This window comes from Anabas testudineus, chromosome 23 (genome assembly GCF_900324465.2).
Source record: "Anabas testudineus chromosome 23, fAnaTes1.2, whole genome shotgun sequence".
Taxonomy (NCBI): Eukaryota; Metazoa; Chordata; class Actinopteri; order Anabantiformes; family Anabantidae; genus Anabas; species Anabas testudineus.
In genome coordinates, this window is record NC_046631.1 from 13,806,554 (window position 1) to 13,873,481 (window position 66,928).

Here is a 66,928-nt window from a genome sequence, read left to right on the forward strand (position 1 = left end):
TTTCTGTGTTAGTTATTGTGATTAGTGAGAATCTAGTTTTCCTTTTGCAGAGTTCCTTAGTTGTTTTCCTCCTTTTGAGGTTTTTGTTCCTTTTGTTTCACATCACGTCTGCTCTGTATTCCTTGTTACGTATTTTGTTAATAAGTCTTGTTGGGACATCTCACTCTGTTGTCTTTCTGCTACTGGGTCCGTTCGTAACACCTGCTGTTTATATGTGGACAGAATTGTTGTTGTTGTTGTTTTTTAGTCTCATTATTGTCTGATGGTTTTGTCTGGACCTGTTTTTATTGTGTTACCACATCATTTACTCCAGTTTGTTTCCTTTTCACTAAGCCTGAGATGATGTTGTCATGTTGGTTCGTGGTTTTTAACCATGCAGCAAACCTTCAGTTTCATCAGTCCACCAAACATCATCACAGTACAAAGTTCACTTTGGTTCGAGCTAAGAGTTCACTTGAGGTTATTGCTGCCAAAGTTGGTTCAACCAGCTAATTGAGAGCAGATCACAGCTCATCATCATAGTTCACTTACTTTTTCTCGCCACTGCAAGATTCTTGATGAGCAACGTGCGGTGCAGCTGCTGTGTTTCCTGTAAGAGTGAAGTGAAAGCTCCTTTTCCGACACCTGGGTCTTTTCTGTCTCCTCTGTATTTATTGATAATCCTCGGCCCCTGCAGGCGTTCTCCTGTAGGACAGATTTCCTGTCCTTCTACAAGGTCGTCTCCGTACGTACCGTCCCCTGCAGTGAACTGAAGTGATGCAGATCGCTGCAGAGGTGGCACCGACTCATTCAGTTTTATTAATGATGGATCAGATGGGACTCAGAGGGCATCGTCCTGATTTTAGGTCATTTATTGTTGTGGTGTTTTTGGAACTCAGGAGTTTTCACCAGAACAGGATCTTCAGGGGAGTTTTCTCACCTTCAGTTAAAAACAACCCACCGTCGTTTTACTGCTTAACTGGAAAGTTGTGTGAGGAGAAGAAACGTCGGTCCTGTTCCCGTCTGATGCTCCAGCTGAAAAAATGTCTCGTGGATTTTTCTTTTTCTGTTCTGATCCACTCTGAACGGTGAGTGTGTGATTACTGAAGCTTCACAGTGGAAATGAGGAGTTTTTCTGTGTTGAGTTCTTTTTTCCTTTCTGCCGACAGAACCAGCTGGTTTCATGTTGTTTTATGTTTTTAATGAAAAATAAGTAAAACAATAAAACATGAGTATTTGTAACTTGATCCTAAACATGCACAGAAGCGACTCTCGTCAGTGTTTAAATCTCGACCTGCAGCAGCTGTTTCAGGATCTGTGCTGCTCCTAAAGTCCAGTCGACCTCTTCAGACTCACTTTAACTTGAATTGAATTCAGCAGCTTATTGAAGGAGTCGTACTGAGGAAATTTTAAATTAAATTCATAAATGAGGGTGGGATGATGCAGATTCAGTTCTTTTATTCTCTTTAAATTAAGATCACGTGTTCGTGCAGCTGAAGATACCTTGACAGGTACACAGACCTGTGCACGTGTCAATCATCACTCCATCAAATGACAGGATCCTTCTTTATTCTTCTGAAACATTAAACCCACTTTTCTCCATTAACGACAACACGCAGCTGGATTTCTGGGTTTTAACAGACTCTTCAGCAGAATCTTTCCGACCTCCTCCGTCTGAAAAACACACATCTAATTCTCCTTTAAGTGTATTTATACACGTGAACGTGTGTGTCAGTGTGTGTTTGATGGTATTTCTGCTTGTTGCATCATCTCTCCACCGCAGGAAGGTCTGATGGACACTTTGAATCCATGAAAGGACCCATCTGTCTGCATACAGTGGGTACGTCTGTCTTTCATGGCTGGATTTGACGGTTCTGGGCTCTTACATCCTGGCAACACATACCTGCAGATTTTCTTGTCCCTCAGTGTCGTCTGTCAGGTGTAGAAGTTGTTTGTGACATCGAACTTCGTCCTCTACATGAAGGAGCCGTGCTGCTGCATGAGGCCACGGATTCCGTCACAGCAATAAAAGATGTTTGTCCTCCTGTTTCAGGACAGATTTGAAGCCGCGTGAAGTCGTTTTAACAGCGTGAAACGTCCCTGTGAGCGTGAGGTTCCTGTAGGATTCCTGTTTCTCAGTCACAGAGACGTTCAATCAGCACGAGAAGAAATACGACACGTGAGGAATCAGCCCCTCAACGAGCTGAGAGCTGCTTTCAGGAAACGTGGAGGGAAACTTTCCCTCTGTACATTTTAAGTATGGCTGCGTGTTGTTTTTCTGACTCCTCGTACAGTCTGATCTTCAGGATTTCATTTTCTGTTCCCGCCTCGTTGCAGGTTTTGTGTTGTTTTCCATCGCTCGCTGTTATTTTTGTGCTTCTTGTTGTGGTTTTGTCTGAAGTAAACAATCACAGTAAATGTGTTTCCCCTTCACATCAGCGGAGCTGCTGCAGATCAGCAGGAAGTCGCCGTATCGACGCTTCCAATCCCTTGATTTCCAGTGTTTTCATCTCTCTCGTCTACATTACATCTGATTACAGCATGTGTTCGAGTGCAACAAGAGCACTTCATCATCGCGTCTCCGCAGCAGTAAAACTCTTTTCATTACAGGTGTGTTGCTGATAGATTGCTCTTTAGTGCCGGGATCTGTTTCTCCCAACTTTAAAGTTTCTTCTCAGTGTGTCGGGAAGTTTTTTCTTCAGACACAAACACGTATTTATTAACGCACAACATCACGACGACACAAAAATAAAACACCAAATGTCGTGTGAATGTCACAGTCATTCATCCAGTGTTGCTAAAGTTATTCTGGTCGTCCTCCACCACCGTCTTTAAGGTGCCCTTGTGCTTCAGCACAGCGTTCGCTGGGTGGTAGAACCGTGATGATACATCACAGCATCTGGGAGTTTGAAGCAATTTCCTCCATTGATTGTTGGAAACATTAAGAATCGATAGCTGCAGAGTAGCTCACAGTTTATGAAATGCAGTGTTGTTTTTGATTAGAAAAACATTTTTAACCAGTGATGTGATCGATAGTCGCTGCAAAACCAGAGCAAATAATTCTTCAATCACTGTCTCCACAATCCTGAGAACTCATCACAAACAATGAGCAGAGACCGAAGTAATGCAGCGTTCTACATGTGTCCATCGACCGACTACATCCCTGCTGCAGCAGGAAGACAGATACACAGCAAGAGGATAAAGAGGATGAAGGTTGGTGAAAAATAATGAATTCTACAGATACAGAGGAAAAAACGGAGTCACAAAGTCACTGACTCTGATTCTTGTTTGGACGCGAAGGAAACGTTTTGGTTTTAGAATGTGTGTGTGTGTGTGTGCAGGTAACTCTCATATGTACAGTATATGTGTGTTTACTGTATGAGTGTTAATAGCTGGTTGAATCGTGAATATTACACATTCATTTGGTTTTTGCTCTGATGTGGTGGCAGCTTTTAGCACCGTCTGCTTCTGGGGATTCTGAAGGAGAAAATCCCTCCACGTTAAAAGAGCCCTCTGAGGGCGGTGTGCTGTGGTTCATTTCTCTCTGGTCACACTGACCCACTCCTTCCTCACACCTTTAGTCAGTCACAACATTTTAAGATTATTAGAAATGATTCAATCACCCAAATGAATGCAGTTACCGTCGGCTCTTTAATGTCGTCAGCCAAGCTTTTATTTGTGAGGGACTATTGTTAGACACTTTCTTTTTCATGGTAAAATCCTTCCAGCAGTTCATCGGGGCAGAATTCTTTCCCGTCCCCAGAGGCCTTCATTGTAAAACATCTGCAGGAAGTGTTGACTGAAGCCTGATAGAGTGAATCGCTTCTTATTTATTTTCCTCGTTGTTGTATTTAGAACATTTGAGACTTCGCCATGTTGTCACAGAGCATATGCGCATATTTATGTGCACTGAGCTGCATTTGCATCTAAATTTGGCTCTACTACTTTTAACCACATGACGACACTCCTGCTGTTCGTCTGTAATCACAACACTCACAAACGTCTTGACGGCTGCAGTTTGCACTCACACTCGCAGCTTCTTCATAAACTGAAACAATATTAGAAATGCAATGAGTTCATTAGAAGTGAGAGGTGTGAGTGAGATTCACCTGCACCGACACTCCAACATACAGAGTGGAAACATGTTGGAGCGCCGTCACAGGAAGAAGCAGAAAGAGCACGAGCGAGAGCGACGCTGGAAAATCACCGGCTGCAAACACATCATTTGTCATGTGAATGTCTCCATTTGTCTCATCTTCCTCCTCTCTGTTCTTTCTTCCTCCTCCTCCTCCTCGTCTTCATTCTGTCTTTATGTTGTGTGTGTGTGTGTGTGTGTGTGTGTGTGTGTGTAGGATGGCTGACAGATTGGTGTCAGTTCTGCTCTGGTGAGACACAGACTCCCTCTCTCTAAACTCATCCTCCATCGTTCTGTCATGTAAATCTCCACAATATGAATTGTAAATCTTAAAGACACACTTTCCTTTGCTTCTGCTTAAAAACACTCTGTGATTGTGTTTTTTTTTTTTTTTTTTTTGTGCCCGACAGCGACCCGACAAATCCCCCAGATTTCCTGCCAGGCACGCTGCTATTGTTTTTGAAAAGCTGGCAGGATGTTCAGGGCACTTTTTAGGTGCTGCGACAGCCTCTGGTTTCTTGAAATTCCTCAGGAGGAAAGACAACACAATTTAAAAGTAAATTATAGCCCCACTTTGTCTGTGATGGCTGCTTTTCAAGAGGGAGGAGCCGGTGTTTTTAGGATTCAAATGACAGAAACCTCTTCAACAGACTGAAGAGCTGATGTAAGTGCCCAGACGCGTGGATACACAGACAGATCTGAAACCTTCTGGCAGTAGTGGTTTCTGCTGTGCCGTCTGTTGGGTTGTGTCTCCCTCAACCCCCAAGCAAACTCGCAGCAGTTGCATCTTTGCATCTGACAGTCGTGTCTCATTGTAGCAGGTTCACACGGAAAACGAATGAGTGACAAACGTCACAGTTTCAGGTTCAGTCTGGAAGAAAAACGTCACTCCTGAAAACAAAAGGCTCAAATATCTGCAGCAGTAGTTGTGAGAACGTCACATGTACGACTTTGAATAGGCCGGTTTTATTCAGCAGGTAACGTCCACACAGGAACAAAGATGGAACAAATCAAATAAATGCAACTTTTGCAACTAGAAAGTTGCAGATTTTAAATCCTCCGACTGAAAAACAGCTGTGAAACTGCTTTAATTAATTGATCATGATCAAGTATCTGAAGTATTGAATTTAATGGTAGTTTAAGAGGATTCATCTTCACAGGATTAGCAGGTTTTATTCATGGTGCCTCCCATATGATTCAACTTGAAGAGCGTCCAGCCTTCAATCACATTTCTTTATTTCTAATCAATCACACAGATCAATAGACACAGTATTGACAACAGGCCCAGTCACATCGCTGCAGCATGAACACACACGTCGAACAGTGAACTGTGGTGATTCATGTGTTTCAGCGTCTGTTGCTGATGAATCTGTCGCAGTCATCGATGAAACATTTATCCCAGGTGTCGCTTTTCATTTGCAGCTCATTCTTACAAACCCGTCAGACGTGTGTTTAAACGCGTCACATTAACGGGAGGAATTCACAAACTCGCACCGCGCTGCAAACTGTGACCACAGTGTCTCATCAGCACAAACAGGCTTTGAAAGTAAGTGAACCCCCACGAAAAGACATTCAGGCACTAAATAAACACGATCAATGTCAGTGTGACATAAAAAAAAAACGAACGCCACCAAATGCTTTTTAATCCATATACAGCAAAGTCAGACAACTGAGATTTGAATTTTAACTTAATAAATACTTAGATTTTATGCTGATGATTCTTCTTCTTCGGTGTCATGCTGTGTGTGAAGGTCCGTCTTCTTTCTTTGATTAAACTATTTAAAATAAAGAGAAGAGGCCCAGATGTCAGGTGCTCCCTCCTCCTCATCATCACCATCTTCCTCCCCGGCTCTGCACAGCTCCACCCGGCTCCCGGCACCCTGGAGCCAGCAGCAGAAGGACAAACCCAACACACCATCTGAGCTCACAGCAGCCGGGGGGTGCTTCATTAACGCTACAGAGCCTCCCCATTTAACCCAGCACAACACCCTGCAGCGCGCACACACACACACACACTCCCAGGTTTTCATGCTCTGCATTCACATCACTTTGTTTCCTGGAGGCTCAGGTCGACCTCCAGCACACAGACATCACATGTCCTGTTTCCTGTATTGTCTCCTCGGCTTAAGTCCAGTTTCTTTTTTATTCTTGAATTGATTTCCCTCAGTGTGTGTCTCAAAATTGCTCCATAGTTCAGTAACGAGCCAAACTCTGTACAGTGAATTGGATTCTTGCACTGATTAGTTCCCTGATTGAATGAAAACCAGGACACTGATGAGTCAATTACCTGCGCCGCAGTTCCCAGGCTGCACATGCTAATGAAACATCACAGCATCAACCCGGCAGCAGCGTTCACATCTGGATTAAAATGTTGGAAAGTGCAGTGACCACTGACGGCCACTAGACGAGCTTCTCTGTAGAAGTCAGTCTATCTGCATCTGCATGCTGACACCTCACCAGCACTCAGCTTCCTGTCTGGCTCTGGTCTCCAGGAGGGAGATTTGTTATTGTGCAGTTTGAGAAATTCACAGATACAAGTGGGTTAATTAGTTTTTCATCAGTTCAAGCGGTGGTCAGACGTGACTGGCTGCACCCACGGAGGTCAACACAGCAGTTCAGAGCATTTGGACCCTCTCTGCTTGGTGCTCCGCCTACACAACAGTGAGGCAGCACATGATGTGAACACACCGTTAAATATCTGACATAAGACCAGTGTAATAACAGGGAGCATGAGAGTAAGAGTAGCAGTATTTACACAGAGAATAAGAAGAATAAAAATGAGGAAATCTGTTCAATTGCACTGTGGGAAGTGTAGGATGAATAAAAAACATATCTCTGCAGCGCAGATTAGAACCTTCCTGCACAGAGCAGCATAGTAAGTGTCTGTCCAGACTAGTATATAAAATAATGAACGAGTCCAAGTGAACATTTTCACCAAAATTGCAGAAATTCTCTTAAAATCGTCACAAGAATGAGACGAGCAACATGAAAACACGACGGTGCAGGTGAACTGCAGCTTTTCAGTGACCGTGAGGCCAAAGAGCATCACACAGCCACTGAACGACACTTAATAAGACGGATGAGGGACTCGTCAAACATACGGGTCAGTCAAATAATGATAATTGATTAAATATGAGCTCTGATAGCCTCCATTTGCCTGGTTGATGGACCACATGTGAACACATTTCTGTCCCATCAGAGCTAATAAATGTATCAGTGGGTTTGTATCAACGCTGCCTCGGATCCAAACAACAAACAGCCATAAAAAAGTAATTAAAAGGAGTTGAATGAGTTTGCTGCTCTGCAGAGACAAATATCTGTCTGAGGAGGAAAAACACTTTTCATCACTGTCAGGAGTGGAGGAGGAGGGACATGAAGGAGTCAAACCGTTAATCACTGCTGGTGGAGGAGGAGAAGAAAAGGTTGAAGACGTGAAAAAGAAAAGTTTGTTTTCTACAGAAGAGGTTTTATTATTCTGCAAAGAAGAAGACGAAGAAGAAGAAGAAGAAGAAGAAGAAGAAGAAGAAGAAGATCACTGCTGAGGGGGAATTAGGTGAAAAGATGGAGCAGATGGAGAAAAACAACACGTTTTTATTATCACGTCGAGGGTGGGGGGGGGGGGGGGGGGGGCTGATAAAGAAGTGATGAGAAGAAACACTTATTCTTTGAGCGGGAAAAGGGAACGAGAGGAGAAAAGGTGGTGGAGGAGAAGACAGAGAAGGTTCGAGGTGAGAAGTAGCAAGAAAAAGTCAAGAAGAGGAGACGAGAGGAGGAGAGAGGAGACGAGAGGAGGAGAGAGGAGGAGAAAGGAGGAGAGAGGAGGAAGCGAGAGGAGGAGAGAGGAGGCAAGAGGAGGAGAGAGGAGACGAGAGGAGGAGAGAGGAGGAGGCGAGAGGAGGAGAGAGGAGGAAGCGAGAGGAGGAGAGAGGAGGCAAGAGGAGGAGAGGAGGAGAGAGGAGACGAGAGGAGGAGAGAGAACAGAGGCTGTTATAGGGAAAGAATGAGGGGCAGGTGTGAAACGAGAAGGAGATGAAGAAGATGAAGAAAAGCAGGAAGAGCCGGACTCAGCGCTGATCCGTCATCACGACTGTGGATGTGGGTCAGGTTATTAATAACTGATCAATCGATTCTGTTGGTCGGCTGGTTGCTTCAGATAGAAGGATAAAAATGATATTAACAGGATAAAAGCTGCATTCAAACATTAAACTGATCAACTAAAGGCTGTTCACAGTGATTCCTGAGTGGTCTCCAGCGTTTCACCTGTATCCTCCTCTGGTTTTTGGTTTGCTTCACTGCTCGTACCTTCTCACTTCCTGATTCTGGAGCACATGATCTGTCTGACTCTACATTATCCCGATGGATGAACTGTGATGCTGAGTCTGTTTACTGGAGGCTGCTGTCTCCCTGCTAACACCAACCGTCGTGACGATGGAGTCAGTCCCTGAGTTTCTCCACAGTCGGACCTTCCTCACTAATCTTTACCTGTTTGTCCTTTAATACTCACATCTCCACTCTATTTCCAGTCTCTCTGGATTTACTTGTGTTCTGTAGGTTGAACTGTAATCACCTTCTCTATGACCCTTTACTGACAATAAACCTTTTAACCTTCTCACCTGTGGTGTCTGCTCTTCGTTATCCATCAAAGCTTCTCACGTCTACAGAACTGAACAGACATTTTGACAGATCAAAGTCTGGAGGAACTGAGGAGGATGTCAAGTGACATGAACCCAGCTCATCTACGATATGATGCTAAACTGAAAGGTAACAGGCTCATCTGTGTGTGTGTGTGTGTTTCTTCTGTTCCTGTATTCGTCCTCAGCTCCTCCTCGTTTGACTGAAGACGATCTCCTGTCTTGTTTCCTCGTAATAGTGGAAACAAGTGTGTGTGTGTTTGAATGTATTGTGTCTATAGTGTGTGTGTGTGTGTGTGTTGTGCATCTCATCAAGCGCTCATGAATTATTGAGTTTTCATTTAGAGCCCTTATCACTGTCCCCATGGCAACCACCCCCATGGGGCAGCACACAGACACACATCTAAATCCAAACCTGATTCGTAAGTGAACCCTAAACCAGGTCTTAATTCTCCAAAGGCTCTTTGAATGTGACACACACGTCCCCACGGTGACGGTATCGAACTCAAGTGAGTCCACGCAACAACAGAAACACATGTTCATGCTGCTGTGTGCACGTGCACGTGCTTGTTGTTGTCACACTGAAGCTCCCGGTGGCCTCCGTTCGTCCTCAGTCCGAGCAGGACACAACGCCGCACTCATGTTTTATTCATGTCTTCTATCATCTGTGTGTGTGTGGAGCTGCTGCTGCTCTGTTTCAGGGGTCTAATGATGTTTCATGTGTCTGATTGAACTGTTACAAAACACCTGAGACCAGGGCGACCTGTAGAACTGATCCTCAGAGGAGCAGCGCCCCCTAGCAGCAGGTGGTTCAGCTGAAATAAGCTGCAGCAGAAGTTTTGAGCTGTTGACGGTGTTTTGATAGGAAACATGCAGAGCAGGCACACGGGGGTGGAAACACCAGTTGCACGGGGGCTCACGCCTCCAGGGGACATATCATTTTAAAAAATGGTTTTGTTTTTGCAGCATATCTATAAATCTTTTATGAAAAGTCAAGGTCGTGAAAAGAAACAATACAGACTTGTTTATATGGTGGGTTAGTGTTTTAGTATCTACGGACCGTGTAGCTCCTCTCTACTGACTCTGTGCTGCCACTGATCTTAGATGTTTTTGCATCATGTTTATGTTTCTGTTTACTGAATGCATAATGCAGCTGATTTTAAATATGCTGTCATGAGATCATAGTTTTAGAGAAATGGTCTCGCAGTGAGAAATGTTTCCCTGCATGAGGCAGAACGTTTAGTTTAAACTGGAAAAAAGCAGGTTGATATGTTGAATATACAGAAGTTACAGAGCAACATGATCGTTCATCTTCGTGTCCACATATTGAGTGTTAATCCACTGTTCTCTCCTTTTAGCTCAGTTTTTGGTCTCTACCGGGTGCAGCCCGGACACATCTCACATCTTTTAGAAATATCTCCACAGAAAGTTAAAGCACTTCAGTGTCTTTATTATCTTCCTGTTGTTGAATGTTTGTGTGCACAGCAGTAAAAGCTCCTTTTGTATGAACCTGTACGCTGCAACCTGAACCTGCTGCAAGTCAAATCCGATCTATAACAAATTAGATTTGACAGGAAACACTCAAAGGCAGTGGTGTTGCTCAATCAGAGCCTAAAACCTGCTCCTGTAGTCTCAATCATTTTACTGAGAGGAGAGAGGCGGCCGGTTAACTCGAATATATCTGTTCTTTGCTGATGAAAATGGTTAAAATAACATGTTTATGTGCCCGAATGTGTCTAATGGGAGTGGTGGCGCTTTAGGGATGATGCAACTGCAACCAGATTTAACTTTGTGTTTACATGATGATGATATGTTGTTTCCATAAACAGTTACTGTTTCTTTATAACCACAGGACTTTCTGACCTAACCCTAACCACTTCATGCATCTGTCCCTCCTCCAACTCTCACATCAGTCTCTAGTCTCTGCTGAGGTCAACAACCTGCAGCACAAACACATAAACACAACTTATTTTTCTCATATAGGGAGACTGCACCAACATTACCTTAAATAACCTCAGTCAAAATCACTTTGTGTTACTTGAATCTATATCCAAGTTTATCCAATTATAACCATAACCCATAAAGGACCCATGAAATGTCTCCACGATGATGGTGCAAAGCTGGTTCTCACTAAGATATCAGAACAAACACACACAGTATAATGTTAATAAGAGATACAGTTGGGTAGTTTTATAACTTCTCTTAAAAATGAATTACTGAGTCAGAGACAGAATAACACAGTCGTCTCTTATTCCTCTGTCCTCGTACGTATGATTTTCTCAGACACCAAAGACTAAAAAGACAGACGATGTTTATTTAGCCACTGTAATGTTTAAGAAATAAGAGCATGAAACAAACGTCAATACCCAGAAACTAACAGAAATGAACAACAACCCTGGAATAAAACAACATGGTGACGTCATGTGAAGCTGAAGCGGAGCTCGATGAATCCTGACAGTGTCATCTTGGAATATATTGGTCAGCTGAGCTCATTCTTTGGACACCTGAGACCTGACGAACTGCAGCGACCTCAGATCATAGAGTGCGATGATCTAACACGTCAAACAGATGAGAACAGCGTCGGCCAACAGAGCAGCAGCAGCACAGGTGGCACCACGACTCCGTGACAGGATGAGCTGTTTCCCAAATTTCTGCATCAAAGCTCCAGAACAGCAGCATTTTTCCACACATGCTCCCTTCTAGGCCACCGTACTTTGATTCCTCCTCTCTCTGAGGTGTTAGGGTAGCTGGTGGTATGGAGGGAGCCTCAGTCTAAACTGTATGACTTGTCCTGTGGACTCACAGCTGGACTGATTCTGGCTCTTTAGAAGATGAATTCACTGAAATCAAACACAGAAGCTTCCTGAATGCAGAAGAGATGACAGAGCTGCTTCACTGAGCTGCGGCTCTTTGAGAGGCTGCATGTTTGCTTTTCTGCTCCACGTCATCATATTTATTTAAAACACAAGCTTGAACTTTTTTATAAAACTAAATCAGTTAAGGAAACAATTCCATCAAATAAGAGAGAAATTAAAAAGGGGTGTTGTCTACTAACGTTATTATTCGAGCTGCGGTTCCTATTTCATGTGGATTCTTTGAGAGATATTGGTTAATGCTTTGTTGACTCCTTCGCTGCTGCTCATCTTCTTTGAGAAATCCAGATCTGTAGTGAAGTTCCCCAAAAGCCGACTGCTTTATCTCTGTAATCCCAGGATGATGGGACACGGTGGCTGGCCCAGGTTTAGAGGCAGCGCTGTGTGATCACTAGGATATAATGAAGGACGTTATCCAGAAGTGGGCCCCTCACTTCACTGCTTCATTTCAGTCCAACTAGTTTTTCATTATGATGGCAGCTTCTATTCTGCAGCTTATTAACATTTGGCTGCAGAGACTGGATTCTGCAGAACTTCACCTGCTGTGTGCACAAAAAAAAAAAATCTCATATTGCATCAAAAGTCCAACAGCTGAAAAAACTCGAGATGGTTCAAAAGAGGACGTCTGGACAAAGAGGATTAATGAGCCCCGGTTATCTGATGCCTCCAGGAGAACGAGGAGAATACCAAGTTCTTCACAGCGATCGGTCTGATGTGGTTATTTTGTAGAAGCTTCGTGTCATTTGCAGGATTTAATAACAGAAAGACGTGGTTGGTAACAGGTAATGAACTTTGACCTGGCGGGGTCTCAGATCAGAGGCTGGTCTGCTGCTCTACTGACAAACTTAGTTCAAATAAACTCCACATTAGTTTGTGCATCTCCACTTACCTGGAGATGAACAACAGCAACAGGATGTAGCCTTCAGCTCATTAACCCTTAATCACGACTGACTGTGGAAACTTGGTCCTGGACTTCAAGCTGCTCCTCATCTAGACTCAGACTCAGACTGTTTTCTTTGGGATGGATGGCGGCTGAACACGGCACACAAGTGTCCACCGAGTGCCTCAGACTAGTTCTGATAGTGCTGGATGTTCTAGATTCTGTTTGAGGCTTGATTCAGTTTCAGCTTAAGACCTGGTTTTCAGGTTGGGGTAGGGACTTGTGGAGACGTTGCTTGTATAATGGCAATAAATGTCCCCCCAGCTATAGAACGACCGACGTGTGCTTGTTAATTTATGATTATCGACTGACCTTTAATCTCAGACAAACACTCAAACCTTTGTGAGCTTGACCCTGTTTGGTCAAATTAAAGTAATAAATTGTGTTTCCATTACCGTCCTATTGACTGGTTCTAGTTTATTCCAGCTGAGAGGAGGTTCAGTCCTTCAGCTGCTGTTAAAAACTCTCCACCTGTGTGATGATGGAGGAACGAGAGAGATGGAGGGAACGAGGGAAGAGGTGGAGGAGGGGGAGGAAGGAGAGTTTGTGACTGTTCATTCTTCAGTGTAATGACAATAAACCTCTCGTCCATAAATCACTGTCTTCACACACACACACACACTGTCTCATTTAGAGTGAGCTGCAGACGAGCAGTTGAACCCGTGACTTCTGGCAACTAGAAAAAAGTGTCTCCCAACTTCGTCTCGTCCTCTCTCGCACCAACTTTCTCTCCTTTCCGAGCAGAACACTTGTGCTGACTCGTGTTAATGATGCTGTGTTAACTCCAACTCGTCGTTTCTCCTCGTTCTTTATGTTTCCTCGGCTCTGTTCCATTTCCATTAAAACGCTGCTTTCTTTTTGCACCACCTCATCGTTTCGTTTGCCAACCTCTTTCATTAACTGTCCTCCCATTGAAATCACCACCACCATCTTTCCCTTTTCTGATTGCTTCGCACTCTTTAGCAATCTTTAAATCCACAGGTTCATTTAGCAAATCTCTGCACAATAACTGCAAGACTTCGACCAAACAAACACTAAACTTTGTAAAGCAGCAAAAAATACATGAAATATTTGCAATTTCCAGGTTTTCTGCTTCAATCGATTATGATATCCTGCAGGATATAAGCTGTCTGCAAGCTAAAGGTGAGGAGAACTGAGTGATCAGCAGAACCGTGACCCGAAGCATTGAAGGGTCCACGTGTTGTTCAGGTCTGATCCACAGCTACAGGAAGAGCTTGCTCGAGGTTATTCCTCCCAGAAGGTGGTTCAACCCATTACTAAAACACGTTTCACTTACTTTTCAGTCTGTATGTTTAACGGACGTGTTCAATACAACATAAAATATTATGTTTAATCAGCTCAGTAATATTGAGTTTGTTGAGTCAGATCACAGTTTAGACTCAGAAACCAGGAGGCTGCACGTGATGAGGAAGCAACTACGTGTACAATACGTTTATCTTTATGAGGATCAATGCTAACATCTAAAGTCATATTCTTTGTCACCATAGCAGCACTTTGATATGCAACGAGGGTGACGCGTTTTTTCTTTCTTCATGTTGTAAAACTGTTTCTGCTGACTGTTAACCTGCCTGTTGTCTCAGCTCTCCTCGGTGCCACAGTGTCAGCACCTTGTGCCGTGTAACCCACAGCGAACACGGCCGCAAATAGATTCATCACAGAGAAACAACGGAAAACAAAACTAGTCGAATGCATCGAGTCCAACATCAGTGTGGATTCATGCAGCAGCAGATTATTAAAACATTTCTGTGTATGGTACTATTGGTACTATTACTAGTTTTAATTGTTCTGAAAGTGTGAAACAACAAGTTCCATTGAACCGCTGCTTTTATACATGTGCAGTTTGATTTCATTGTTATTTCAACTCTTTAAGCTCAAGTTTCTTCAGAAGAACTGAACGAAAATGGACTTTGTTGCTCGTTTTTTCTCCATATTTGACTTGTCCACAGTAAAAATGTAAGAGGAACACCAAATATTGATCCTGCCTCCACTCTTCTTTCCATTTCACCTTGTTTCTCATCTTTGTGACACTGTTCTGTGTCCTGAGCTCCTGCAGGAAACGGACTAATCCTGATTTTAGATGCTGAAATGGAGACAAACCGACGTCATTAGAATTTAGATAAATAAGATACAAATTCTTTTGCTATATATAATGACTGATCTAATTTTTCACCCAGCAGCTCGGGCCTGGTTCCCCTGGTGTTTTAATGATCCGGCCTCCTATACATTCTGTGCTGAAACTGAACCAACAGCCAGGAGCCTCATTGATCACAGAGTTACAAGCCAGCAGCCCGCTGAATTAACATATTCATTTCAGCTGGCATTTAGCTGGAGAGAAACAGATGGAGGGAGGCAGGATGGTCATGAGGGAAAGTGATGGCAGCGGAGAGAGAGGATGAGGAGGGAGATGAGAACAGTTTAATATCACTGAAATTACATTCAACGCAGCGGTGAATTAAAATGCAAAGATGAACGACACATTAAAACGTTTTCATCTGCTTTCATCTGTCTCTCTCTGCAGCTGTAAATGTGAAACTATCAGCTCTAATTCTGCTGTAGTACTACTGTAAATACTACGACTGCTACATTATACAGTGAAAATGGTCACTACAGTGAATCCTTCATTAATGCAGCTCCCACATCCAATGTTTGTGGTTGATTTATTTACTTTGATTCGTTCTTGGACCTTCAGCTGTTCCTTCAATCATGTTTCTACTTGCACAGTGCAGCGCTGATCATTAGAGAGCAGGGAGGCCAATGACCAATATACAGACACTGAATCTTCAGCTGCATCTTTAGCTTGATGGAAACTCCATCAGGAAATCAGAATAAAAACACGCAGAGCTTTACAGAAGCAGCGTCGTCTTTCTCAGCTTCGGTTCAAACGCAGAAAACTTGACAAAGAACAATCACATTTACTGTCACACTGTCTCTCTCACTCCAACAGAAACTGCAGGACATTTACCAGAGGAGAAGACAAAAACATAAACTTTGAGGAAACACAGCCACAGTCTGTCATTAATGTTTTATTTATGCTTTCCAATATTGTTTTTATTACAAAGTGCAATAAAAAGAAACCAGACTCCTCCGTGAATTCCAACTTAATAAAGCTCAAAGTCCAACAGCAGCTCCTCGAGACCGAGGGAACGAATAAACATGTAGAAAACAGATAGACGCCTTAAATAAACTGATGAGGGTTTCGTTAAGGAGACACTGTTAATGAATCAGTATTGATAAGATCTGATGAATTCCTGATCGGGGGAATTTTATCCCCAGGGATCAATGAAAGATTTAGTTAGTTTTGTTCTCTCGACGCAATTAATCAAAAGGTGCTTTAACTTTCAGCCCCAGGTTAATTAATAACACACATACACACAGAGCTTACTCTTTCTTCTGCAGATGTCGGCAAATACCCCGTAAAAAAAAAAAACACAGTGTTTTTAGTCATTTTTACAACACTCACATGAATTCTGAAGGTTTTTCCTGAATCCTCATAAGAAGTATCTTTTTATGATCTACATTTATATTTGTAGTTATCTGTAATATGACATCATCAGTATCATCGTCACATCAATTATTTCCTTCAGTAATAAACTTACAGGTCAACGTCAACTTAGCTTGAGTCCAGTCTTTTCCTAAATTCAGTTTCTCCTCCAACATTGAAGCGTCCTCCAGGAAAAACAACCACTGTGACAGTAATCAGAGCCTCACACTCTTTCTCTCCCAACTTCTAATGCACCTCTTCCCTTTTTGCACAATTATATGACCTCCAGCACTGGAACAGAAAAGGGTCAACAATGACTTCTCATGCTGGGTTTGTTCCTTTTTATATAGAAAAGTGAGGCAGCAAAAGAGGGGGTCTGTGTCTGTCTGCAGTTTGACCAGCACTGAACCACACAGGAAAAGCTATTTGTAATGCTGCACCTTTTTATTCCAGTAATTTATGTTGTACTTAATGTCAGCCAGGTGCCACTGGTGTATGATTACTGTGTTGTGTATATTGTGTATAGTAAGACACATGAGGAGGAGTTGATGGACACAGCGGAGGAGGGAGAGACATCTGGGCAACAGAACCCGCTGCTAATTTTACCTGCAACTGGGTAAACAGGAGAAAAGACGCAGATAGATTGAAGAGCAACACTGTGCTCAGATGCTGGAGTGGAGCCACTGGCAGAATTACACATATTCATTAAAAATGTCTGGAGATCCAGAAGACGGTGGCTGTGCTGACGCCCACCTGCAGCGATTAGTTTCACATCTGCTGCTGCCGCCGCTCCTGCTGGAAGTCGGTGGAGAAATGTGTTTGAGGAAGAGTCTGGTTTAAGGACGGAGAGTTCAGTGCCGATGTTTCCAACCTTTTAATATGAAACACCTATAAAGATAATGAAGCTTCAGGATTGATTTCACCTTTTCTTTAATAATTATAATAAATCATTTAATTTTCAGGATGTTTTTAAAGAGTTAAACTGAAAAAAGTAAAATTGAACAAAATGAACAGAGACTCAATTATACCTGACCTCTTGTCATGGAGGGTTGCCACGGTAACAAGGACACCTGGTCATGAAGACTGCAGACAGTCAAACAAACACCTGTGTGCACACAGACACACGCACACACTCGTATCTCACTCAGGCTCAGGTGAACAAAAGCTCCCAGTGAAGCAGCCGAGATGAAGCTTTTATGATTCCTCTGGGTGAAATTCATCACAGTCATTTTGTGTGTGTGATACCCGAAGTACACAGCTGCAGACACAAACACAACGAGGACACACTGAGACAGAAACACAGAGAGACGGGCTCCTGCGGGTTTTATTAGTGGAAATGTGAAGGCTGAAATGTTTCTGAAGTAAACAGCATGTGTTGCTTTTTTCTTTTTATGTTTATTCTCACTCGTGCACCATCTTCACCTCATGTGAACACGACTCCTCCTGCGTTCTGATGCAGTTCATGATATCCAATTTGTACAAACATGAAAGGGGTCAATAAGCTGCAGCTCCTGGGGCCGAGTGTGGCCCTCCACCAAATTAAGTTACCATTCAGAGAAGTTTAACAGGCTGCATCAGGACTTCAGAAGATTCAAGTGTATTTCTACTAAAACTCACTACAAGAAAGTTTAGTTTAGGTTAGAGTAATAATTCATTAGGGACTTTTAAATTTAATCTGACTTAGCTGAGAAACTGACAGATCAGGAAACAGTTAAACAAACGGACGTTGCAGCTTCTCCACTCTTTACTGAACGAGTGCACTTGAAATGTCAGAAATAATCTCTCACTGTGGATCAGATACAAAACAGTCGGGTTTATATTTCCTGACCTGTTGATATTATAATTCAGCATTATATCTCACTGGGCTGCTGTTTTGAATTGTGTGACATTATATTTTCATCCTGTGTGGTTTCAAATGGTATTAAAAGCATCATAGCTAAAACCATGTTGTTACTGCACTAAATTCTCCTACTAACTAGCAAGTAAGACTGTGCAGTGTTTGTAATTATTTAAAATAGTTTTTAAACCGCTCTGTGTGAAAAGGTGTAGACACACCCCGGGTTATGATGTGTGAAGAATCTTTTCTGTTCCTTTTGAAACTGTGACGCAGTGAGACTTCTTCTTCAGAAAGGGAGAAGATATCTGGGCATTTCCTCGTTTCCTTTCTTGTGTCTGCACTTTCTGTTTCTGCTGGCATCAGAAATATGCAGCGGGAAAATCCATGCAGCTCAAGCATTAGCATACATTAACAGGAATGGTACAGAAACAGGAGCAAAGTGAACTGTGCACCAGCTGAGAGCATCCATACTGTCACCATGGTTACCTGCAGTTTAATAAACATTGAGTGATGGTGTAAAACGGTGGTTAAACTCCTGACCGGAGCCTCTCCCAGGTGTGTGCACGTGTGATTTTATCAGACAGTGATATTACACAGTGGAACCTCTAAGTTCAGATATCCATCAGTCAACGAGTCAGAAACCCACAGACGATCTGAGCTTTACATGAAACACGGTTTATAACACGAGGTGAGATGAGTTCTTTTCATTTGACATTCTTTGTCTTTTGTTTCTTTTCCCCCAGACAGTAAACAAACACGTCACCAGGTGATTGACAGTCCTCATTCATCTCTGTAATTGTATTTTACTGCTGCCATTTTAAAAAAATCACCTCGCCTTCAGTGTGTGTGTGTGTGTGTGTGTGTGTGTGTGTGTGTTGGCATCAGAACGCAAACCTTGCCTTGGGGTATCAACAGAGTCAGGCCTCATTACACACACACACACACACACACCTCTACCTCCTCTCTCTTTCTTTCACCTCTCGTTTCCTCTTTCATTTCTTCCTTTTCTCAGCCGTGACATCCTTTCAATCTTTTTTGTCTGTAGATTTTCAGGATGCACAGATGAAGTGAACACACCCTCTGTTTCCTAAACATCACCTTCCTGTGCAACTAAACTGCAACTGCAGTTGTGGTTTATAGAAAGGTTTACTACTATTTAAATGAATAAACGAAGCCACATAAGCTACAAGGTGTTTGTGGTGGACAAAGCACGAAGCACATGACAGTTTGCAGTTTGTTCTTGAACCCTGTCTGGGTCTACAACTCAGATTAAAGTCAGAAGTCAAATAATATTGTTATAGTGGCTCTGATCCCCTTCTGTAGAATGACAAAATGCTGCAGACAGGGAAAGTGAATGAGAGGAGATGGTTGTACAGAGTAGTATCATCTTGTTTTCCACCTTAAATCCATATAAAATAAAAACTGAGCCAGAAGAGAAGTCGTATGACTCATCTGCTGCATCTATACAGTACTACAGGTTCCTTCTTCAGTACTTAAACTCGGCCCGATTGCCAGATTATTCCTTTGTAAATCAAGTCACACACAAAGTTCCAAACATTTCTATTATTCCACAACAAATAGAAACCATGGGAAACACTGGGAGCATCAGAGGCGAGCACTGCACCACCCACTCACTGAAGCCTCCTGCTGCGGTGTGTGTTTGTGGGCAACATTTCATCCACAACTCAAAAACAACGGCTTCACAGCGACACTAAAGGATTTATTGCACACAGAAGAACCAAACACAGGCATTGTAGTTGTAGTAATAATTCTGCTCTATACACAAAATGGGAAAGACCTGTCTGACTCAGCAGACACGATGATGCAAATATAATCAATCAACCTGGAGAATCGGGGCTGGGGAGGTTTTAAATAACATTAATGTCACAATGGCAGTTAAATCCATAAATCCATCTGTTCCTCTCAGCAGAATTATCCACTCATCCGTCCATTTTCTGCCGTTTATTCAGGGCAGAGACGTCACAGTAAAGTAGCTAAGATGTCCTTCTCCCCAGCTGCCCCCCCATGCTTTTCTGTGGGCTGTCCTGAGCCCTGATGGGATATATAATCCTATCAGTGTGTCCTGGGTCTGCCCTGGGGTCTCCCGGCAGTTGGACATGCCTGGAATACGTCCTCACAGAGACGTCTACGGTGGTTTCTAATCACAATCCTAAACCACTTGAGCTGCTTCGTTTTGATGCAGCAGAACGGTTTCATCTGAAACAGACTGAAGAGACATTTTAAAGTGAAGACGTTTGTTTGCACAAATACATCATCCAAACGTGTTTTACATCATTTCCAGATTTCTTGAGTTGTATTCCACCTTTTAAATTTAAATTAAGATTTAATTAATTTGATAATAGTTAATTAATGTATTAGAACAGTTTTTGTCAAATGTTGTTCTATTCTCTTTAAGTTTGTTTTCAACATATCTTATTATCTCAGTGAAATTTGGAGACAAACATGACACAAAAGACAATTTATTAGTTTGAACAGTAAAATAAATTTGCTTCACCACTGGACTAAAAGCTAACTTCAGACTCTGATTGCAGCTACATGCAAACACAGTGGTTTGGTTTAGGCACAAAATAAACATGGTTGACATACTGTATGTCCTATAAAACGTACATGTGGGTGAAAGTTGTTGTTTTTCAGCTGCAGTTTGTTGGTTGTTTAGACTCGATCTAAAAGTGCATCAGTCTGCTTGTTTACCTCACAGCTAGATTGTGAACATATGTGAGTCCCGGTGTGATGAACCGTCACTGTTCTACACCTGACTTCCTGGTTTCTAGACGTTCACTCGCCTTCCTCTGCTCTTCGTTCCCTCTGTTGCCCCCTCTACATTGGTTCAGTGCAGTATTCACCTCTTGTGTGCACCTGTCTGTTTAACCTGCTGTGCTTCATTCACCCAAATTGTTTGCTGCTGTGATGCACCCACTCTCCAGCTTATTACCTGCCTGAACGTCTGTGTTGCTGACCTGTGTTTGTTCCTGACCTCTTGCCCCTAACTCCCCCTGAGTTCTGTCAGTCTGCTTTCTTATTATTCAGGGCTGGACTCTGGACTGGCTGTTAGGGATAATCCAAATGAGTCCAACTGGACTCAAATAAACTCTCTTGGAATACATTTGACACCAGTGATTCTATTGTGTACTCACCATCTTCTCTCTATCATAAATCCAGTTTATGTTCAGAGCTGCCTTTGGTTCTCATACCATGTGAGACAGTCTGACCTTCAAACACATCCATCTACATCTCTTTGCTTGTTGCAATAAACCTTTTAAAACTTACAGGAAGATAACAGCGTATGACTTCTATAATAGTAATCGTAAAAATACAAACGATGCTCTGAAAAGAAAGAACAAAAAAAATCAACATTGTGACTTTTCTCTCTCTCCCTCTGTCATTAGCACTGATGTGTGGCAGCAAGCGTATCGGTTCAATAGCCACTAGCTTATGGTACAAGTGCAATCTGAAGGCGCTCCAATCCATTTAAAAGCTATTACACACACACCCTCACATGCAATACATTACAAAGGTCATTATGAATATATTAGAGGTGTCAATGTTGTTATAAATTCACAATATATTAGACAAGTCATTAGAAAATGTGGGTCAACACACACACACACACACACACACACACACACACACACACACACACACACACACACACACACAAAGGTTATTAATGTTGTTCCTGAATGAGACGGACGATCCAGACTGACTGGCGTAAAGTGTGTGTGATGGATGGACTCAGGTGTGCGTGAAGTTATTCCTTCTTTCTCTGTAATAGAATTTTTTTCTATGTTTGGAAATTCAGTCCAGGGAGGTGTGTGTGACAGTAACAGTCACTTTCCACCGGGACTGGTTTTGATGTGTTCCGGTTTCAACATACGTAGCTGGAGCTGCCACTCTAGTCAACGCGTGTGATTCCACCGGGTGCTGCACAGCTCAGAAGCATCCCAGAAGTCCGCTCTGCAATGCTAAAGATACCCAAAATGTTAAATCCACCAATCAGACAGTGCTTCACTCATTCTGTTCCCCCCTGCAGCCTTTCAAGGAGGAGAAACGTTGGGTTTCCTCCTGCTTACGTGAAGTGTGTGTGAAATATATCTCTGCTTTGGAAATGCTCCCAGTGGGGTATGAAGACGTGCAGAGGACCGAACAAAACAGTGTCGCAGCCACAAGGTATCGCCGGTGGAAAAATTCTGTAACAGTCAAAAGATACAATAGGATTTCTGTACTAGGGTGAAGCAACTCTCCAAACCCACAGTTTGGTCTAGAACTTGCTCTTGATTTTCAATTTTTGTAATTGGTGCCTCATGAAACAATGATGACCCACACTCTGTCCTGTCCCTGAACTCCTCACACCCTAGTGCTCATGTGCAGTGGGTCGAACAATGCAGAAGGAAACCCAACAGCTGAGCAGCTTTGATGAGCCAAATGAGTAGCTGCCAATTATAGTCCAGTCTCCTGTTCTCATAATAATCCACGCTCCAGACACAGTGTTGCTTTCTTAGGGTAAAGTTCAAAGACATGTTAATTTGGGGGAAATTACATGTATTCGGATGTTTTTAACATGGTGCTTTTAGTCTTGGTTTCAAAGCCATTACACCTCTAATCTGTGCACAGGTTCGTCTTTCCTTGGTTTCTTTCTAATTTCAAGAGAATTAAAGTTTAATAGCATCTTATTTTTAATGCTACAATAATAAACACACATGTTGATGTTCTGTGGTGTGTTAGTTAATCTGCCGGTGTTTACTTTGTGTGTGCTGTGTTAGATTTATGGTCAAAATGATCCACTGAAGATTATGTTAATTAGAATCACCGTGTCAGATTAGCATACCGGATTCAAGATTGGATTGGGATACGTGCTTTTAATTCCTTGAGTTTTTAAAAATGGAAAGCCTGAAGCAGGCATGCCACACAATGTAGAAAATACTCCAGCATGAGCTCATCTATCAAGGAAAAGGTCTGAGAGTTTAATCTTTGTCACCTGCACTGCTTGTGTTTTTCCTTTCTGTATTTCTGACAGTTTTTAAAAGAGCAGCCTGTCAGTACCTGAAGCTACGTCTTACTGCTGTTGTTCTGGCTGCATTTGATTAACTGCCATTAATAAACCTGCCGTGATCGAACTGCGCTTCACCTGATGTTGACACCGTAGTGGGACTGAAAAAGATAAGATGTCAGCACTAATCGCTAACATGATTCCTGCTGCTGCATCGAGCCCTCCATCAATGCACTTCTTTCTACTCGTAAAGCTACGTAACAAAGTCAGAACAGCTACAATGAAGGATTTGGTACGATGTAAGGTGAAAATCCTTTTCTGTGATTTTACCCACTAAGTGCTACATCATTTCTGAATGATTATCTCCAATTTGTTCACACTACTGTGCACGGTGGAGATAAATGTGTTGAGTGTGGCTCTTAAAGATAATATGAGCTTCAGTCCATACAGTTTGACAGTTCTCTGGTGTCATCTAGTGGCTGCTGCTGGTTCATCCCCTCACGATATGATCACAGTGACAGTGATGAGTACCATAGAAAGTCCAGTGAAGGTTACAACAGCCTTCTTCTGATTTTCTAACCTGGCTGATAATTATCAGGTGGTATACGTCCCCTAGACAACTTCAGGTGACTCCGAGAGCTTTCATGGGAAGCTGAGATTTTCCAACTTGAACCACACATCAGTAGCAGACCAAGGATCTGAAGTATAACAGGGACATCTGGTGGTTGGAGGAGATACGAAGGCGTCAGACACATGGACCAGAGACAGAAACTGCTCAGACTCTGTAGGTAAAATGCTGGATGATTAGATGGTGAATCAGTACGAAGCGGCTGGTTAGTGTAGTGGTAACATCACCCCCTCGCATGTGGGAGACTGGAGTTCAAATCCCAGCCGTGGCCTACCTCCAGTAGGGGTCCTTAGGCAAGACCTCCTCACGTCTACCCTTGTACTGACATAGGTCAGTCGCTTGGGATAAAAGCATCTACTAAATGTAAATGTATGAACAACCTAATTTTCTGCATGAGTCGTTTTGCTGTGGACACTTTACGCTGAGAATAGTCCTGTACTTTGACTTGAGTAGGATTTTCAATGCATTTGTAATGTAGTGTTGTAGTATTATATTGTAGTATTATAGTATATTGTAGTATTATAGTATAATGTAGTATTATAGTATATTGTAGTATTATAGTATAATGTAGTATTGTAGTATTATATTGTAGTATTATATTATATTGTAGTATTATAGTATAATGTAGTATTATATTATATTGTAGTATTATAGTATATTGTAGTATTATATTATATTGTAGTATTATATTATATTGTAGTATTACAGTATATTGTAGTATTATAGTATAATGTAGTATTATAATATAATGTAGTATTATAGTATATTGTAGTATTATATTATATTGTAGTATTATAGTATATTGTAGTATTATAGTATATTGTAGTATTATATTATATTGTAGTTGTTACGATTCCTCCCTCTGCCCCTGTCTGTTATGTTTGGTTCTGTGTCTCACCCTCCTGCCACACCATATATGGACTTCCTCTTCCCCCCACTCTCCAGTCTGGACTAATTATTGACTCATTTCACCTGTGCATCCCTTTGTTTTAAAAGCACCCCTCAGTTCTCTGCTCATTGCTGGTTTGTCGCACATTGACTTTCATGCTCTCACACTACTCCTCCAAGAATCTGGTTAGTCTGTCTGTTTGTTCGTCCGTCAGGAACCTCCATTTTGTTTGTACGTTTGAGTTGTTTGGTCTGCGCTCATGCAGTGTTTTTCAGTTGATACTTTGTCCTGTTAGTTTTGTATGTTTTGTTCTCGTTTTCCTGCCCTCTGCAGTGATTTTGGTTTGTTACTTTGTACATCTGCTTTGTCCGTTGGTTTGGTCCACATTAGTGTGTAGTTTCAGTTGTTACTTTGTATATTGGGTTATGGTTTTGTTTGTATGTTGTTCCAGCGTTTTTGGGTGTTTTATTTGATACTTTGTTAGTGTTTGTTAGTTCCCTGTGTCCCCTGCCCTTTTTGTCAATAAATGTATCTTTTTGTTCATACCCGTTTGGTCCCGTTAGTCAGTTCGTAACAGAACAAACCAGCCACGTTTGCGACCATGGAACCACCACATTCCACCACTGGTCGCTTCCCCCTTCCTCCCTGTCCTAGTTTTGTTTGTTATGGGGGCCTGGCGGATATTCTGGAGGAGGAGTATTTAGACTTGCTTTGCAGTGCGGAGCATTTGGTCGGTTGGCTGCACTCGGGTGTGGACCCCGAGTGTTTCGAGGCGCTGTACAGGGCAGCAATCAGAACCTTTGTGAAGAAGGGATACATGATGACGTATCCAGAGTTCCAGCGTCTTAAAGACGCTGTGATGGCTTCTCTGAATTCCTTCAAACAAGGGTTTTGTTTGACTGCCCTGCCTAGCCAGCACCATTTGCTCTCCTCCTCCAGTACTCCCCGGTCCCCAGCGTTTGTTAGTCCTGCAGCTAGTGCTGCTTTTGTTGGTTGTGCAGCCGAAGCTGCTTTAGTTAGTTCTGCAGCCGAAGCTGCTTTAGTTAGTTCTGCAGCCGAAGCTGCTTTTGTTAGTCCTGCAGCTACTGCTGCTTTTGTTGGTCCTGCAGCTACCGCTGCTTTTGTTAGTCCCGCAGCCCCTGCTGCTTTTGTTAGTCCCGCAGCCCCTGCTGCTTTTGTTAGTCCCGCAGCCCCTGCTGCTTTTGTTAGTCCCGCAGCCCCTGCTGCTTTTGTTAGTCCCGCAGCCCCTGCTGCTTTTGTTGGTCCCGCAGCCCCTGCTGCTTTTGTTGGTCCCGCAGCCCCCGATGCTGCTTTAGTTGGTTCTGCAGCTACTGCTGCTCTTAGTCCCGCAGCTCCCGCTGCTCTTGTTAGTCCAGCAGCCGATGCCGTTTTTGTTAGTCCAGCAGCCGATGCCGTTTTTGTTAGTCCCGCAGCTCCCGCTGCTTTTGTTGGTCCCGCAGCTCCCGCTGCTTTTGTTGGTCCCGCAGCCCAGGCTGCTTTGGTCTCGGCTCCTGTTCCTGTCACGGATCCGGCTCCTGTTCCTGTCACGGATCCGGCTCCTGTTCCTGTCACGGATCCGGCTCCTGTTCCTGTCACGGATCCGGCTCCTGTTCCTGTCACGGATCCGGCTTCTGTTCCTGTCACGGATCCGGCTTCTGTTCCTGGGCCTTCAGCTGTCGCCGCAGTTGCAGCCACCTTTATTGCTGCAGTCGCCGCTGCTCTGGTGTCAGCTGCTGCTCCGGTCCCTGCAGCCGCCGGGTTCCCAGGCGGGTCGACGCACAGGTCGTCGTCGCCGTCTCTTCAGTCTCCGGACGGGTCGACGCAGAGGTCGCCGTCGTCGCCGTCTCTTCAGTCTTCGGACGGGTCGACGCAGAGGCCGTCGCCGCCGTCCCTTAACTTTGAACTTTGTTTGTCACCCCAGGAGATGTGGTGGGATGACAATGAGGACACCACCACCCTGCTCCTGTCTCCTTGGGGGGCCCCTGAGAACTGTGCTCCTGTCCTGGCCCCTCAGCTCCAGCTGGCTCAAAGTTTGTCGCCGCCGGGCAGTCCGCCCGGGGCTCCCCAGCCTTGTTCGTCGCCGCCGGGCAGTCCGCCTGGGAGTCCTCAGCCGTCTTGCTGCTCCCCGGCTCTCTGCTCGCCATCCGGCAGTCCGCCTAGGGGTCTCCTGCCTCGTGGGTCGTGTGCTGGCCCCCGGCCTGGGGGTCCTCGGCCTGCTTTCCGGCTGGCTTTCCGGTCCCCGGTTCTCCAGCCGGCTCAAGGGTCTCGGGCTCTGTCTTCTGGTTCGCCGCCTCCCGGCCGTCCGCCCGAGGCTCTGTCTTCTGGTTCGTCGCCTCCCGGCCGTCCGCCCGAGGCTCTGTCTTCTGGTTCATCGCCTCCCGGCCGTCCGCCCGAGGCTCTATCTTCTGGTTTGTCGTCTCTGCCTTCTGGTTCGTCGCCTCCCGGCCGTCCGCCCGAGGCTCTGTCTTCTGGTTCGTCGCCTCTGCCTTCTGGTTCGTCGCCTCTCCAGTCCTGTTCGCCGCCTCCCGGCCGTCCGCCCGAGGCCCGGCTTTCTGGTTCGTCGTCTCTTCAGTCCTGTTCGCCGCCTCCTGGCCGTCCGCCGGAGGCACTCCTGGTCCGTTTGCCGCCTCCTGGCCGTCCGCCGGAGGCACTCCTGGTCCGTTTGCCGCCTCCTGGCCGTCCGCCGGAGGCACTCCTGGTCCGTCTGCCGCCTCCTGGCCGTCCGCCGGAGGCACTCCTGGTCCGTCTGCCGCCTCCTGGCCGTCCGCCGGGGGCACTCCTGGTCCGTCTGCCGCCTCCTGGCCGTCCGCCGGAGGCACTCCTGGTCCGTCTGCCGCCTCCTGGCCGTCCGCCGGAGGCACTCCTGGTCTGCTGCGCCCGGTCCCTCCTCCGGGCCTCCCTCCGCCCGCCCGGTCTGGTGTTTCGGGCCCTCCTCCGGGCCTCCCTCCCCCCGCCCGTCCTAGTTTGTTTGGGGCTGTCTGGGATCCGCCCCTTGCCGGGGGGGTTCTGTTACGATTCCTCCCTCTGCCCCTGTCTGTTATGTTTGGTTCTGTGTCTCACCCTCCTGCCACACCATATATGGACTTCCTCTTCCCCCCACTCTCCAGTCTGGACTAATTATTGACTCATTTCACCTGTGCATCCCTTTGTTTTAAAAGCACCCCTCAGTTCTCTGCTCATTGCTGGTTTGTCGCACATTGACTTTCATGCTCTCACACTACTCCTCCAAGAATCTGGTTAGTCTGTCTGTTTGTTCGTCCGTCAGGAACCTCCATTTTGTTTGTACGTTTGAGTTGTTTGGTCTGCGCTCATGCAGTGTTTTTCAGTTGATACTTTGTCCTGTTAGTTTTGTATGTTTTGTTCTCGTTTTCCTGCCCTCTGCAGTGATTTTGGTTTGTTACTTTGTACATCTGCTTTGTCCGTTGGTTTGGTCCACATTAGTGTGTAGTTTCAGTTGTTACTTTGTATATTGGGTTATGGTTTTGTTTGTATGTTGTTCCAGCGTTTTTGGGTGTTTTATTTGATACTTTGTTAGTGTTTGTTAGTTCCCTGTGTCCCCTGCCCTTTTTGTCAATAAATGTATCTTTTTGTTCATACCCGTTTGGTCCCGTTAGTCAGTTCGTAACAGTAGTATTATAGTATAATGTAGTATTATAGTATATTGTAGTATTATAGTATATTGTAGTATTATAGTATATTGTAGTATTATAGTATATTGTAGTATTATAGTATATTGTAGTATTATAGTATAATGTTGTATTATAGTATAATGTAGTATTATATTATATTGTAGTATTATAGTATATTGTAGTATTATAGTATAATGTAGTATTATATTATATTGTAGTATTATAGTATATTAATCTAGCCACAGGGGTTGCAAGCCAGTGATTTCTGTGCCGGTCCCAAGCCCGGATAAAAAGAGAGGGTTGCGTCAGGAAGGGCATCCGGCGTAAAAATTGCCAAAATAACCATGCGAATCATTCACAAGACTTTCATTCCGGATCGGTCGAGGCCCGGGTTAACAACGACCGCCACCGATGCTGTTAACCTACAGGGTGTCGGTGGAAATTTGACTACTGTTGGTCGAAGAAAGAGGGGAGGCAGAAGGGTTCGTGGTCAGAGAGAGAAGGGAAAAGGCAGGAACATAGATTTGAGAATAGGGACTCTTAACGTTGGTACGATGACAGGGAAAGGCAGAGAGCTGGCAGACATGATGGAGAGAAGAAAGGTAGATGTTCTGTGTGTGCAGGAGACAAGGTGGAAGGGCAGCAAGGCATGTAGTATCGGAGGAGGATACAAACTGTTCTACCATGGTGTTGATAGGAAGAGAAACGGGGTAGGAGTGATCCTGAAGGGGGAGTTTGCGAACAATGTTCTAGAGGTGAAAAGAGTCTCAGACAGGGTGATGAGCAAAAAGCTAGAAATTGAAGGGGTGATGATGAATGTAGTCAGTGGGTATGCTCCACAGGTTGGCTGTGAGTTAGAAGAGAAGGAGAGATTCTGGAGTGAGTTTGATGAGGTCATAGAGAGTATCCCCAGAGGAGAGAGAGTTGTTGTTGGAGCAGACTTCAATGGGCATGTTGGTGAGGGCAACAGAGGTGATGAGGAGGTGATGGGCAGGTTTGGTGTGAAGGAAAGGAATCTGGAAGGACAGATGGTGGTGGACTTTGCTAAGAGGATGGAAATGGCTGTAGTCAACACTTACTTCCAGAAGCGAGAGGAACATAGAGTGACATACAGAAGTGGAGGTAGGAGTACACAGGTGGACTACACCCTATGTAGACGAGGTCATTTGAGAGAGGTTAGTGACTGCAAAGTGGTGGTAGGAGAGAGTGTAGCCAGACAGCACCGCATGGTGGTGTGCAAGATGACTCTGGAGGTCAGGAAGAAGAAAAGAGGGAAGTCAGAGAAGAAGACCAAGTGGTGGAAGCTAAAGAATGAAGAAACTTGTGAGGAATTCAGGCAGAAGTTGAGACAGGTTCTTGGTGGTCAGGATGAGCTTCCAGATGACTGGGACACTACAGCAGAAGTTATCAGGGAAACAGGTAGGAAGGTGCTAGGTGTGTCATCTGGAAAGAGGAAAGAAGGTAAAGACACTTGGTGGTGGAATGAGGAAGTACAGGAATGTGTCCAGAGGAAGAGGTTGGCTAGAAGGAAGTGGGATGTAGAAAGGACTGAGGAAAGTAGACAGGAGTACAAGGAAGCACAGCGTAGAGTGAAGAGGGAGGTGGCAAAGGCCAAACAGAAAGCTTACGATGAGCTGTATGACAGGTTAGACACAAAGGAAGGAGAGAAGGACTTGTACAGGCTAGCCAGACAGAGAGATAGAGATGGGAAGGATGTGCAACAGGTAAGGGTGATTAAGGACAGAGATGGAAAGGTGCTAACAACCCAGGAGAGTGTGCAGAAAAGATGGAAGGAGTATTTTGAGGAGCTGATGAATGAGGAAAATGACAGGGAAAGAAGGGAGGAAGATGTTGATGTTGTGGAGCAGGAAATAGAAGAGATTGGAAAGGATGAGGTTAGGAAGGCTCTGAAAAGGATGAAGAGTGGAAAGACTGTTGGCCCTGATGACGTACCTGTGGAGGTGTGGAAGTGCTTAGGAGAGACAGCAGTGGAGTTTCTAACCAGTTTGTTCAATAGGATTCTAGAGAGTGAGAAGATGCCTGAGGAATGGAGGAGAAGTGTTCTGGTTCCGATCTTTAAGAACAAGGGTGACACGCAGAACTGCAGCAACTACAGAGGAATAAAGTTGATGAGCCACACAATGAAGCTGTGGGAAAGAGTAGTGGAAGCCAGGCTTAGGAAGAAGGTGGAGATTTGTGAGCAGCAGTATGGTTTCATGACCCGTAAGAGCACCACTGATGCCATTTTTGCTTTGAGAATGTTGATGGAAAAGTACAGAGATGGTCAGAAGGAGCTGCATTGTGTCTTTGTGGATTTAGAGAAGGCGTATGACAGGGTGCCGAGGGAGGAGCTGTGGTACTGTATGAGGTCGTCGGGAGTGGCAGAGAAGTACGTCAGACTAGTTCAGGACATGTATGAGAGAAGTATGACGGTGGTGAGATGTGCTGTAGGTCAGACAGAGGAGTTCAAGGTGGAGGTGGGACTACACCAAGGATCAGCTTTGAGTCCCTTCTTGTTTGCTATGCTGATGGACAGGCTGACAGGTTAGAGACGGTAGCAGTGAGAAAGAGACAAGAGGCTGAGATGGAGGTAGCAGAGATGAAGATGTTGAGGTTCTCCTTAGGAGTGACCAGGTTAGACAGAATAAGGAACGAGTACATCAGAGGGACGGCTCACGTTACCTGTGTTAGCGACAAAGTCAGAGAGGTCAGACTGAGATGGTTTGGACATGTTCAGAGGAGGGATAGAGAGTATATTGGTAGAAGGATGTTGGAGATGGAGCTGCCAGGCAGGAGGGCAAGAGGACGACCAAGGAGGAGATATATGGATGTTATAACAGAGGACATGAGGTTGGCTAATGTTAGGGTAGAAGATGTTCATGATAGAGTGAGGTGGAAAAGGATGATTCGCTGTGGCGACCCCTGATGGGAAAAGCCGAAAGAGAAGAAGAAGAAGTATTATAGTATATTGTAGTATTATAGTATATTGTAGTATTATAGTATATTGTAGTATTATAGTATATTGTAGTATTATAGTATATTGTAGTATTATAGTATAATGTAGTATTATAGTATATTGTAGTATTATAGTATATTGTAGTATTATAGTATGTTGTAGTATTATAGTATATTGTAGTATTATAGTATATTGTAGTATTATAGTATAATGTAGTATTATAGTATGTTGTAGTATTATAGTATATTGTAGTATTATAGTATATTGTAGTATTATAGTATGTTGTAGTATTATAGTATATTGTAGTATTATAGTATATTGTAGTATTTTTGTGACGTTGAGGTCAGGTGCAGATTTAAAAGTGGAATCTAGAAACAAGTTAATATTTTGCGGGGTTTTTGTACTTTTGTGCTCGATCAAATTGTTATTATTAATATTATTTTCTCAGCAGCTGTATTCATTGGATTTAATCCTACAACATTAGTGACCAAATGCGCTCCTGTGTATGTTTAAATTGTGTTTTTAATGTTTATAAATCCGACCGGCTCACGCAGACCCCCCCTGTTTGTTCAGCTGATTTGGTTCCTGCCAGGTGGACCAACGTAACACCGGCAGAACGGGGAGACGCGGCCTGAAGACGGGGCCAGTTACACACTTTAGCGTCAATTAAGGTATTAAAACATTCCCAACATCCAAAAAGAGAACAGAATGACTTTCATAACTGCGTTAAATGATGTAAGGTTAAACATTTCTCTGTTTAAGTCAACATTAGCTTCAGTGGTTAACGAGCAATTAGCGGTAAAGTTAGCTAACAACACATTAGCTAGCTAGTTAACGGTTGGTCCAATTAGCAGCTAGCTTGAGTTATTACTTTCTAAATATGTTTACAAAAGATAAGATGGACATTTTTAAGAAAGTTATAAAGTTACGAAAAGTTGTAAGATACTATATCTGAATTTACCAGCTTAATTAGAATTTACCAGCCACATGATGCTAATGTGAACGTGATTTATCTTTAATAATCAACATTGTTGGCTAATGCTAAGGGCTAACGTCTCTTTAGCTTTAAACACAATAACAGACAGTGAATAATCAACATATTTAGAATTAGTGTCATTTATTATTTAAGTATTTATTTCAGTTCTTTCAGTGGTCTGATACCAACTACATGTTAAGGTCTGTGATTTATTTATTTATTACATTTTGCAGTTTTAGGTTTTTCTAACATTCTGATGTATATTTGTAATTAAATTAAACTTAGCTCCACTTTTACTGAGTGCTGTTGTTGTTTCACAGTCTGTAGGAAACAACACATTTTACTAACATTTCCTAACAAATCTGGACCAGACTTCTACAGTATCTAACCAACAGCATCACAGTTTCATGTTTCTGTACACCTGTGAAATTATTCTGCTGCTGCTATCATCATGATCACTAAATATTAGTGAGCTTGTTCCAGAAGCAGCATCACGAGCCCAAGCCGTGATACCACCTCGACTGTGCGTCATAGATGAGCTTGTAAACACTTTTCATCACTTTGGTAGAGGTTATTATTGTACTCAGATTGTATCTTAGATGTATAAATACATTTTTTAAAGGTAAAAATATATTTTTCTATTACCACAATTGAGATAATTAAAAAAAGTTTGTTTATTCAAAATTTTCCTGTTGAAAATACCTGATATTCAGTTCTTTTTTTATATTTTATATATTTTTTTACATGCTTTACAAAAAGCGTTTTTTTTACCTTTTCATATTTAAAAACGTGGCTACCAGAGGAAGGTAAACGGCTGATTTCATGGCTGTGGACAACTCCCATCCGGCTGCATCGTCAGAGACTCCAGTAGATGATGTCACTGCTTCATCAACAGGTACACCTCTGTTTTCTACATTAATGTGTACTTAAAGACCTCAACCCTGAACAGCTCTTTGCATACACTAGATTCATGCTCTCACAATGAGTGAGAACTGAAGGCAGTAAGAGTTCAAAAGCGCTCCAGCAGGAACTACAGCAAGTGATAAATCACTAGGTTCTGGCAAAGCTAAATCTGACGTTGGTAAATAACATAAATCTACTCCATCCCTTCAGTGAGAATGATGTGCAGCATTTTTCACACTTTGTGACACTTTGCAGTGGCCAAATCATGGCTTGACATTACAGTTACCTTGTGTTATAGCAGGCAAAACTGCATTCATGCAAGGTCAGTGCATGTGCCAGAAAATGAAAATAAATCTTTTTCTAGCCTCTCCCCCAATGACAGCTTGGAATGGCTTCCAGCACCCCTATGACCCTAAACATGAAAAGTGGTTAAAATGATAGATGGATGTGTGGCTCTATTTCTATCTGCTAACTCTGACAGAATCAAAAATTCAGTCAGGAGATGTGGTTTTCAACATTTAATTTGAAATACTGTAGATTGGAGTAAAATTCTGAAAACTGAATGCTGAGCTATTGCCATTCTCAATGCTACCTAGACTCACTGTTTGACCCTCTGATCCTGTTTCCAAAACACAAACATCCTCTAAAATCTCTCTTTCATCAGCCATGACAGTAGAAGTGATGATAATGATGATGATGATGATGATGATGATGATGAGTACTCGGTTTGACCCCCTTTTTACCACACTAAATCCAAATGCAAACCGGCACCAGAGTCTCTTTCAGATCTACTAAGGTCTCTCTATATCCTATGCTCAACCTTTAAAACTCTTTAATCACGCCCCTCATACTCCTCTTTCTGCTATGACCTTTCTGCTAAGTCTACCTTCTCTTTAACCTCTCAGTTGGCTGCCATTACATCTTAATATAAATGGCAGAACTTAAGCAAAAAACTTTAGGTAGTAGTACAAAACAAGATGATAAGCTCTTGTTGGTATAAAATTAAATGAAAGCAGATTTCACAATAAACCATATTAATTGAATTTTAACTGTGATCTGTGGGGCAGCAGTTAGCTCACTTGGTAGAGCAGTCATGTTATTAATAATAACAATAATAACAATAAAACAGTTACCATATCTTAGAATGGCTTCTACATTAATAATTGTACCAACACAACTGTTTTAATCCAGTAAGTTTTAATCTCAGTGCTTTAAATGTTTAAATGCTGCAATTTCCATTTTCCAGCATCCCAGCGTTGCCTGCTATCTAGAGAAAATGCCAGGTTGTTATGTGACATTTAGCCATATGAGATCAGGTCTTTATGACAAATCAGTTCATGCTAGACTCCTTTGGAGTCTTCTGTTTTTTTATGACTTAAGTGCTTTTTCGTTTTTATAAAATCAATCAATTTGATTTTATACTGATGTGAAGCACCCTTAATTGCTGTTGTTGTGTATGTAAGTTCTGTAGGAAATAAAATGTACTGGACTTGGCTTTTACATAGGTACTTCATACAATGGCTTTTACATAGGTACTTCAAACAAAATATTGTATGAAGTATGAAGTAGTGCTTGTCTGACCTGCTCATTTTAACGCAAGGATGTTGTGGAACTTTTCAACTACATTGTTAATTTCTTCAGTATGTGCTGATGATAATGAAAGGACCAGTATTTGTAATTTTTAATATACTATTCCTACTTTTTATTTCTTGTTTTGTTTTTTTAGATGGTTCACTTATATTTAAAAAAACAAAAGATATAAGATAAAGCTTTAGTGACTGTACAATGACAATAAAGCTTTATCTTATTTATTTATTTTTATTAAATATTACTCTAGACATGAGAAGAATATTCTTCAAACTGTTTCTGGATATCACTTGAAATCCTAAGGGCAATTGTCGAGCCAATAGATGCTCCAATTAAACTTATGGTGGTGCACTAGCCCATGCGTTTAATGTTTGTTTCATTAACAACAACAGCTTTGTTGTTTTGTTGTTACAATTAATGGTAAAAATGGATGTTTTAACCTCCTTGGGTTAACAGAGCTACAGTCAGACATGGAGCAGGTAAAGTTAAAAAAAATTTCTGTTACGTAAGACTACTACAATCCTGCATTACATCAAATAAAGGTATAAAAAAATAAATGTGTGCTATTCAGGGAATCTTTTCTAAAATAGAAAGCTGAAGAAAAATTGCTGCTGGACAAATAAGTCCTTGCAGCCTCCCGCATGGTCCCTGTGCCTTCTGCTTTCCTTGTCCCCCTCTTAAAAGACAGAAATATATGTATATTTAAAAAGTATAAAAACTTGAGGTCATGTATTGACCACTGAGTCCTCCTAGTACAGTGATTATAGGTCAGAGGCCAGTGGTGGATGGTTCACTTCAGTAGCCCCTCATGGCAATAGATGCTCCTCCCGCGTTGTCATGTCGTTTGACCTGATGGATCATCAGGATGGAGATCAGCAGGCCTAGCAGCTAGACAGACACACATGTAGACAGACAGGTGGTCAGTTAGAGAGACAGGTAGGTGAAATTTGTCCAAAATACTGAGTTCACGCCAGTGAAACAGCCATCTGTCTAATCATGTTTATTAACTGCTGTTGGTAACTACACTGACTTCATTAGGCCTTAAAATGCAACGCTTAGAATCTGGACTTGAGACTAGTCTCTGATTACTTGGCTGAGGATGTCACGGTGATGATTTAAGACCTATATAAAACAATACCTTTCATCCCAAGCAGTAGCAAATTTAACTAAATTAAGATTAATGTTCATGTTGCATTGAAAATAAAATACTGCGACATAGTTACTGCATCCTTCAAAATAGGCAACCTCTGACTAAAGTGATGAAAACTGCACAGTTTCTACACATGCAAAAGAATTTAAATCTAAATTTGATTTGTCAGAAGTGTAGAAAAGTGATTCAGGCAAAGTAATTATCAATTGTATAGTCATAGTTGATCATGTACTTTCTTCTGTACATAACATTTTTTAATTAAAAAAAAATTAAATATGATTTTTATTTCACGCTCTCCCTGTTGTTACGATAAATAGATAATCCATTAACTGAACACAATGAACAGCAACAAGGGAAAATGACTGCCTAACTTACTGCAGTGACAGCAAAGGCAAAGAATAAGCCCATGGCTAATGAAAAGACGAGGTTCAGTACGTCAAGAATGAAATCACTGCAGGCCTGCAGAATAGAAGATGGACAGATGGTCAGGTGAAAACATCATTGATTAGATTGGATGGTATTTTAATTGGTTGGGTCACTATTTAATTAAATACCTTTTTATAAATTTGTGTTGGACCGTTCATTCCCTGCAGGAAAGAGCATAATATAGCCACAATAAATTATAAATCTGCAGTCAAAAACAAACAAACAAAAATACTGTAGATACTAGACAGATGGAAGAATTGTTTTTAAATAAAATGGAATACATTCAAATAATGTGAAACCTTGACATAAGCATTAAGAGTGGTGCATCAGAAAAGTTTAGCAACTTCCTAAAGAGAATATGCACACAATGATGAGTCACTGTACCCATTTATTAGTTTGATTGCTTCTCGTTGCTTCTAATGACATCACCCCACTTTTAAGTGTGGCTCTTTAGAATAACTCTGGAGAACTCATTATGAAAAATAGTTTCAATGATACCTACCCATCAAGCTTTTTTATTGTTCCTACAAAACTAGTTATTAACCCAATTCTAAAACCAACCTGAGGTTTGGATCTGCACACTCCCATATACGTAGTTTTGCATTCACAGGAGTCAGGGATTTCATTACCCCAGTCTTCAGGCTTCACTACTCCGCAGCACTGGGCCTGCAAGCACATGACAACAGATGGTAGTAAGTGATTCAGTAATGGGAAATGGAAGAGAACCACAGATAAAGCAAGAAATTAATAGAATTTCAATGACTTTAAGTACTAATTAGTAGTTTAGGGTTTTTTTTAGCTCAATTGTAGAGATTATTAAAGGAGATCATTCATTTTGTAGTTTGTACTGGGAATGTTATCATCAGCTTTTCTGTATGCCACAGGAAGACACCCTCACACTGTTCACTAGAAAATATTCAACCTTGAAGAGCCTACTAGAAGCATTGTTTAGGTAGACTAAAGGTTAGTAGTACAAAGAGAACATTACAGATGCCTGCAGTGCTTCAAGCATCCCTTTCAAATCCTTGTCTTCCTTAATGCTCTTTGCCACATCAGCTGCGATGGTCTGAAAGTTGTCTTTGACCTGCATGGAGAGAGTGAACAGTAGTAAGATCAAGGTAGATTGACCAGACAGCATGGTCTAAGCCGGTATAGAGCAGCATTAGCATCAAGAACAAATCAAAAGACAAGAATTAGCATGATGCTTGAGAGAGACCTTGCCATCAATTTTGTTTCTGTTTACTTGTGACTGCTTCAAAAAACGAATAGTTTACTCTGATTAGTAAAATTTGATTTCTGATATGAAGATGAAAATTGCCATGAGAATAGATCAAAATATAGGTAACTGGATAGGTAGATTACCTTATTTCTTGTGACAACAGTAATGATGCCAAAGATCATCATGATGACCATTCCAATCCCCATGAAGCCTGCAAACTGTACATGAAACAATTTGAATAAAAATAGGGTATCCTGATTTATTAATATAACTAATTAATAAGCTGGTTTGATTTATTAAGTGGCTTGATTACCCAACAGAACTAACTAACTTCGAAAGCTGACTCTTATTAGTTTTGTATGCAATGCACTCTTGTACTTACTATTTTGAGGGCAATTGGTTTCTCTGACAAACCGGCGTAGATTCCCAGACAGGAGATGCCAAGGACGCCAATGGCCACTACCCAACTCCAACCCAGGCTTGGGCCCCCAAATGCAGACATCTGCTCAACACGACACAAACAGTGAAATAGTGCAGAGCTACATTTGTTTCGTTGTGAGGCAATGAGGCAACTAACTATTTAATATCCATGAAGAACAAAACACATTCAATGAATAAACTGTCCAGAAAAGCAGGGTATTGCAAATACACTGCTCGTCCAAAAAAGTCACACGCTGTTACACTTTGTTGGACTACCCTTAAACTTTACGGCACACATACACACATTGTCTAGATATGCTTCTGCAATGACACAACATTTGTTTCCATCTAGAGTTGTGTACATTTTTTGCCAAGATCTTGTATAGAACATGGGAGAGTTCGACCACTGCACACAGTCTTCCTCAGCACATCCCAAAGATTCTCAACAGGGTTAAGGACTGGACTTGTCTGTTTGAAAATTATGTGTTCCTGAACCACTCTTTCACCATTTGAGCCCAAAAAATCTAAGCATTATTATCTGAAATCCAGGTAGTCCACCTACCCTACCTTTTTATCTTGCCGCTGTACAGTGTTATAAAATAAGTTTCAGTGTCAGATTCCAGATGTAATTTCCTGACAAAAAATGTTCATCTGGGCCAATACTGCACAAAGGACCATATGGATCTCATTTTACAGCCTAAGTTTTCATATCTAATGTTGAAAATGGGTGTTGGGATGCAGGCAATCTAAAACCTTATTATGTGTGCTTAGAGGACAGAAATGGAAAGTCAATTTCATTAGTTAAAAACAAAGGGATAAAATTGGGTTTCATAGAATAATGAAACACTAGAGATGCTGTGTATGTAGCTGTTAATATTTTTGATCTGATGATTCTGTTTTCCTGCTGCAGAGAAAGTTAGCCGTGAGAATAGACGATTGCATCTAAGAAATCAGATCCCACACTACATGTAGGCTACCTATAACCACCCCAAATTTTACACCTCCATGTTAAACATTCCTGAACATTGTGTTGTTATGTATTGTCTATCTTTAGACCCATTCTTTATACGGGATTATGCATAGAGTTGTATCTAAAAAACAAAAAGAAACGTTCAAGTTTGTTTTAATTAAACTCACTGCTCTGAGAATATTTATTTATGGCATAACCATATAGGATTTCTAAACTGCTGGCAGTTAGTGATTATACAAGGGTCTTCTTTCTGTCTTTAATAGAGATCACGCAAGATTGAACTTTTTTTTTTTTTATTATTCCATCCATCCATCCATCCATTTTCTTCCGCTTATCCGGGGCCGGGTCGCGGGGTGAGCAGCTTAAGCAGAGATGCCCAGACTTCCCTCTCCCTAGACACCTCCTCCAGCTCTTCCGGGGGGACACCGAGGCGTTCCCAGGCCAGCCGAGAGACATAGTCCCTCCAACGTGTCCTGGGTCTTCCCCGGGGCCTCCTCCCGGTGGGACAGGACCGAAAACCTCCCCTACGAGGCGTCCCGGGGGCATCCGAAACAGATGCCCAAGCCACCTCAACTGGCCCCTCTCGATGCAGAGGAGCAGCGGCTCTACTCCGAGCTCCTCCCGGGTGACTGAGCTCCTCACCCTATCTCTAAGGGTGCGCCCAGCCACTCTGCGGAGGAAACTCATTTCGGCCGCTTGTATCCGCGACCTTGTCCTTTCGGTCATGACCCAAAGCTCATGACCATAGGTGAGGGTAGGAACGTAGACTGACCGGTAAATCGAGAGCTTTGCCTTTCGGCTCAGCTCCTTTTTCACCACGACGGACCGGTACACCGACCGCATTACTGCTGCCGATGCACCAATCCGTCTGTCAATCTCACGCTCCCTATTTCCCTCACTCGTGAACAAGACCCCAAGATACTTAAACTCCTCCACTTGAGGGAGGATCTCCCCCCCAACCTGTTTTTATTATTTATTGCTCCAAATCAACACAAACTCTCCTATTAAAATTTTTGTCCATGATATTGGACAAATTACAGTAAATTTGCTCTGTCTGCCAACAGACATCCTGTTAAACAGAAGCTGTTTGGCAGCAACTGCTGACCTGACAAAGATAAACATGCGTTTCTGGTTTAGGGTCTGTTGACAGCATTTATATTCTGTTCTTATAATACATTTGACCAATGCTTGTTTTGAGTTACAAAAGCAGAGAAAGAATTATGTTAAGAATTAAGAAGCAAAAACCTTGATGATGATGATAATATCACATTTAACAAAGTGTTGTAACTTAATAAGAAAGTGCATCACTCATTCAATGTAAGAGCCATTTTCACATTTTGTTTTTCCATTGCATTTCATTATAATGATGTAGCATAGTCCAAGGATATATTGCCACATTCAAGACAAACTGGAATCTACATTGTAATATTAATGGTGTTTACCTGTTGGCTGTGGGCAGTGGACTTGATTGAGCCATAGATCAGCAGACATCCGACAATCTGAGGACACATCCCTTTAGTTAATTTGTGCAGTAAAATAATAAATATTGTCATGATTGGCTGAAGCAAACCATAAATGAGCCTTTTAGTCTCAACACCAGAAGACATTTGTTTTAAGAGGCATTATAACATGTATTTGTACACTTGTAACAGCCACAAAATGAAATATTAAAGAATGGAAAGATCACTGAGTGGTCCTACAGGGCACAGGTGCAGGGTCAGAAGACTCATGTACAGTAGTTAGAAACAGAATGACCCAAAAGGACCTAAATTAGATTCTCTCAGTCTGGGGATGTGAGGTTTTCTTATGCCAGGCATTGCGTCTGTTTCGGGGCAAGATCGCTCCCTTTTTTTCCTCATGTGGGAGTTTCATGTCTTTTCAGACACTAGATGGAGACAGAGATCTAAGAACTGGACTCACATTATACCCTGGGGCAAATGGTGCATTTCCCAACCCAAACATTCCTTGTAATCTTGCCAAAAGTACATTATGTATACATATATTTGAATTTTTAATACATACTGCTAATCCAACATGTTCATATCTGTATGATTTAGAAAATTTTAACTGGAAATTAACTCTTGTGTGAGGGGAAAAAAAGAAAGAGAAAAGAGGCAACATTAAAAAGGGAGGTTCCTTACATTTATACACTTTCTCCTGTAAAGTAAAAAGGATTTTATATGTTGTTCAGCCTTAAAACAGTCTCTCCAAATGTTTTCTATTATGTTTTTTCTAGTGGTTAAAGCTGAAAACATGCTCTAGACAAAAAAGGAAGAAACTCCATTAGGGCAAAGGAAAGGGGGTCGGTTGTCAGACTGAAATATGACCCTGTTCGCTGCTGCTGAGACTTGTCTGTTTACCCCCCCCTCGCTCTTGTGGGGTTTTTTTTTTTTTTGTCTCCCTCTTACTGGAAACCAGTGTTTACTGAACTCGAGTGGAAAAAATCTGGACCTGCTTATTGTTCTTGAAAATGATTGATGCTTTACACATTTGGTTGATGCTTGATCACTTTACTCCTTATTGTAATATACAGTATGTAGTTAATAATTAAGATTGTTTAAATATAAAATCATAATTGAAAAAAGCGTCTTTTTTGTTTTTATTTATTGTTACTCAATTTGCATCTTATATCATTTTAAGTATACTGGACTTTTTCCACACGTTTATGTTTTTAGTAAGGGTTTAAAATCAATTAGAAAACCATCTTTCACTGAATGAGTATTTGGTTCTTTCTTTCAGCCCATTAATTAAAATGTTTTTTAATGTTTATTAAAACCTATAACTACGGCCAAAATAAGAAAAAAGAAAATCCATATAATTTTTTACTTTGTGGACTTTTTCAAAGGACTGAACAAAGAATTGACAAAACAAGAAAACAACCAATATAAAAAAAAGTTCATACTTACCGCAAACAGCACATTGAAAAAGACAAAGAGACACTTGAGGCATCCATTAATTTTCCCCATCTTCAGCTTTTTAGTAATTGGCTCTCAGGAGGTAAAGAAGTAAAGCTGTGTTCATGTAACAGTATGTTTGATGATGTGCAGCTGTGGATGCTGTGATGAACTATATGTAGAGTGAATGAGCGAGGGTTGAATGCAGATCTGTGAAATACAGAGCCGATCTGCAGCCAAACACCTGACACACACACACACACGCATATGCAATAAGTGAAAAGAATCTTTCCCAAGAATTGGAGCTGACTCACTCTGGAGGTTGGTTCAATCAATCTAACCACACACTTCACACAGTTTATGACAGGAACACAGGACAATGACGTAAGAGTTCAGAGGCAGGTTTTGAATTAGGCTGAGTTTCTAATTGAAATGTATCTTTTAATGTATTCCATGCAAAGCTCTGTTTACTACAACAAAGGAGGTTTGTAAAAACTTATCTATGTAGATGATCTAGAATGGAAAATGTTAAGAGAGATATGGATAGGGAGTTTAGAGATCCCCTGGAAAGCCATTCAGTCCTTATCCATTCTAACCTGCGTACCCATGTGTGGCACTCAGGTTGTTTAAAGGCTGTGACACGCCAAACTGAGACACAAAAGAACTAAAAGCAACTGAGATAGACTGCTGCTTCGCTTAAGGTCACCTTTGTCTGGGCCAAAAAGTGGTACTAAGACATAATTCTCTTTACGAACAGGTGGCGTTAATGTGTTTTTGCCCTTCAACAAAGGGAAAGCAGAAGACCAAAGAGAGGAAGCAGGTATAGAAACTGCAACTCCTAGTAATAGTAGCACATTTTTAACATTTTTTATCATATCTGCACTGAAAATGCACATTTGACACATCTGTTAACACATCAAACTAACATTCCTCATTTGCCACAGTAGAGAGATGGGGCTGAGCTCTTTGTTGCTGAGTTTATGTTTGATAATATGCACAGTTTAAGAACTGAGAAACCTACTACAAGTGTAAAGAAACTACTGCCGTAGTAGAAATATGGTTTTGCACAAGTGACAGAAAACTATTCTATAAAGGAAACTTATAGCTTCCTCTTTAAAACTAGAACTCACATGTGATCAAAGTCATTAGTTAAATATTGTAATTATGGCTTAAGGTGACACTGGTAACATAAAAAAAAATCAGGAATCTTTATTATTTTCAAAAAAACTCTTTAATATTGCATTTTTCTCCTGTTATTTTGTGACGAGATCTTTGTGATGAGATCTGATTTAATCTTTGTATTGTTTTGGTCTAAAAAAAATAATGTGATTATGTAATAATAATGTTGCTTTATGGCTTAAATTATTGAGCTATATCAGACTTACAGATTTACACTATGTTAATATGATACATAGATCATTGGGTTTGTTTGTTTATTTGTATAAAATATATAAAACCAACAGCCTTTAACTTCCTGTTGCAAACCCTTCACAAAGGCTTTTTGTCCTCTCTAACTGTTCTAGATCTATGAAGTGTTTACGCGGGGTCTGATGAAGGAGACCACACCTCCTCCATATGTGTAGAATGGCGCCATCCGTCCTCATGACTGTAGAAAAACAGAGTGCAGGTCATAGGAAAAAAGTAATTACCTGCTTCTGGCCCCACTGAGAGACATGTGTTTTACAAAATAACTGAAAAAGGAACGTCCCCTTCAGGTATGTGAGTTGTGAGCTGCTAATAACAAAGCTTATAAATCCTTTTTTCATAAGTGTAAACGTCAGATCCAAGTAATGCATGAAAAAAGGAGGGAACAAGAAAAGTTACGGTAACAGTGGGCAGAACTGAGTAATGTCTGAAGGAATGCAGATGTTGATGACGAGGGGGGGGTTCTCTTTTCCCATTCAGGAAGAGAAGTTATGTCATAAGATGTGAAATTGGATCTGAAAAAATTCCAGATAAAGTGAATGGATGACAACATAAAAGTTAAGTTTTTGTTTCAAAGTTGAACCTTTAAAAGGTTAGGGTTTTTGCCTTTACTTTTCACTAAGTTCAACGCATGTCTTCAAGACCAGATTTAATCATTAATCACGTGCCACCTTTTCATTTATCTCTTATTAAATACTAAATATGTTGCAAGAAATAATTTTGAAACAGGATTGTTTTGTTTTTTTAGGTCTGCATCAAAATATTATATAATATTATTATATAAAAGTATTTTTAGTATGTGTAGTATTTGAAAATCTCTGCATTCAGAGTTTATATCTAAAGATGTTGAGGTGTGTCAGTACCACGATGCCAGTTGGCCTTAATACTACCCTTTTTGGTTAAAGTAAGCAGATGTAACCTGAGTTCTTGCTGTTAAGCTTTACTGCTATTACATAATCGGTCAACTGTGTGTCTACTGTGGTTTAGTGGACCAAAGGGTGGTGTTTCTGCAGCACACGAATAGACAAAACAATTTATTGCTAAAGTTCCTTGAGTCCTACTTTAACATATCTTAGCGTATTTTAACATATAGATCCAAAACCTAAATTAATGTTATATAAAATTGGTTATATCATATTTGATTGGTAAAGAAATTAAATTTGGTACAATTGGAGCAAGAATGCTGGTGTGATGGGACCCAAAAATAGATCTGTTACTATTTGTTCTGTACTAAGGTTATACTGGTGAGTTGGAAATTGATTATTAAATAATGCAGTCTAGAATCCTGACTGGATGTCATTGTCAGAATGTTTTACATTACAATTTTTATCTATGTGGACAGTGGAGTGTGTTATGTCACATTATCATTTATCAAAGGATAAAGAGATTCAAACATATTTTAAGTCTAAGGCCTCTTGGGGATTTATGGACATGTCATTTAATTAGTCCTAACTCTAACTAGCTCCAAGGGCACTGCTATACTTGCTCCTTACCAACATGTTTGTGTAGACAACAACTGCATCATGTCATTATTCATAAGCGCTTGTGTACTTCGTATATCTCTGAAGTCTTTATAGTTAGGCAGATCAGTGGTTTTCAGTTTTTGCTTGTTCAAGACTACTTGCAGGATTTTAAGAAGCAGTGTGTTTGAAATTATTGTTAGTTAAAAAAATCCTCTTATTCCAGTTTTTTGAAATTAGGAATACTCTTTTCATCCCCACTTTGGTGATACGTAAATCAGAAGCAATCACGAAGTTTTCCTGTGCTTAGTGCAAGTGCATGTAATTTTCTGCCACCTTTAGTTTGGTAGTGGTAATTGGTAGTGTGTCTCTTCCTATTCCTCCCATGCAATGATGCAGTTGTGTTTAGCCTGTGTTCAGTAGCTACTGCTGCTCTTGTAGCTTCTCACATTTTTACCAGTTTTCACCACCTTGTTTCTTTCTTGTTCTGGCAATCCCCTGCTCTACAGCATGTTGCATCATACGCGAACTGAATCATCAGCGTAGTTGCAGTGGTTGCCTACTTATGTGGAATGTGGAGGTTGTTTCAGAGCTATAAGGGCTCTTATTGCCAAAGCGTTTTTGAAAGGAGAAGTTATATACCAATTTCCCTAATGCAAAACAACGCTACAGTTCATGAAACTGGGAAGTACAGATTGCTCGTATTCTGCTGGAGTAAGCTATTTAAACAACTGAAATCCAAATTTCAAAATCACCAAACCTAAAGAATGACAATTGAACAAGAATGATTTCTATCTTTTCTGTGTGTGTTTCCCCTTTCTCCCGCCGCCTTGATTACGTCTGTTTAAAGCTGCCCACTCAGCAGACTGCAGCATAAAACTGCACACTCTGCAGTTTGGTAAAACATTTGTAGCCTCTTCCAACAGATTTCTAAGAAAAGACAAATTCTCAAGATAAGATCAAATAAATTGGAGGTGTTCAGTAGAAGGCAGTTTTTGTGACTCCAGTCACTGAAGGATCTTATCAGTTCTCTTCTTGTTCATTAGTGATACATGCAACAAATGCGGTATCATCACTTGTACTTTTGAATGTGGTAACACTCAAAAAGTCCCCTGTGGAGCCCCAGTGCTGCTTAGCACTTTACCGAAGATGCATTTTCCCAGCCTGACAAACTGCAGCCTTTCTGTCAGGGAACCAGTGGTAGTGGTTGGATATGTAGCGGATGGATAGTAAACTTGAGGTCTTTTGTATGTTGTGTACATATTCTGTAAAAACTGAATTGTGGGCAACTTCTGAATTCCCAACTGGATCATTAAGTTAAAGCAATGAAAGGCTTGAAGCTTAAGAAGCTTACAGAGTGTTGGTGAACTACCAGTGTGATGTAAAACAACAACAAAAGAACCTCTCTTGGGCTTCTTATGACCTCCAGGAAATCACAGCAATACCTGCACCTCGTGCATTGACTGAAGAAGGTGAGTCTGCCTGCACCTGTCTCTAGTAAACTGTACAGTTTATTGCTATTGCTATTGACAGCATCTGCCTTAGTCTTTCACAGTAAGAACATGGAGGAAAAAATTATTAGCAAAGCAAATTCATGAAATCCTCAACATCATGAAAACTCCCTCCTACACCAGACATAACCTCTTCAGGCAGTGAATTAATTTAGTATTTTTGGTCATGTAACCATGAGAGTCCTTTAGTCAGTGTACATCAGAACAGGTGAACATGCAAAACATTTGGCTACAGACAGGTTCAAAATCAAAAATATGGACAATAATGCAATAAATAAATCATGAACTAAGTTTAAAAGAGTAGAGCTTTTAATATGTTATCCCATTAAAATTAACTGAATATTACACATAGTTAAAGCATTAACATACAAATTGTTAATGTTTTTTGTCAGTTCTGTTGACACAGCTTTGGTGAAAAACAGGTTCTGTGATTTGTGGTTTGTCAGTCTTAGTTTTACTACTCAGACTTGTTTTTGCTGTGCTTGTGCAATGTCTCTTTCTAACGTTTTGTACAGTTACTGTAGACAGTGTGAGAAAATTCCACTTTCTTCTTCACCTGCCCCATTTTGGTATTTGAGGCTTTGTAACTTCCACAGAAGTAACTGTCAGTTTCACTTTTAATGGTTCAGCAGACTTTAATTTCACTGAGGATTTCCATGGTTTGTAGGTGATGTGACGCTTTGTGACTTGGACTACCATTTAGTAATCAAACAAACCCTTAGAAAGAAGTTAGTCAGTTTATTTTTAAACAAATTTATCAGCTTTACCGTGAAGAATGACAAATAAACAGAGACAGTAAGTGCAAAGGAGAAAGAAGGCAGAAGAAACACAGTGATACCATGGTATAGAGAAATCCTGTTGCCTTATAGATTCTTAGACTTTAAACAGATACTGAAGCTACTTTTTTAAGCATCTTTTTGTGGTTGTTGTTAACTGCTCTCTGAAAACCGTTGAACCTTCTTTGCGTTCTGTTTAAAACAACAACGGAGCTCTCAATATAAATAACATCAGAGTTTTAAGATTAGCTTAGTACAGTTAGTAGATTCATTCACTTTCATATCACTTACTCACAGAACTTTTATCTTAATAGTGTATACACTTTCATTTCTGAAATAACAGACTTGTGGTTTGGCTGGTGGCTGTTAAAAATTGCTGCCACGAAAACGGCTGCAGGTGAGAAAATGATACTCATGCATTTCCAGCACAGATCTATTATACCCCACTTTAGGGGGTTTCAAGTGCAACTGAAGTGAGTTTTTACTTTGATTTCAGCCAAAGTGACAACAAACAATCTTGTAAATACACAATACGTTTAAGAACCTACAGAAACAAATTGGCTCTATCGGAGGAAATCTGCTAAGCTCTAAATCCTTTATATATATATATATATATATATATATATATTTTAAACTTTATTCAATCTGTGAGAAATTGTAGATTGTTAAATCTGTCTGTGTGGATTACTCATGTTTGGCCCTGATGCCTAGTATGGTTTCTGCAGTGTACAGCAAGTTAAGTTAGGTTGTAAACAACCTTCTTAAATGTAGTTTTAGGTAGATAAAATCTCTTAGAAGCTTCTGGCTTTGGCAGAAAATAGAAAATATTCAAAGCCCAAGTAAGCAAGATTTGGTACCCATCTGTACCACATCTCTCAGTACCACTCATTGACAGTGTGACATTTGCATATATTTGCATTTTGAAGCTGATACTTTACTATCAAAGAAAGTGTCATAAGAACTTGGATTATCTTGGCACAAAGTGAAACTTTCATAGCAAGCTAAACTAAGTTACAGACAGAAAGAAAGAAGATAGAAAAAACAACAACTTGTAAAATCAAATAGCTGATAATGTTTTATACAGTAAACAAACATCACTTAAGTTAAAATAGTTTCTCAAGAACCATTGTGACTTTTATGTGGAAACAAAGCTGAGAGAAGAGGAGTTGCACTTTTTCTCATGGTTTGTAACACGGAACCTTTTCATGCGTTCGACATGTAGAGACAAGAAGATATACCGCAGAGGATTGTTTGGATTCATTTCAGATGTTTTACTGAAGAATCCACTTACAGGAAAGAAAAAAACTAAAGGTCATGTCTCTACGTTGCTTCATGTGTGCATCAGAAGCTTTACAAGCTGTCTCTTTGTTTGTTGCCACTCCCTGCAGAAACCTGCTGGGAGGATTACTTCTTGTAGGCTTGTGTGGCTCCCAGAGCTTCCACTGATATTCATGCTGGTACCAAATCTATAGATTTTAAATGCTGGGAAAGACGCAACCTGTCGGCAACCAGGTGTAAATGCTGTTGATTCTGTGACATGAAAGTAGGTCAAATGGAATATATAGTTTACATCACCCCACATATTTGAGTGGAAACCTACCATGTGGTAACAAAAAAGAATTCTCAGAAAAGTGGTGACTTTTGTCAAACAACAAAGTCCATCATCCAACTCCCATAAAAACCCCAAAAGTATCTCGGAAATCTCTCTAAACCATTAACTGACACACTTTCATTTTGCTTTATGGGTCATATGTTTATGCTCTGGGACATGTCACAGAAGACTCTAGTTTCCCTTTATAACATTAATACGGTTAAGGCTCCATTTGCACTGGTATCAACATGTGATCTGTTACTGGAAGATATTGGCATTTACACTTCCCTCTGCAGTACGGCCTAGATGTGTTCTGTCTCATCTTATTGCTGATTTAATTGATTAATGTAATCTAAATGTGTTCATTCTGCATTTACAACTGAATTTTCCTAATGCTGATAACAAATACACTGTCCCCCCAAAAATCAGATTCGTGTAAAACTAATGATGTTTTGGGAGAAGCAAATTTGAAACAAAATTTGATTTCCATATTTGCATAACCTGTTGTTAATTGAAGGTTATAGCATAACATTTTGTCTTAAGATTCAAGTAAATCCACAGTGGGGGCCAAAAGTTAACGCCCACCCAATACTATTGTGTACTTTATCTCTTGGTCTGTTGGGTTTTTCCAGTTTGGGTGTTTCAGTTTTATAAAGGGGAAATCTTAAAGCTACAGTGTACAGTGATAAAAGTACATTTTATTTATTATATTCTGGAAGATAAGTGGGGCAGGAGTTGGTTGGAGAGGTTTCCCCAATGAGTTTTGTTGCAGGAGGATTGCCCCACAGCCTGAACTATCTATACTATATCAGTTGACATTTCTAAGTCATTTTAAACATTTTCATTTGTTCAGCTTTCATTCTGCATTGTTATGTAGTCATTTTGCTTTTCTTTCTGTTAATTTTTTGTCTGTTTATTTATTCATTTATTTAATTCTTTTTTGACTTGACATTTTGACTTACCCTCAATCACCTGAATGAACAGTTCCATCGAAATCATTTAATTTTGTCTCAGATTGTACTTGAAGTTATATTGTTTTCATATTTAATCTAATTCACCTCGATGCTTTCAGCAATTGCAATAGATCTAGATGCAGCAGCCTCTGTCACATTTCTCTCTTTTCACTGCATGTCAGCTATTCTCCACAGAATATTTTAAAAGTGTGTCAGTTCACCAAAATGTTGCATGCAGTGCAAAAACACAGAACACAAGGAAACTGCCCTGCACATTGTTTAGCAGTTACAATATCCTGGAATTGTACTTAATTATGCAACTTTCAAATAGCGACTATTGAATTGTGCGCAGTCCTATACATCTAGCCGGTGATCTACAAAAAAAAAAAAAAAACAGGAACAAACATGGTGGTGGCATGTTCCATATTTTGCATTTTTCACTGGTGTTTGTCACTGAGAGATAGGAGAATGACCAGTGTAAGTGGAAAAACAAATTTAATCCAAAGGTGTTGGTGGAAGAGGTCATTCATCACTTTGATGAGCTACAGCAACTATATCTTAGTAAAAAAAGAGGCCAGCTGCCACGTTTAGCCTGATTTTGTGTCCACACTGCGCCCATTGTTTGCAACAAGAATTTCAGGATTTGGGACGACACACGTCGGGTGCTGGTATACAATGTTCCTATAGGAATTACAAGAGTGTTGGCTGACAATTGCAACAGGAAATCCTACCCTTGACACTCAGCCTTCCAGAAAGACCTCGATATCCTGGAAATTACAATAACAACATGAGTAGATCAGATAACTGCATCTAAAAAGTACTGTAGTCTGTCAGATCAATGGGATAAAGTATACGGTATCAATGTAGTGCAGTAAAAGTAACATAAAAAGAAAAACTTAACACAGCAGTCGAGTAAATTAACCACAGGGTCCGGTAACATAAAAATAAACAGCAGCCAGGATGTTGGTTGTAATTTCTTCCTCTAGCCATTTCATCGCAACTCTGCTCTCTTTAACCTCCATTATTAGATTTTGAATTTCGTTTATAGTGCAAGACCAAGTTTGGCTTGTTTACACACAATAAGATAATGTATTATTAAATAAATAAACTTAATTTGGTGAAAGAGTGGCTGCTTCACTACTTTTCAAAATAAATACTGTACTTTTGTTTTTACAGCTACAAATGTATTTGACAGCTTTAGTTGTAAATCAGACTAATAAAATACAGTGGGTGAATTCTTCCCCGCCTTTTTATCTTGTGATTTATTACTAAAAAGCAGCTTTAAAGAGACTTTTCCTCTCTTTCTGTTTCGCAGATGGTTTGACTTGGATTACTGTTCAAAAGATGTAGACTTAGATCAGATAAATCGACATCTTCAGAGATTAGTGAAAAGGGGAAAATCTTGAGTATAATGTGAAGCTGTGGAGAACCGAGGAGGAATTTGCCCAAACACTGAGCTTCATCAGTATCACATTACAGCCATCGTGTGGCTGCGAGTGGAAACTACAACTAAAGATCACACACGTAACCGATGCAGGATTATGGGTAAACATGAGTAAACTTTATTTATAAAGCCAAACATTTCACAACCAGTAGTTATTCCTCCTTTTTAAGATTCTTGCCCTGGTAGTCTTTTGATATAACTGCTGCTGTTACTGACTCTGATTTACACACAATCACCCACAAATCACTTAAATATCATATTAAATTTAAAACATCTGATTGATAGTACATATAATAACTACACAAGCTCTTCTCAATAGTGGCGTTTTTAACCCCTTCCCAGTGTCAGATGCCAAAATAACCTTTAGCTAAATAGAGAGGTGTTGAATCTGGAGTGTAAGTGAAGTTTATGGAAAAATGGCTGCAAAGATTTGTCGGTCCTTTCTGTTTGATAACACGGCTAAGTTGGTACTACCTTTTGAGATTTAGAGTCATTTAGACTATTACTTAGATCAGTGATTATTGTGTAACTGTCTCATCACACAGAAATATGAATGTTTTTAGATCCCTTTAAACCTAACACTGTGACTATATTGAATTTTTACGACTGTGACCAGCTCTGTGTATCAGTGCCTTTTGGGTTCAGGGGGCAGACATCAGGGGTCAGGTGAGACTTGGTTTGGGTTCGAATTTCACTCTGTTGAAGTCGTCAACTGTCGTTTCTACTGGAGGCGTCTTCCAGTATTCTTCCAGACCCAGAGCCAGACACAGAGCGATGGCTGCCATCTGCAACACACTTGCCCAATTAGAATATATGTAATTCAGTCTTTAACATGGAGGATTTTTACATATAAGTCAGAACTCCTCTATAAATGTATTACTGGAAACTCCTTATGTACATCCATTAATTTAAACTCATCTAGAAACCTACATTTCGTCATTTGGTGGAAGGGAGGTACAACACCTACCTACACCTACTGGAGGTGGTCCACAGCCAGGATTTGAACCCCGGTTTCTCACAAGAGATGATCATAATAGTCAAACCACAAATAAAGACATTGTTTAATTATTACCGTAATAGTTGCAACAGCTGAAATGATTCCTATCCTGAGTTTGATGGGGAAGCTCAGGTAACTCTTCAGGATGAGACCACAGGGCTGCCACAAACAAGTCATAGATCAGTATTCAATATTAATAATGGCTTGTTTTCTCCTCACTGTGGTGATTAGGAAAACCTCTTGTGATGTCAAAAGTCAGGGTGAAATAGGACAGTTAGTCAATAAGTATTTGTTGGCAGAACTTTGATATAAAGCAAGTGCAAATTGCTGAAACCGCAGCGCTCAAATAAATTGATTTAATCAGCTACACACCACAAAAGATAGGGGAATAAGGGGAATACTAACAGAAATGCAGCAGAGTTGAGTAATTCAGAATTAAGGAGATGAACAAATTTATTTACCTTGGAGTGAACCCATAATTTCTCTGTAACTTGTGGGTCTGGTGGACAGTGGTCGCTGCCCACCAGCTCATATAGCCCCTCTGTGCTGGAGTTACCAGGCCCAGAGCTGTAAGCCAAAAGAGAGAAGAACAGAAGCTAAGATATATTTTTAAAGCATGACTGGGGACCAGAACCACAAGAACATATTTCCTAGATTCCAATGAACTTTATTAATCCCACAGGGATTTTGCTTTGGAAGAAAGGCTGACTTGCTTCATCTCCCTAGATCCAAATTTTAATTTAGAATTTGTCTTTCTGTCCAACAAAAATGTAAACTCTTTAAAAAGAAGTGAAACGCTTCTAGAAGCTCAGAGCTACTTATGTAAAATCTTTCATGTTTCTGTTCTCACCATGCTTTTGTGTTAAATTTTTAATTTTTTTTTCTATAAACATATTCTACAAACTCAAACTGTTAATGCTTCCCATGTGAAATCTTTGACTGCTGAAACCTACTAATGGAGACGCAAACACCCCTTAAACCAGGGGTGTCAAACTCATTTTAGTTCAGGGGCCACATACAGTATAATTTGATGTCAAGTGGGCCGGACCATTAAAATCGAGGTAAATCATAGTTATAAGTAACAATAAATTCATGTTTTCCCCTTTGTTTTAGTGGAAAGAAGTACAATTACATTAGGATATTTTTTTTTATTCAATGAGCTATCCTATTACAAAACACATTATGAAGAAAGTCAGATTTCCCAAGAAAAACGTGCAGTTTGCTTCAGTTTATCATTTACATGTGTGCATTACAACTGATCACAGTGATTGTACAAAAGGCACAAAACACAAATGTCACAGGTATTTAGATTTGAAAAATATGGTAGCCTATTGAACTTCAACATTAAATTAACTTAACATATAGGAATTATTTTTACTCTACATGTGTAATAATTCTCAAAACTTGGTGGTCATTTGAAATGTATAAGATAGAAAGTAACCACCTGGCCTGTAAATATAAGATTTATACATGAAACACATAAAAAATACATACCAAACTTTTTTGTAGTGAAGTTTTCTCCTTTTTGAGAAAGACATTTTGGCTAATGAGGGTGCGAAGGCGAGTACAAAAGTAGATGTATGGTAGTAATCACTGAACATTAGCTGTGTCTATCTCAGAATTGTTTCGTCTTTTTCTTCTTCTTCTTTTTTCAGCTACTCCATGTCTAAAACACCCTAGCGCCCCTAGCGAACAATTTAGGAATAGTTTATTTTTCAGAAATCCTACTTTATGTCTCATTGCATTTTTTCACTTTCAGATTTATCCCGCGGGCCAGACTGAACCTCTCAACTCTTTAGGAATCACAACACTTCTGTACAAATCTAAAGCTGATTCTGGACATTCTCACCTTGGCTGTGGGCCAGAGGCAGCAATGGGAGGTGTGCAAAAACAGGAGTCAGGAGGTCGATTCTCCCAGTCTTCAAAACTCCTCAAACCACAACAGGAGTCCTGAGCATTAGATATGATCACATGAAATTTATCTTTAGTGTAATTCTGACTAGTAAAGTACAAAAGTACACTTCATTATGTCTCTTACCGAGGCCTGGAGTTTGTTCAGTTCCTTCTGGATATAAGGCTCTGCTCTGTGCAGGGGAGTCACGTTCAGAAAGACCTTGTCCACTTCACTGTCGAGCTGCAGAACAGAAAACACGGTGGATACAAGCAGTTAGGAGACATGACAGACAACAGAGTTATTGTTATTATGGTGTGGTTACCATCCAACCTCAGTGAGGCACCAGTAGGACTATAAAAGATGATTTTACAGATTAATAGTGTTACCTGAGCTTGAACCTGAACCAGCGGTGAGGCAACAACCATCAGAGCCACAAACTCCACGAATATCAAAACAGAAAACTGCAAAAGATTATCACAGGTTAGGTGTGTGTGTTTGAACCAAAAGGTATGTCTAACACCTCCTGGTGGAGTGTATTCATTTTAGCCAAGAGGGGGGGATGTAGGTGTTTAAAGTTCATAATAGTGGTCGACCGAACATTCAATGGCTAATAATTAGAGAGCAGCGAGGGCGATATCTAATGTTCACCATTCTAGATCTGACATCTCAAAAAAGATTAAAAATAATAGACTAATGGGGGACGTGTAAACACTGTCACTATGCAACTGCCAGACTAAACAAAGGGGTCCAGAGTTTAACAGAAGAGAATTTAAAAGCACAGTCTCCTCTAGTTTGGAGTCTGGAGTGAGGAACAGTTACAGACCCTAATCTGAAGACCTCAGACCTGAGGAAGTACTTTTGCTAAGGCAAGTGAAGAGGACCAATCTAGACAGGGTGAAATAAAGACCTAGATAATGGAGGGAAATATATTTTAGTGTTTGGTTATTTAAATCTTTTTCACAGAGAGCTCGCTGTCTCTCTTTTCTGAAAACAAGCTAAAATCTGGACTTGTCTTAACACAGATCACAATAAAACAAATGTACAGCTTTTAATGAAAACCTTTTTTTCTTTTGCTTGTGTTTATCTCACCACCAGCAGCAGAGGTTTGAGATCCAAAGATGCAGCACAGATGCCAAGAACAGATAATATCACTGTGATTGGACCAAACACCTGCAGGACCAGTAAACCATCGCTACTGGACAACTGGTCAAACAACTGGGAGAGAAAGAGAGAGATGGACAGGTAAATTACTAGTCCTTTGATAAAAAGGTTTATTAGTTTCACAGATTTAGCTCTGATTTAGAAACTAAATTCACTTTTCATACTTTCAGCTTGAGAGGAGAAACTAAACCAGCGCCAACATCAATACAGTCAACATCTAAAGAAAGACCAGCAGTAAATAATTGATCCTGGAATTTATTGAACACAAAATAAGATGTAGGAAAGTAACTTTGCATCCACATTAAATTAGCTTTTAGTGTTAGTGCTGCAGTTTCATATTCTCAGTTGCCTAAACTAATTCAGTTCTATAACCATTTTGTTTTGTTGGTAATGTCAGGTGACAAATCAATACTGACTGAGCAGCTTTTCAAAAGATAAAATATTTATGGAGAGACATCAAGATATTTGATATTTATGATATTAAGATATTTTGTCTTTATGCATTTAATGTATTGTTCATATATTTGTCAAAGTATTTATTTCCTGTCCTATAATGTGAACAACAAGAGTGCTTAGTAACAGGCTGCAGATGACAATGAAGACCAGTAAATACACACAGAATCACCTCAGCAACGGGTGTGTTGCCGTCGATGGAAGAAAACCCGACACCGATCATCACGACACCAGACACCTGCAGGTTTATATTGGAGAAGAATATATGAGGAAAAGTAGCAGTGAACTGTTGTTTGGTTGGTTTTCACAGAGGAGGAAGTGTTTAAGTCTTTTTATTCCGTTTTGCTTCATTATGGATCTTTAAGTTGATGCAGGAACTAAATGTGACACAGATCCTACAGAATCTAAGTAAAGCCTTTTAAAATAGGAAAGTTAAAGGTAGGATTCACTGAGGGGAGAAAATGAGCAGCAAATTACAGAAGAATAATGAGGAAAACGTGGGAGGGGAAAGAAGAGGAAAAATAAGAAGAGGAAAGGAAGAAGAAACCTAAACAAAGATTGACTGATTAGATTAATACCTTATGTAACACTGGTATTTTAAAAGTAAACTCGTCATATGTTTGACAAATAGGTAAACTGTGTCTAAATTACTTTATAATTGTTATATCTATAACAACACTGCACTGGTCTTTTTTGCTACTCGTTGTTCTTCAGTGCCAACCAAAAGTATTGGAATGACAAGAACAAATACTTTGTTTATGCCGGACAATGAAGATATTCGTGTTATTGCAAAATCTTTAAATGTGCCTGACAAGCAACTAACAATATCAACCAAAATGCAAAAAATAAAAAACTGTCATTAGGGATTTGGTCGTACAGAATGGTGTCATCAGCACATCGTAATAACATAAACACCTTAACTAAAACTAATTTAGGCAGACCTTCACCTCAGATAGCACCAAAACAATACGTTTACCAGCATCTGCACTGATCCTGGTATGATTAACGACTGGTAGTAGCAGTAAAGATTGTATTTAATGATGATTAATGAAAGTTAAAATTCATTAAAAAAAAACTAACATTGGCACAGAAATTAAATGAACAGTTCATAGAAATAAAGAGGTGTCATCAGCATATGATACTTAAAATATATTATTATTATTAGCAACTTGAGTCTTTTATAGAGTAAAATCATCTTAATCATTATCATCATCGGTATATTTTAATTACAAAATCTTACAATACATGTGTATGAGCACAGACTGAGTAATTTATATAAATATCAGAAAATACACTTGACTACTTCTTCCCTAATGCAGTTTTCACAATTAAAAGAGAAACTTAGTGTATAAATGCTTTAATGTAGAAAATTGCTTCTGCAAAAACTTTTAAATTAATGATGTAACTGTTCTGTGTAATGAGCAGATTATTAGATTATGTAGATTATTGTCAGGTTATTGTCATTTTACAAAAGATTCAACCGCATTTTATTCCATCCTCAATAAATGTTGTAAATCTTATTTCTAGCTGCTCATCATCGTCATAATTAACACAAACGTGCTGTTAGCACTTAGAGATTAGCGGTTAGCTTACCAGCAGCAACACAGTGACACAGATGGAGAGTCCTCGCAAGTAACTCCTGCAGCGAGCCATGACCGCTGAGAGAGTGGAGCTAAAATAGAAACAAGTGAAGACCAGAGCAGAGTGTGTGTGTGAGAGTGTGTGTGTGTGTCCATGATGGATGTTGTTTAAAGCTCAGTGTTTGGCTGCAGAACGAAGAACATGACCAAGTTTGGGAAATCAGCTGTACGAGGAGGAAGAAAACAAGTGAAGGAGGACATGAGGAGAGGACACGACTGGAGAGGTAACAAGGGAGGTTAGGAGAGTAGGAAACCAGGAGAGGAGAATAAACAATGATAGGAGTAAATGAGATGAGTCGAGAGGTAGCAACAAAGGACAGAGTAGGAAAAGAGAGGAGAGGAAATAAAAAGGTAACAGAGGAGGACAGGAGAGAAAGAAGACTGAAGGAAACAGGAGAGGAAAGAAGGAAACTAGGAGGGAGTTAATGAGAGATGGAGTTTCTAATATCTAATTAGGTGAAAGGAGGAGGAGATATATAAAGGAACAACAGGAAGGGATAAGAAAGACAGATGAAGGTAAAGTAATGAAGACAAAAGGAGGACGGAAAGGGAGGAACGGGGGGTGAGGGAGGAGAGCTGGATAAAGAAGGACATTAAATAACCAGGAGAAAGGAGGCAAGAAGAGAGGAGACAAAAGGAGGCGCTAGGAGAGGAGAGGAGACCAAAGGAGGCAGCAAGAGAGGAGAGGAGACAAAAGAAGACGGCAGGAGAGGAGAGGAGACAAAAGGAGGCAGCAAGAGAGGAGAAGAGGAGAGGAGACAAAAGAAGACAGCAGGAGAGGAGACAAAAGGAGGCAGCAAGAGAGGAGAAGAGAAGAGGAGAGGAGACAAAAGAAGACAGCAAGCGAGGAGAGGAGACAGCAAGAGAGGAGAGGAGACAGCAAGAGAGGAGAGGAGACAAAAGAAGACAGCAGGAGAGGAGACAAAAGAAGACAGCAAGAGAGGAGAGGAGACAAAAGGAGGCACTAGGAGAGGAGACAAAAGGAGGCACTAGGAGAGGAGAGGAGACAGCAGGAGAGGAGAAGAGGAGAGGAGACCAAAGGAGGCAGCAAGAGAGGAGACAAAAGGAGGCACTAGGAGAGGAGACAAAAGAAGACAGCAGGAGAGGAGAGGAGACAAAAGGAGGCAACAGGAGAGGAGAGGAGAGGAGACAAAAGAAGACAGCAGGAGAGGAGAGGAGACAAAAGGAGGCAACAAGAGAGGAGAGGAGACAAAAGAAGACAGCAAGCGAGGAGACAAAAGGAGGCAACAAGAGAGGAGAGGAGACAAAAGAAGACAGCAAGCGAGGAGAGGAGAGGAGACAAAAGGAGGCAACAAGAGAGGAGAGGAGACAAAAGAAGACAGCAGGAGAGGAGACAAAAGAAGACAGCAGGAGAGGAGAGGAGACAAAAGGAGGCAACAGGAGAGGAGACAAAAGAAGACAGCAAGCGAGGAGAAGAGGAGAGGAGACCAAAGGAGGCAGCAAGAGAGGAGAGGAGACAAAAGAAGACAGCAAGCGAGGAGAAGAGGAGAGGAGACCAAAGGAGGCAGCAAGAGAGGAGAAGAGACAAAAGGAGGCAACAAGAGAGGAGACAAAAGGAGGCACTAGGAGAGGAGACAAAAGAAGACAGCAGGAGAGGAGAGGAGACAAAAGGAGGCACTAGGAGAGGAGACAAAAGGAGGCACTAGGAGAGGAGACAAAAGAAGACAGCAGGAGAGGAGAGGAGACAAAAGGAGGCACTAGGAGAGGAGAAGAGGAGAGGAGACAAAAGAAGACAGCAAGAGAGGAGACAAAAGAAGACAGCAGGAGAGGAGAAGAGAAGAGGAGAGGAGACCAAAGGAGGCAACAAGAGAGGAGACAAAAGAAGACAGCAGGAGAGGAGAGACCAGAGGAGGCTGAAATGATTGACCCACAGCTTGTTGTGTTCTGTTGTGTTTGTGTTTGTTGTGTTATGTGTGTTGTGTTCTGTTGTGTTCTGTTTGTTTGTTATGTTATGTTGTGTTTGTTATGTTGTGTTCTGTTTGTTGTGTTGTGTTTGTTGTGTTGTGTTCTGTTTGTTCTGTTGTTGTGTTGTGTTATGTTGTGTTGTTCTGTTCTGTCTGTTTGTTCTGTTCTGTTCTGTTGTGTTTGTTCTGTTGTGTTGTGTTGTGTTGTGTTGTGTTGTGTTTGTTGTGTTCTGTTCTGTTGTGTTTGTTGTGTGTGTTGTGTTTGTGTGTTGTGTGTTGTGTTCTGTTTGTTTGTTTCTGTTCTGTTGTGTTGTGTTGTGTTTGTTGTGTTCTGTTGTTTGTTTGTGTTTGTTGTGTTGTGTCTGTTCTGTTTGTTTGTTTGTTGTGTTGTGTTGTGTTGTGTTGTGTTCTGTTGTGTTCTGTTCTGTTGTGTTGTGTTCTGTTGTGTTGTGTTGTGTTCTGTTGTGTTGTTGTGTTGTGTTGTGTTCTGTTGTGTTCTGTTGTGTTCTGTTCTGTTGTGTTGTGTTCTGTGTTGTTCTGTTGTGTTGTGTTCTGTTGTGTTGTGTTCTGTTGTGTTTTGTTCTGTTGTGTTGTGTTGTGTTGTGTGTCTGTTGTGTTGTGTTGTTGTGTTGTGTTTTTTTTGTCTGTTGTGTTCTGTTCTGTTGTGTTCTGTTGTGTTGTGTTGTGTTCTGTTCTGTTGTGTTCTGTTGTGTTCTGTTCTGTTGTGTTCTGTTCTGTTCTGTTGTGTTGTGTTGTGTTGTGTTCTGTTCTGTTGTGTTCTGTTCTGTTGTGTTCTGTTGTGTTCTGTTGTGTTGTGTTCTGTTGTGTTGTGTTGTGTTCTGTTCTGTTGTGTTCTGTTGTGTTGTGTTGTGTTCTGTTGTGTTCTGTTCTGTTGTGTTCTGTGTTTGAAGTCGTTACAACATCACTCATTTTATTTTCAGTAGATTTCAGTGAAAACACTTCAGAACGAAGCAGAAACGATAAAGAACCAATAAATAACCAGAGATTCTTTATTTTGTTTCTCCAGAACCAATGATGAACGTTTCTACTCACTTTTATTCTTTGTAACGTGTGTGTGTGTGTTTTCTTTAAGACCATAAATAGAATCAACCGTTATTAAGAGAGAGGTTAAAAATACTGAGCTGTGTGTTCTGCTGCTCCATTAATGAGAAACGATGCTGAACGACACGTTTGTCGTCCCGTCACCTTCAAACCTGAGAGCTGAGAACCAATCGGAGGAATCGGGAGTTTCTTCTCTTGAAGCTGATGAAGCAGGAATCTCTCCGAAACCAATTAGTGAAGTCATTTATGACTTTTCAGGAGGAGATTACTTTTTATTTTACTCCAACATTTAGCAAACTAATGAATTATTTTCATGAAAACAAACTTTATTTGCTTCATTAATCTAAAATCTTGTTACTGCAGTAATTTCAAGAACCAACTATGTAAAGTTTTAGTTTTACTTCAGGACTTGAACGTGGTATTTGTACTTTAAACCGCAGTAAAAGAATGTGAATAATACAATAAACACCAGAAGCTGTCGCTGAGAGGTTTAAAACCCTGAACCAGCTCCATTACCTGAATACAAACTTCCTGATAAAACACACGAAGCTGTGTCAGAACCACGCGTTACTGTAAATAACCACATCCTGATGCTGTAGAGAGCAGAACGTTTAATTACTGCAGCAGATTTTACTTTGATTGACTTTAAGAAAAAAATAGATAATAACAACATATATTTTATTTTGAACAGCTGCCAGACTGAGTGGGCGCTACTACAGGGCCAAGGAACCGGGAATCGAACCGCTCACTCTGGGGTCCGGAGGCGACTGCTCTACCACCTGAACTACTGCTGCCTCACACATTTGACCCCTTTACATTCTACTCCTACATTTAGCAGAATAATGAATTCAACTTTATTTACTTTATTATCTAAAATCTTTTTACTGCCGTCATTTCAAGAACCAACTAGGTGATAAATGAAAGTAAAGGTTTAGTCCAGTGAAGCTGATGCTGTGGTCCGATTGAATATGTTAGATTTACCTTCAGAGCCGACGTTCAGTGTACTGACAGTTAGCACAGTGGGTAACACCACTGACATTGGTGCGGTGGGGCCGGGTTCGATTCCCCGAGCTGACGAGAGAAGCCTGTGGCTACTGAGGTACAGATGCTACGGCAGGGGGAGCCAGGACGCCAGAACAGTGGGGATCAACTCCTCCCCACGTTTTACACTTAGATAGATAGTCGAGCCGAGGATAAGCTCGGTCTCAAAGATAGAGAAGAAGAAGACAGTCAGTGAAGTTCCTCCAGGAAACTACAGGTGTCGCTCTCTAAGCCAGTGGAGCCGGACCTGAACACACCGACACAGGGAGACGGACTGACCTGAACCGACTGAACCACAGGGTTAGAGAGAGTTAGGAGTAGAGACCAGGGTAGATAGAGGGAGAGGAGGTCAGAACAGGGGGGAGGGAGACAGACAGAGGAAGAGGAGGTCAGAACAGGGAGAGAGGGAGACAGATAGAGGGAGCTGCCAGGCAGGAGGAGGTGAGTAGATAGTGATAGAAGATGTCCATGATTAACATGAGGGGACTTAACTAAAAGAAGCGTAATTCATGATAAAACACACAGTAAGAACTGTTCTTGTAAATGATATACTCAGCAACAATATGCATTATCATGAATTACGCTTCTTTTAGTTAAGTCCCCTCATGTTAATCATGGACATCTTCTATCACTATCTACTCACCTCCTCCTGCCTGGCAGCTCCCTCCCCCCTGTTCTGACCTCCTCTATCTACCCTGGTCTCTACTCCTAACTCTCTCTAACCCTGTGGTTCAGTCGGTTCAGGTCAGTCCGTCTCCCTGTGTCGGTGTGTTCAGGTCCAGCTCCACTGGCTTAGAGAGCGACACCTGTAGTTTCCTGGAGGAACTTCACTGACTGTCTTCTTCTTCTCTATCTCCTGAGACCGAGCTTATCCTCGGCTCGACTATCTATCTAAGTGTAAAACGTGGGGAGGAGTTGATCCCCACTGTTCTGGCGTCCTGGCTCCCCCTGCCGTAGCATCTGTACCTCAGTAGCCACAGGCTTCTCTCGTCAGCTCGGGGAATCGAACCCGGCCCCACCGCACCAATGTCAGTGGTGTTACCCACTGTGCTAACTGTCAGTACACTGAACGTCGGCTCTGAAGGTAAATCTAACATATTCAATCGGACCACAGCATCAGCTTCACTGGACTAAACCTTTACTTTCATTTATCACCTAGTTGGTTCTTGAAATGACGGCAGTAAAAAGATTTTAGATAAATAAAGTAAATAAAGTTGAATTCATTATTCTGCTAAATGTAGGAGTAGAATGTAAAGGGGTCAAATGTGTGAGGCAGCAGTAGTTCAGGTGGTAGAGCAGTCGCCTCCGGACCCCAGAGTGAGCGGTTCGATTCCCGGTTCCTTGGCCCTGTAGTAGCGCCCACTCAGTCTGGCAGCTGTTCAAAATAAAATATATGTTGTTATTATCTATTTTTTTCTTAAGTCAATCAAAGTAAAATCTGCTGCAGTAATTAAACGTTCTGCTCTCTACAGCATCAGGATGTGGTTATTTACAGTAACGCGTTGGTTCTGACACAGCTTCGTGTGTTTTATCAGGAAGTTTGTATTCAGGTAATGGAGCTGGTTCAGGGTTTTAAACCTCTCAGCGACAGCTTCTGGTGTTATTGTATTATTCACATTCTTTTACTGCGGTTAAAGTACAAATACCACGTTCAAGTCCTGAAGTAAAACTAAAACTTTACATAGTTGGTTCTTGAAATTAACTGCAGTAACAAGATTTTAGATTAATGAAGCAAATAAAGTTTCATTCATGAAAATAATTCATTAGTTTGCTAAATGTTGGAGTAAAATAAAAAGTAATCTCCTCCTGAAAAGTCATAAATGACTTCACTAATGGGATTCGGAGAGATTCCTGCTTCATCAGCTTCAAGAGAAGAAACTCCCGATTCCTCCGATTGGTTCTCAGCTCTCAGGTTTGAAGGTGACGGGACGACAAACGTGTCGTTCAGCATCGTTTCTCATTAATGGAGGAGCAGCAGAACACACAGCTCAGTATTTTTAACCTCTCTCTTAATAACGGTTGATTCTATTTATGGTCTTAAGAAACACACACACACACGTTACAAAGAATAAAAGTGAGTAGAAACGTTCATCATTGGTTCTGGAGAAACAAAATAAAGAATCTCTGGTTATTTATTGGTTCTTTATCGTTTTCTGCTTCGTTCTGAAGTGTTTTCACTGAAATCTACTGAAAATAAAATGAGTGATGTTGTAACGACTTCAAACACAGAACACAACAGAACAGAACACAACAGAACACAACACAACAGAACAGAACACAACAGAACAGAACACAACAGAACACAACACAACAAACAGAACACAACACAACAGACACAACAGAACACAACAGAAACACACAACAGAACACACAAACAAACACAGAACAGAACACAACAGACACAACACAACAAACAGAAACAACACAAACAAACAGAACACAACACAACAGAACACAACACAACAGAAACAACACAACAGAACAACAGAACACAACAGAACAGAACACAACACAACAGAACAGAACACACAGAACAACAAACACAACACAACAGAACACAACACAACACAACACAACAGAAACAGAACACAACAGAAACACAACAGAACACAACACAACAGAACACAACACAACAGAACACAACACAACAGAACACAACACAACAGAACACAACACAACAGAACACAACAGAACACAACAGAACAGAACACAACACAACAGAACAGAACACAACACAACAGAACACAACAGAACAGAACACAACACAACAGAACACAACACAACACAACAGAACAGAACACAACAGAACACAACAGAACACAACACAACAGAACACAACAGAACACAACACAACACAACAGAACAGAACACAACAGAACAGAACACAACAACACAACAGAACAAAAACAAACACACACAAACACAACAGAACAGAACACAACAGAACACAACACAACACAACAGAACACAACACAACAGAACAGAACAGAACACAACAGAACACAACAGACACAACAACACAACAGAACACAACACAACACAACAGAACACAACACAACAGAACACAACACAACAGAACACAACACAACAGAACAGAACAGACACAACAAACACAACAGAACACACACACAGAACACAACACAACACAACAAAACAAACACACAGAACACAACACAACAGAACACAACAGAACACAGCTGTGGGTCAAACAGGTTTCAGCCTCCTCTGGTCTCCGTCTCCTAAAACACACAAATGAAAAGTAAAGTATGAGCAGCTCAAATCTAAAAGTAAACGTACGTAGTTCCACTCCTGAAAAGTAATAAATTACTTTCCTAATAACTAATGTGATCAATAATAAAGAGTCGTCGTCCTGCTCCTGGTTTTTTCTCATCGTTTATTGAATTTACACATGGTGAGAAAACACTTCAGCTTCAAGATGTCGGACCTGGAGAGGAGTGAGGGGTCCACAGATGAAGTCCTCGTGTTATTAAATAAACTAACTACAAATTTTGAAATTAGAAAACTAAAATTATTCCATTAGATTTATTCCAGTTTTGATTTCCCTGATAGGTTCAAAAAACAAAAAAAAAAACTACAAACAACAAGTAGTACAGTGTGTGTATATCGATATATATATATAGTAGTATATACACAGTAGTAGTATGACGCTTGATATTTCCCAAACTAAAAAAACATCCAATAGTTTTACAACTACTGTCAGTAAAAACAATAAAAGACCAAATTTCATGAATGTATTAAAGTTTAAAGAGGTTCAGATGATAAATGTTTGAGAACTTTAAAGAGTTTAGTTTCAGATTTTTACAACAGGACGACGTCAAACAGACTAAACAGTTTTGTTGATGCTGTAAAAACAATAAAATAATGAATTTTAATGTTGGACATAAAATGAGACGATATGAAGATTTAAACTTTGTTTTTAATTTTGTTCCTTGAGGCCCCCGTAAACAGGAAGTGGCGAGTTAGTTTTACAGCTGTTTCCTGTAAAATAATAGAACTGAAAATTGTTTTATTTTCATTCTGTTTAACAAAGTTAATTTAAATTTTTAATCTTCTGAATTCACTAAATTTTAACTTTATTATTATGTTTAGTGTCGTTAAAGAGGTTTCGGGTAAAATGACAGCGTTCCTTCACAATAAAAGCACAGGGTTAAGTTGGGGGCTCAGGCACGTCCGGGGCTGATGGCCCCCTCCTTCCTGCCGATCTGACAGTAGAGAATCATGGAGAAGACCATCCCGAAGATCTGCAGGTAAAAACAGAATCAGCTTCACGTACAAACCTGAATGTTTGGACTCTTCAGTGAGCGATGATGAGATGTGATCAGAGTCCTGGGACCAGATTCTGGGTTAGTGTCTGCTGATTCAGACTGAAGAACAGTTTGAGTTTTACTTTGTGCTCTGGGATCTTGATCCTTGAAGGAGCCTCTTTCTCTTACTGAGTCTTTTCAGTCGTCGTCACACAGAAACTACTGGTGAGAATGTGGCTGCTGCTTCAAGATGTTTTTCTGATTCACTTCCAATCTGCTCTGGAGACACTTCAGCACAGAGTAAAACTCGTCAGTGAGGAGCTGGTTCTAGTTCATTTAAGACCTGATCTGGACTCGAACACAGTCGATGCTCGTTACCTGCTAAGAACTGTAAAAGATCTGTTCGTGCAGCAACATGTGGGTGAAGAGAACACAAACTGTTCTTCAGTCTGAATCAGCAGAAACTAACCCAGAATCTGGTCCCAGGACTCTGGCTCCACCTTTTAAGGTGGTGTCCCAACACTCTGTACTCACCAGAAGGACGGCGATAGCGAAGGCGATGCCCAGCACCACCAGCATGTTGCTCTTCAGCACTGAGATCACTTGGTTGGCACAGGGCTGCGGGAAGACGACAGCGTCACGTCACTTCAGTTCCTTCACAGTTCAAACTGTCCAGTCACATTTCTCACACTCACCGTGCTGTAGTAACCGTTCGTCCCACAGTTTGACGCGGTGCCGTTACAGCGACAGGAGCTGGGGACCGGGTTCCAGTCTGACGGTCCGTTCAGAAGACCGCAGCACTTGAGCTGGAAACATAAACGAGAGATGATTCAGTGAGCAGCTACAAACATATGAAATATGATCCAGTTCGTAAATGTGTATTTTTACTACTGAACAGGAGACTTTCAGGAGAGTTCAGCAGCAGCACAGACTCCAGTTTGTTTCTCTCTCATATGAAACTACACGAGTCAATAAAACAAACTATATTTGTGTTTAACCTACTTCGTTGTTCAACATCAATGACAAATAAAATACATCAGTTCTGACTCCAGCTCCTGAAACTGTTCTACATTTGCAGATTTCGATTTTCCCCTTTAAAAGCTGAACTTCTACTCGTCGTAAAAATCTCTTCCGTCCTGCACAAACTCATCTTTCTCTGCGTTTGTTCTTTTTGTTCTCACCTGCTGCTGTAGCTGCTCCACCTCTGCCTGCACGTCAGTTGGTTGGCTCGACAGCGGGCTCAGTTTGTTCATTTGCTCCTTCACCCAGTCGTCCACCTAAAAACGACGACAAAACCAACGTGAAGTTTTATCCTCGCAGCAGCAGGTGACCTAAGAGGACGGAGACACTTCCTGTTTTATTTTTCTCACCGATGGCTCCCAGGATGCCTGCAGCCAGGAGGAGGATGAAGATGAGGAGGGGCTGATGAAAAACTACAGGAACAAGAAGCAGCTTTTAGTCACATGAACACGTTTGTTTCCCAACGCTGGGAGAAAGTGTCAAATGTTTAAGGATTAAATAAGAACTTCAGAACGTGATGGTTCCCACCAGCAGCAGCAAACAGCGGTTCTCCCTGATGGCGCCGCAGCAGCCGAAGAACCCCAGCACCATGATGATCACTCCGATGGCGATCATCAGGTCGGCGCCTGGTAAATATCCACTGGTGAGCTGACGAGAACAATTGGACGTCGTCAGTAACAGTTTCAGGACGAACGTGTTGTCACAGAAGATTCTGAACGGTTCAACTCACCTTGTTTGCGTCCTTGCTGACTTTCAGG

General features: G+C 41.1%; 2 protein-coding genes, 1 long non-coding RNA gene and 1 pseudogene across 5 annotated transcripts; 1 reads left to right on the forward strand and 3 right to left on the reverse strand.

Moving 5' to 3' along the window:
• Positions 1-31,558: 31,558 nt before the first annotated feature.
• LOC113163815 lies at positions 31,559-55,383 on the forward strand. 3 transcript variants are annotated; one of them, XR_003298942.1, is made up of 6 exons: positions 31,559-31,678; positions 32,784-32,878; positions 43,076-43,267; positions 53,469-53,589; positions 54,699-54,845; positions 54,935-55,383. It is a non-coding gene; the product is annotated as an uncharacterized LOC113163815 (long non-coding RNA). The 3 variants fall into 3 exon arrangements; XR_003298944.1 differs by lacking the exon at positions 53,469-53,589; XR_003298943.1 differs by lacking the exons at positions 31,559-31,678; positions 32,784-32,878; positions 43,076-43,267 and adding an exon at positions 45,451-45,909.
• Positions 34,065-41,811, reverse strand: LOC113163814 (tetraspanin-7-like). The gene is made up of 9 exons (XM_026362805.1): positions 41,565-41,811; positions 40,101-40,157; positions 37,651-37,770; positions 37,412-37,486; positions 37,038-37,133; positions 36,611-36,715; positions 36,178-36,210; positions 35,999-36,082; positions 34,065-35,361 (listed from the first exon to the last, which is right to left on the reverse strand). Exons 1-9 carry the CDS (start codon positions 41,622-41,624, stop codon positions 35,269-35,271), a joined length of 723 nt encoding a protein of 240 aa, XP_026218590.1. The 5' UTR covers positions 41,625-41,811; the 3' UTR covers positions 34,065-35,268.
• LOC113163813 (leukocyte surface antigen CD53-like) lies at positions 50,808-57,297 on the reverse strand. The gene is made up of 9 exons (XM_026362804.1): positions 56,811-57,297; positions 55,390-55,455; positions 54,693-54,818; positions 53,990-54,064; positions 53,748-53,843; positions 53,559-53,659; positions 52,171-52,276; positions 51,785-51,868; positions 50,808-51,497 (listed from the first exon to the last, which is right to left on the reverse strand). Exons 1-9 carry the CDS (start codon positions 56,868-56,870, stop codon positions 51,375-51,377), a joined length of 837 nt encoding a protein of 278 aa, XP_026218589.1. The 5' UTR covers positions 56,871-57,297; the 3' UTR covers positions 50,808-51,374.
• Positions 57,298-65,058: 7,761 nt separating this feature from the next.
• LOC113162860 lies at positions 65,059-66,924 on the reverse strand (annotated as a pseudogene).
• Between the last annotated feature and the right edge of the window lie 4 nt (positions 66,925-66,928).

What these genes read in the sequence shown, in the direction of transcription:
- LOC113163813 (XM_026362804.1), bottom strand. Translation starts at nt 56,870, where the DNA reads ATGGCTCGCTGCAGGAGTTACTTGCGAGGACTCTCCATCTGTGTCACT. An exon ending in GTGTCACTGTGTTGCTGCTG is followed by an intron (nt 55,456 to 56,810) that starts GTAAGCTAACCG and finishes ATAAACCTGCAG; the next exon opens with GTGTCTGGTGTCGTGATGAT. An exon ending in GCCTCTGGCCCACAGCCAAG is followed by an intron (nt 52,277 to 53,558) that starts GTGAGAATGTCC and finishes TTTGGCTTACAG; the next exon opens with CTCTGGGCCTGGTAACTCCA.
- LOC113163814 (XM_026362805.1), bottom strand. Translation starts at nt 41,624, where the DNA reads ATGGGGAAAATTAATGGATGCCTCAAGTGTCTCTTTGTCTTTTTCAAT. An exon ending in TTTTCAATGTGCTGTTTGCG is followed by an intron (nt 40,158 to 41,564) that starts GTAAGTATGAAC and finishes ATGTGTCCTCAG; the next exon opens with ATTGTCGGATGTCTGCTGAT. An exon ending in CAACACAAATTTATAAAAAG is followed by an intron (nt 36,083 to 36,177) that starts GTATTTAATTAA and finishes TCTATTCTGCAG; the next exon opens with GCCTGCAGTGATTTCATTCT.